Source organism: Leptodactylus fuscus, chromosome 10, assembly GCF_031893055.1.
Source record: "Leptodactylus fuscus isolate aLepFus1 chromosome 10, aLepFus1.hap2, whole genome shotgun sequence".
Taxonomy (NCBI): Eukaryota; Metazoa; Chordata; class Amphibia; order Anura; family Leptodactylidae; genus Leptodactylus; species Leptodactylus fuscus.
In genome coordinates this window covers 43,422,608-43,494,696 of record NC_134274.1, presented here as the reverse complement: position 1 = coordinate 43,494,696, position 72,089 = coordinate 43,422,608, and the positions used below count along the sequence as shown (strand labels likewise).

The following is a 72,089-nucleotide window of genomic DNA, read 5'->3' as shown; positions in this document are numbered from 1 at the left end:
GACACAAAGTCCTGCATCTTTGCATCCTGCGACTTTGTGGCTGGTTAAAAAAAAACAAAAAAACAAAACGGTTTTGCCATGGAGAACGGAAGACGCTCACCAGCGGACACTTTTCAAACCCATGAATGGGTTTGAAGACTGCCTGCCGATTTCCGTCTCCTGCCCAGTTTCTTGGGCAGGAAATGGAAACCTGCATAACCGAGATTGGGCGCAGGTGTGAACCCGCCCTCAAAGTAGAAAATTACTGTGAAACACATACACATTAGGTATCCCTGTGTCTGAAAGTGCCCGGTCTACTGAATATAGGGGATCTGCAGTGCTTCTATTCCATCGGGAAGGGGTTAATAGGAGCACTGCAGATACTTTATATTCAGCCAGGCTGAGTTCCAAGGTGGGGGGAAAAACTCCCAGTCCTCAAGATCAGGGAAGGGGCAGACAGACAAGCAAAACACCCCCTCCCCTTTCCCAGCAACTACTGCACCCAAAAATTCTGGTCATTTTAATTTTTGAAATTTTCCAGTAGCGGCTGCATTTCCCCCCCTCGGCTTATATTCAAGTCAATAAGTTTTCCCAGTTTTTTGTGGTAAAATTAGGGGCCTCGGCTTATATTTGGGTCGGCCTATACTCGAGTATATACGGTAATAAAATTTCCCTCCTTTGGTCTCAGAAACTCTAGCTCTTAGACACACATATCCCATGTAGATAGAGCCATATAAACATTAAATTGATGCATTGTCATTTAAAGACACATAGGGAGGCTTAAAATAGCAAATATTACATATTCATCCTTCTGTTTAGCCAGGGATTCAGCAGAGTGTCTCTATTGACCTTCTGCCTGTAAACAAGTGTGTTAGCCAATCAGACCAAAGGTCATGAAAATCAGGAACCCAAACGGAGACCCTCTGACATTACTTATTTTAAATCTCCATATGTGTTAAAAACACTGAGCTGGAACACCCCTTATAGCTGTTCATAATAGCCGTATACAATTGAAATTTGTCAAAGTGAAAATATACATTATTAGAATTTGGTAAATGGTTTTATCACTGGTGAGATATACTAATGGGAATCTTAATTTGTGTAAATTTTTGTTTTTCAGGAAACAGAGGTTTTATGGATATCCTGGACATGCCCAATACAAATAAATACTCTTTTGAAGGGTACGTTATATTTAGCAAATTTTTTCTTTTTTCTTTTTTTTTTTAGAGTTCACCAAGGTCGTCTTAGACCAGCAGCGACCTTTAACAACCTCAATGCCAAAATATTCCGTTATGATTTTTTGACATGTATTATTTCTTATGTAGGCCATTGTGTGGATTTAAATACAGGAATATATACTTTGTAGCAGGCTTCAATAGTTGTACTTATGTGTACACCTGTGATCTGAGTCTATCTTAAAGAGCCAAGAAAAAGGAAATGGGAAATACATAGGAAGCATTTATACTTCTACTCAATCCACTCATGGCTTTGGCCCAAAAAACCGCAGCAAAATCTGCAACAAAAAGCATTTTTGCAACATGGGGCCTTCAGTTCAAATGGGAAATTCCCATCTCATACATTTATGCCATAATTATCTGACAGATGAGAGTCCCACCTTTCAAGTATGAGCACCTCTAGACACCATCTTATTACTGCTATATACAGTATATGCTCTAGTCACATCTTGTTCACCTAATTTCTGAACTCCCATACAAGCGAATAGAAAAAGCTTCATAAGCACAGCCACATCTCCAGTTACAGCATCATGAGACCCCTGTTCTCAGAAATGGGGCCTTACCTCATCTATCGGAGATGTATATCTATTCAGTGAATATTCCATAAATGTCTGACAATGAAAAGTTTCAAGATACAGATATGGGTAATGGTGCATGCTCAAATTTTAGAAAAGGATAGGGCATTAATATCAGAATGGTGGGGTCTGACGCCTGGAAACCCCACAGATTAACTGTTATTGGCAGGCTCCATCAATCAAACTACAATATATAGACTGCAGAACCAGAAGCTGAAGGCTCGGTACACTGTATAGTGGCTGAGTGCTGCAGCTTTGCTCCCTACCAAATTCCTAATCAAATTTAAAAAAAACAGCAAAAGTCCAGAAAAAAACCCTTTAAAGGGATACTACCATTAAAGCTCATTTTTTTCTGCCTAACACGTAGGAATAGCCTTAAGAAAGGCTATTCTTCTCCTACCTTTAGATGTCTTCTCGGCGCCGCCGTTTGATATATAATCTGGTTTTCGTCAGTATGCAAATGAGTTCTCTCACAGCACTGGGGACGGCCCCAGCGCTCAAACAGCACTGGGGGAATCCTCAATGTTGCGAGAGAACTCTCCAGCGCCGCCTCCATCTTCTTCAGGAACAGGTCTTCTTCACGTCTTCTTCCGGCGGTGGCTTCAAACTTCTGGGCCTCGGGCAGCCAACTGCGCATGCCTGCCGGCACAAGAAAATGACCGCTTACAATACTGTGTAAGCGTCCATTTTCTTATGGCCGGCAGGCATGCGCAGTCGACTTTGCCCTAGGCCTGAGGCCTAGAAGTTTGAATCCTCTGCCGGCCACATGTGACAGGTGTCCTTCAACATCAGTTAATTATTTTGGTACACAGCTATTCTGGGTATGTACACAGCATGTGGATAATTAGTATGTAAATGTAAGTCATGTGACAATATTGGCTAGTCTGCTTCTTGTCACCTGTAGGCAGCCAAAACGTTTTATACTGCCAAAACAGTAATGACAAGTTTGCAGGCGACGTACATATCTAAAGTTATTTATAAGAGGAGCTTTAGTTAATCTCCTTCAGTCTCTTTGGGCACTTTCTAAGCAGCTGTTGCTTTTTGGAGGGGAAAATGGACAATTGCTTTAATTAGAATCGTAAATTTACACATTTATGATTTATGCAAGCTACAGCGGATTGCAGTACTAGTTAAGGGAATGATATTTTACAAATCTAACGCACATACCGCTGACATTTGTGGTATGGCTCTCACTCCTTTACCAGCAGGGGGAGTAATTCACAGTAAACTTATAGAAAAATCCACATGTGATACATTTCTTCTTCTTCCCCCTATAGAACTACCTCAATGATTATCAACTGTACACTAGTTTTAGGTTGGGGCCATACACAACAAATGTGCTGCTGAATAAGAAATTCTGGATTACCAACAACACCATTTTCCTGTAGAGAACATTGTAAGCTGGCGCTGGAGCATGCGATGAAGGGAGTGCCAATGCGCATGCGCGTGACTTCAATAGAAACCGCCGACAATGGAGGTGGTGAATAAGCAGGAGGAGGAGGGCTTGGAGACAGCGGTGGGCGTATGACACAAGGGGGTGCACGGAACAGCCACCGTGCACCCTGGAGCTGATTTGCATATCGATTTCCGCGGTAGTTAACAAAAACTGGGGGGTCTTTCTACAAACGATTAGCAGAACCTGAATAGCCTTTTTAAAGGCTCTTCAGGCATATCTTTAGGTAAAAACACAAAAATCTAGTGATAGAGCCCCTTTAATGGGAGTCGAATGAATGGATACATTTTGCCCATTCTCTACTCTATCTAATTGATAGAGATCTCAAACGACGCCCTCCAATTGTTTTTCTCATAGAGGGTAACCTTGTTTCATCATTTTACATTTGTAGTGCAAATCCTGTATGGTTGGATCCTTTCTGCAGAAATTTGGAGTTGGCAGCACAAGCAGAACACGAAGACGATTTACCTGAGAACTTGAGTGACATCACGGATCTTTGGAACAGCCCAGCAAGAACTCATGTAATTATGGTTACAAATGTTTGTGTAATTATATATTGTTATAATGACAAATGTTTTTGATCTCGAAATGTGGAGCGCAGGTCAGCCATTTACGACAAACATTTATTAGGCTTCCTGCCTTTTTGTGGTCGAAATCAGAACAACTCTGCTTATTTTCCGTGTGGATTCAACATAGAAAATGTAATCAAGCTCAGAGAAAAAACATAGAGACAGATAATTCTTAAAACAAAACAAGAAAATATATAGGGTTGAGGACCCTGGTGGCAAAAAGCCAAGTTTTGCTTTGTAATAATTGACATTTAACATCATTGGCTAATACAGCGTCATGTTCAGCTCGTGATTTACTGCGTGTCCTGATCATGCTCATCCATCAGATACACATCCTTGAAGCCTGAACAATATTTTGGTTAATCTCTGCAGAACGTCCATCATTACAAACAAAATACAGGAATATAATTCATGCAGATAGAAGTTAATAATGACACCAAAATTACATATTAATATTTTCATACAATTTTCAGATATTTTCTACTACACTCTCTACCAGCATTTCTCAACCATTTCAAGAAAAGTAGTCCCTAGTGACAATAATTATTAACCGAGTTATGGGGCAACAAGGTGGCCTTGCAGTGCTGGAGTCCTGGGTTCGAATCCCGCCAGGAACAACATTTGCAAGGAGTTTGTATGTTCTTCCCGTGTTTGTGTGGATTTCCTCCCATTCTACAAAGACATACTGATAGGGAAAAAAAAGTACATTGTGGGGCCACACGGTGGCTCAGTGGTTAGCACTGTAGCCTTGCAGCGCTGGAGTCCTGGTGTTCAAATCCCACCAAGGGCATAAAACCATCTGCAAGGAGTTTGTATGCTTTCCCCGTGTTTGCGTGGATTTCCATCCCATATTCCAAAAAAGACATACTGATAGGGAAAAATGTACATTGTGAGCTCCATGTGGGGCTCACAATTTACATTAAAAAAAAAAAGTACATTGTGATCCCTATATGGGCTCACAATCTACGTAAAAAATAAAATAAATATTAACCGAGTATTCCCAAATTAGCAGTCACTTATAAATGTTAACAAAGCTCGCGTCAACCCTCATGTAATATCCCACATGTAGTATAATGCCTCCCCAGTGCTCCCATGTGTAATATAATGGCCCCCACACTCAGTATAATGGCTCCTTTGATCCCCACATAGAATAATGATCTCCTCAGTGCCACCACATGTAGTATAATGGCCCCACAAGTCAATATATTGGCCACTCAGTACCCGCATAGGTGCTATAACGGTCCCTATTGTGCCCCAAATGTAATATAATAGCCCCAAAAGGCCCAACATGCTATATAATGCCTCCACATGTAATATAATGGCCCCCACAGTGCACCTCATACTCAGTGATTCAGTACTGTTTAAGAAGTGAGTGGTGAGCTGCATTCATTACTTACCACTCTGCTCCATGCTTCTTCTCTGTCTTGGGCATGATATAACATCAGCACTTGGTGTCCAGACTAATAGACCTGTAATTGCATTGAGCACCTGTATTAATAATGATGGATGCGTTCATTTACATTCTAAAGTAAGGGTGGCAGATGTGGGGGTATGTGGGCATCCATACTGGCTGGGGGAGGTTACAGTGGTTCTTAGTTGACAACCACTGATCTAACTGTTATACAGTGTCACAACATAACCAATGTACATAACAGAAATTTAGGATAATATCACTCCCTAAGGAGCGATCACCTTCTCAGGCGTATGGAGTCTTACAAAAAGCCTTTTTAGCTCCACTGGGGGGATTATGGGAAAAATATGCAAATCTGTTTCCCAAGATGTAAATAGGAAAACAGTGCCTCTGTTTGCATATTATTCCCAGAAATTTATTAGCTATAATCATTTATTTTTTACAATTGTATCCATTTTTAGGGTACGTTTGGCCGAGAACCAACAGCTACCAAACCCGAAGATGACCGTTACCTTCGTGCAGCAATTCAAGAGTATGATAACATTGCAAAACTGGGGCAGATCATGCGTGAGGGACCTATTAAGGTGAGTATAAGTTACATATTATATCAGTGACATCATATTACATTATGCTTCATTTATATTAAGCATTCTCAACTCCAAATATTATAAGTGGACCAAGTTCCTGGATGGACGTTCTATGCTAAAAGCGTCTAGTTCCTAGAACCTATGATATTATTACTCTCAAGGAAAGCCCCACAAGTTACTAGTTATTTAGGGGATTGGGATTCTAAGCAGTTGCATATAAACATCCCAATCTTGACTGTATATTCAACCATTGATATTTCTTTAACAGGAGACTAGTAGCACATTCTACTTTGTATATTTCCCGAGATAGAACTGTTTGAAGTGATTCCCCCGTCCTCATTTTCTCTTCATTACATGGTACACATGTGAGAAGCAGGGCACAACTCTCAATAGAGAAGCAAGGGAAATTTGGTAAGTTTCTGGCAATGGTGTGGTCACCATTAGTGATGAGCGAGTAATATTCGATCGAATACCTCGCCAGCATATGAATGCGTGTAATCGGCCAAACACCAAGGGGTTAAATGTATTGAATATTCGAAGCGTTTAACCCCTTGGTGTTCGGCCGTTTACACGCATTCGATCGAATACTACTCGCTCATCAATAGTCACCACAGAATTGATGGCAGTTTTTCAGTATAAAAGGAAATTGTGCAGGTTTTGGCAAAAATCTACACCTGCTCATAGCAGACAGATTTTCTTTTTTTCTTGTCGGAGGGTTCAAAGTATAGCAAGGTTTGTGCCTCTAGGTCAGGGGTAGGCACTAGGCAACCTTCAGCACGCCGGCTGTTGTAAAACTACAACTCCCAGCATGCATACTTACGCTGCTGTTCTTGGAACTCCCATGGAATTGAATGGAGCATGATGGGAGTTGTAGTTTCACAGCAGCTGGAGAGGCGAAGGTTGCTAACCCCTGCTCTAGGATTTTTCATAAACCCTAGCCACCTCCTTGACTTAGATTGTTGTTAATGGTTTTGTTAGAGAGAGTATTGCAAAACTTAAAGGGGCTCTATCATTAGAATTTGGCCATTTGAGATATTCATATGCCTGAATACCCCCCCCCCATTTTTATTACATACTGGTAAAACCGATATGTAAATGAGCCTGTCTGTGCACCCTGGGCGTTCCTCTAAGCCTCCGTGCACCTCCTGCGTCATACCGTCAAACCACCCCCTCTTTTGCTTGAGCTCCAAAAATTCCTCCTCTCTCCATGTAACCGCCTCCAGCGTCTCTCATATCACTCCTGTACATTGAAATGTCGGGCACACGCAGTAACGCTCCCTTCTGAGCTCTACTGCACATGCCCGAGCGCCATTTTCTTGTGGACAGTGAAATAACGATTGGATGGATACCACTCTAGAATCCACAAAGTATTATTTACAGTATTATTTACAGTAACATTTATACCATTGTGGGAGTTGTTGAAATTCATGAATTTGTCACAAGCCATTTGCAATGGGGTTTTTTTTTTGTTTTTGTTTTTTGCAACATCACCACTAAATTGTAGAATGGCTGAATTTCAATCATGCCATTTCTGTCAGTAAGTACATTTGTTGGAAAGCGTCCATGATGATAGTATGTTGATACATAATATCTGACAATATTAACCACCATCCTCACACAGGGATCCCTGCTGAAAGTAGTGCTGGATGATTATATGAGACTGAAAAAGTTATTAGCAGAAAGAATGGTTCATAAAGCCACGACCAGCACTGGGGACCAGTCCTCGGTCACAGAGGTAGATTGTCTTGCAGTGTGCAGGCTGTAAGGCCTGGTTCTTTGGGGATGCATGGTGTATTTCCTGCTTTATACTCTGATCTTGCCATGGTTATATACTGTTCTCTGCTGTTCTGTCTTCTTGTCTTTGTTTCAATCGTTAAATAAACTTACAGCCTTAATTGTTAACAGGACCTCTTTAAATAGCAAAAATTAAGTTGTCTTCCGCCTCCACTAGGGGAACCGGAGACTGTAAACGTTATACTGATTTAACCCCTTAACGACAAATGATGAACAGGCAGATGCCGGCTGTATAATAAAGTGAAAAAAGTTTTAATTCACTTTAAGGATTGTAGGTTGCATTTTCATTGCTCGGTAACAGTTTCTGCTTTTATTGTTACCACTTCCCGTAAGAAAGTGTATTACAAGGCTATAAATTAATATGGGAAGTCCCATTCAGTTCCACCATTTCAAGTTTCATTTTGAAGTATGTGACAGCGACCCTAATAGTTCATGCATAACATTGTGACTTAGTCGTGTCAATGATAAATGAATACACGATATGGGCAAAAGTACAGGGACTGCTCCGAAATATACTCTGTTATTATGACTTCCAATTCAACATGGGGTTGGTTTCCTCTTAGCAGCTAAATAAGCTTCCGCTCATCAGCGAAGGCCTTGTACTAGATTTTCGAATATGTCTATGAGAACTTTTGCCCATTCACCCAGAAGAGCATTTGAGGGGTCCGACACTGATGATGAGCAGAAGTGCTTGGACTCATAATCTCAGTTCTAGTTCATCCCAGTGGGGTGGAGGTCAGGGCTTTGTGTAGCCAGTGAAGTTCTTTCACCAACCTCATCCAACATGGATGGATATATGGAAATATCTTATATAATACTTGTGCTGTTGTATACCATCTAGATATAATCTTAGAATTGAGATGCCTTTAAAAAGTGACCAATGAGATGACATAGTTCCCAGTGACAGGTAGGTAGGTAACAAAGGTAGTCCATCATCTCCTTTGTGGGTACCATGATCTACAGAAAGGCTATTCTTCTCCTACCTTTAGATGTCTTCTCCGCAATTTTTTCAGGTTTCTTTTGAGTGAGACGCTTTCCCATTTGCCTGTCCTGTCATTTCCCATTCACTTGTGACCACACGTGCCTTTTTTATTATTTCAATGCTCTGAAGGTTTTGTTGTTTGTCATATAATTCTGTTACAGTTAATCCAGAACGATTTGGATGAAGATGATGATCAAAGCCCAAGACACGGTTCTTTGCGTTTCAAGCATAAACATCCAGTGGAAATAAAGGGACCAGATGGAATTCACGTGGTACATGGCAGTACTGGAACTCTTTTGAATTCTGACATAAATAGCTTACCAGAAGACGACCAAAAGGGCATCGGACGATCCTTAGAGACACTAAACACAGACAATTGCGTTTTCAACGACAGAAACGCCCGTACAGAGTCCGCAAAATCCACGCCGATGCACAAGCTGAGAGACACCATAATGGAAAGCCCTTTGGAAATAACGGAATTATGACTAGAGGTGGCCTCATTGGTCTAGCAGCTAAGAAGTATGTACTGAGTCACTGCTTAAGCATTGCAGCACAAAATGGACAGCAGCTGGTATGGGTTGGCATGGTTCTGTCACGTAAGCTATAAGCACAAATGCCCACCGTCCTTCAGACGTCACACGGTGGACTTGTAGGTTATGCAACGAATAATATTCTATAAAAATAGCCATGCAGAGGACGTATCTCCAGAATGACAGCAAAGTTGCGATCTGAACAAAATCGACCATATTATGGTGCTTCAATGGGTACTAAGGAAAGAGGCAGCGGAGAGAAGACAATAATGCTAAGAATGGCTTGGTACAATGAATTCTTTCCTGCCGGCAGTGAAATATTTTTCTAGTGTTGCAAAAAAAAAAAAAAAAAAACTCTTTCAAAGAGATAAAACACTGGACAAAAACCACTGCCTCGAGGCCTGTGAGGTCATAACATGGATTGAACTTTAGACCATTGTCTTATTAGTTGTGCTGCCCTACCAAATCGACGCTAATTCCAGAGCACAACCATAAGACTCCCGAAAGCATTTTAGTGTGTAATTTTATTAATTTTTAAATGTATGTGAGTTTTGTGAGTTTTTTTTTAATGTTTGTTATGAAGAAGGGAAAAAAAATTGAAACTTTAAAATTGTTTTCCGTCTGGTCATTAAACTCTATATGAAGGGTTGGTTTATATAGGAGTAGAGACATCCTAAGTAGAGATGAGCGAACAGTGTTCTATCGAACTCATGTTCGATCGGATATTAGGCTGTTCGGCATGTTCGAATCGAATCGAACACCGCGTGGTAAAGTGCGCCATTACTCGATTCCCCTCCCACCTTCCCTGACGCCTTTTTTGCTCCAATAACAGCGCAGGGTAGGTGGGACAGGAACTACGACACCGGTGATGTTGAGAAAAGTAGGCAAAACCCATTGGCTGCCGAAAACATGTGACCTCTAATTTAAAAGAACAGCGCCGCCCAGGTTCGCGTCATTCTGAGCTTGCAATTCACCGAGGACGGAGGTTTCCGTCCAGCTAGCTAGGGCTTAGATTCTGGGTAGGCAGGGATAGGCTAGGATAGGAAGGAGAAGACAACCAACAGCTCTTGTAAGAGCTAAATTCCAGGGAGAAGCTTGTCAGTGTAACGTGGCACTGACGGGCTCAATCGCCGCAACCCAGCTTTCCCAGGATCCTGAATGGAATACACTGTCAGTGTATTCCCATATACCCGATATATACCCCGATACCCGTTCCAACGGTGTGCCCCCCCACCTTCACCCCAGAAATACCCTGCAAGTCCCCTAGCAATAGAATTGGGGCTATATACACCCACAATTTTTACTACTGGTATACAGTGCCATTGTCTGACTGGGAATTCAAAGAATATATTGGGGTTACGTGCACCCACAATTTTTACTACGGGTATACAGTGCCATTGTCTGACTGGGAATTCAAAGAATATATTGGGGTTATAAATACCCTCATTTCTTGCTACTGCCATATAGTGCCAGTGTCTGACTGGGAATTCAAAGAATATATTGGGGTTACGTGCACCCACAATTTTTACTACTGGTATACAGTGCCATTGTCTGACTGGGAATTCAAAGAATATATTGGGAATACAAATATCCTCATTTCTTGCTACTGCCATATAGTGCCAGTGTCTGACTGGGAATTCAAAGAATATATTGGGGTTACGTGCACCCACAATTTTTACTACTGGTATACAGTGCCATTGTCTGACTGGGAATTCAAAGAATATATTGGGGTTATAAATACCCTCATTTCTTGCTACTGCCATATAGTGCCAGTTTCTGACTGGTAATTCAAAGAATATATTGTGGTTACGTGCACCCACAATTTTTACTACTGGTATACAGTCATGGCCAAAAGTTTTGAGAATGATACAAATATTAATTTTTACAAAGTCTACTGCTTCAGTTTTCCTAATGGCAATTTGCATATACTCCAGAATGTTATAAAGAGTGATCAGCTTAACAGCAATTACTTAAAAAGTCAATATTTGCCTAGAAAATGAACTTTATCCCCCAAAACACATTTCAACATCATTGCAGCCCTGCCTTAAAAGGACCGGCTAACATTGTTTCAATGATTGCTCCATTAACACAGGTGTGGGTGTTGATGAGGACAGGGCTGGAGATCAATCTGTCATGATTAAGTAAGAATGACACCACTGGACACTTTAAATGGAGGCTGGTGCTTGGCATCATTGTTTCTCTTCTGTTAACCATGGTTATCTCTAAAAAAACACGTGCAGTCATCATTGCACTGCACAAAAATGGCCTAACAGGGAAGAGTATCGCAGCTAGAAAGATTGCACCTCAGTCAACAATTTATCACATCATCAAGAACTTCAAGGAGAGAGGTTCCATTGTTGGCAAAAAGGCTCCAGGGTGCCCAAGAAAGACCAGCAAGCGCCAGGACCGTCTCTTAAAAGTGTTTCAGCTGCGGGATTGGGCTACCAGCAGTGCAGAGCTTGCTCAGGAATGGCAGCAGGCAGGTGTGAGTGCATCTGCACGCACTGTGAGGCGGAGACTCTTGGAGCAAGGCCTGGTCTCGAGGGCAGCAAAGAAGCCACTTCTCTCCAGAAAAAACATCAGGGACAGACTGATATTCTGCAAAAGGTACAGGGAGTGGACTGCTGAGGACTGGGGTAAAGTCATTTTCTCTGATGAATCCCCTTTTTGATTGTTTGGGACATCTGGAAAACAGCTTATTCGGAGAAGACAAGGTGAGCGCTACCACCAGTCTTGTCTCATGCCAACTGTAAAGCATCCTGAAACCATTAATGTGTGGGGTTGCTTCTCAGCCAAGGGAATCGGCTCTCTCACAGTCTTGCCTAAAAACACAGCCATGAATAAAGAATGGTACCAGAATGTCCTCCAAGATCAACTTCTCCCAACCGTCCAAGAGCAGTTTGGCGATCAACAATGCCTTTTCCAGCATGCTGGAGCACCTTGCCATAAAGCAAAGGTGATAACTAAATGGCTCAGGGAACAAAACATAGAGATTTTGGGTCCACGGCCTGGAAACTCCCCAGATCTTAATCCCATTGAGAACTTGTGGTCAATCATCAAGAGACGGGTGGACAAACAAAAACCTACAAATTCTGACAAAATGCAAGCATTGATTGTGCAAGGACTGCTATCAGTCAGGATTTGGTCCAAAAGTTGATTGAGAGCATGCCAGGGAGAATTGCAGAGGTCATGAAGAAGAAGGGTCAACACTGCAAATATTGACTTGCTGTATTAACTCATTCTAACTGTCAATATAAGCTTTTGTTACTCATAATATGATTGCAATTCTATTTCTGTATGTGATAAAAACATCTGACAAACACACATAAAAACAGAGGGCAGCAGATCATGTGAAAATAGAAGATTTGTGTCATTCTCAAAACTTTTGGCCATGACTGTACAGTGCCATTGTCTGACTGGGAATTCAAAGAATATATTGGGAATACAAATACCCTCATTTCTTGCTACTGCCATATAGTGCCAGTGTCTGACTGGGAATTCAAAGAATATATTGGGGTTACGTGCACCCACAATTTTTACTACTGGTATACAGTGCCATTGTCTGACTGGGAATTCAAAGAATATATTGGGGTTATAAATACCCTCATTTCTTGCTACTGCCATATAGTGCCAGTGTCTGACTGGGAATTCAAAGAATATATTGGGGTTACGTGCACCCACAATTTTTACTACTGGTATACAGTGCCATTGTCTGACTGGGAATTCAAAGAATATATTGGGGTTATAAATACCCTCATTTCTTGCTACTGCCATATAGTGCCAGTGTCTGACTGGGAATTCAAAGAATATATTGGGGTTACATGCACCCACAATTTTTACTACTGGTATACAGTGCCATTGTCTGACTGGGAATTCAAAGAATATATTGGGAATACAAATACCCTCATTTCTTGCTACTGCCATATAGTGCCAGTGTCTGACTGGGAATTCAAAGAATATATTGGGGTTACGTGCACCCACAATTTTTACTACTGGTATACAGTGCCATTGTCTGACTGGGAATTCAAAGAATATATTGGGAATACAAATACCCTCATTTCTTGCTACTGCCATATAGTGCCAGTTTCTGACTGGTAATTCAAAGAATATATTGGGGTTACGTGCACCCACAATTTTTACTACTGGTATACAGTGCCATTGTCTGACTGGGAATTCAAAGAATATATTGGGAATACAAATACCCTCATTTCTTGCTACTGCCATATAGTGCCAGTTTCTGACTGGTAATTCAAAGAATATATTGGGGTTACGTGCACCCACAATTTTTACTACTGGTATACAGTGCCATTGTCTGACTGGGAATTCAAAGAATATATTGGGAATACAAATACCCTCATTTCTTGCTACTGCCATATAGTGCCAGTGTCTGACTGGGAATTCAAAGAATATATTGGGGTTACATGCACCCACAATTTTTACTACTGGTATACAGTGCCATTGTCTGACTGGGAATTCAAAGAATATATTGGGAATACAAATACCCTCATTTCTTGCTACTGCCATATAGTGCCAGTTTCTGACTGGTAATTCAAAGAATATATTGGGGTTACGTGCACCCACAATTTTTACTACTGGTATACAGTGCCATTGTCTGACTGGGAATTCAAAGAATATATTGGGAATACAAATACCCTCATTTCTTGCTACTGCCATATAGTGCCAGTGTCTGACTGGGAATTCAAAGAATATATTGGGGTTATAAATACCCTCATTTCTTGCTACTGCCATATAGTGCCAGTGTCTGACTGGGAATTCAAAGAATATATTGGGGTTACATGCACCCACAATTTTTACTACTGGTATACAGTGCCATTGTCTGACTGGGAATTCAAAGAATATATTGGGAATACAAATACCCTCATTTCTTGCTACTGCCATATAGTGCCAGTTTCTGACTGGTAATTCAAAGAATATATTGGGGTTACGTGCACCCACAATTTTTACTACTGGTATACAGTGCCATTGTCTGACTGGGAATTCAAAGAATATATTGGGAATACAAATACCCTCATTTCTTGCTACTGCCATATAGTGCCAGTTTCTGACTGGTAATTCAAAGAATATATTGGGGTTACGTGCACCCACAATTTTTACTACTGGTATACAGTGCCATTGTCTGACTGGGAATTCAAAGAATATATTGGGAATACAAATACCCTCATTTCTTGCTACTGCCATATAGTGCCAGTGTCTGACTGGGAATTCAAAGAATATATTGGGGTTACGTGCACCCACAATTTTTACTACTGGTATACAGTGCCATTGTCTGACTGGGAATTCAAAGAATATATTGGGGTTATAAATACCCTCATTTCTTGCTACTGCCATATAGTGCCAGTTTCTGACTGGTAATTCAAAGAATATATTGTGGTTACGTGCACCCACAATTTTTACTACTGGTATACAGTGCCATTGTCTGACTGGGAATTCAAAGAATATATTGGGAATACAAATACCCTCATTTCTTGCTACTGCCATATAGTGCCAGTTTCTGACTGGTAATTCAAAGAATATATTGGGGTTACGTGCACCCACAATTTTTACTACTGGTATACAGTGCCATTGTCTGACTGGGAATTCAAAGAATATATTGGGAATACAAATACCCTCATTTCTTGCTACTGCCATATAGTGCCAGTGTCTGACTGGGAATTCAAAGAATATATTGGGGTTACGTGCACCCACAATTTTTACTACTGGTATACAGTGCCATTGTCTGACTGGGAATTCAAAGAATATATTGGGAATACAAATACCCTCATTTCTTGCTACTGCCATATAGTGCCAGTGTCTGACTGGGAATTCAAAGAATATATTGGGGTTACGTGCACCCACAATTTTTACTACTGGTATACAGTGCCATTGTCTGACTGGGGATTCAAATAATATATTGGGAATACAAATACCCTCATTTCTTGCTACTGCCATATAGTGCCAGTGTCTGACTGGGAATTCAAAGAATATATTGGGGTTACGTGCACCCACAATTTTTACTACTGGTATACAGTGCCATTGTCTGACTGGGAATTCAAAGAATATATTGGGAATACAAATACCCTCATTTCTTGCTACTGCCATATAGTGCCAGTGTCTGACTGGGAATTCAAAGAATATATTGGGGTTACGTGCACCCACAATTTTTACTACTGGTATACAGTGCCATTGTCTGACTGGGAATTCAAAGAATATATTGGGAATACAAATACCCTCATTTCTTGCTACTGCCATATAGTGCCAGTGTCTGACTGGGAATTCAAAGAATATATTGGGGTTACGTGCACCCACAATTTTTACTACTGGTATACAGTGCCATTGTCTGACTGGGAATTCAAAGAATATATTGGGAATACAAATACCCTCATTTCTTGCTACTGCCATATAGTGCCAGTTTCTGACTGGTAATTCAAAGAATATATTGGGGTTACGTGCACCCACAATTTTTACTACTGGTATACAGTGCCATTGTCTGACTGGGAATTCAAAGAATATATTGGGAATACAAATACCCTCATTTCTTGCTACTGCCATATAGTGCCAGTGTCTGACTGGGAATTCAAAGAATATATTGGGGTTACGTGCACCCACAATTTTTACTACTGGTATACAGTGCCATTGTCTGACTGGGAATTCAAAGAATATATTGGGAATACAAATACCCTCATTTCTTGCTACTGCCATATAGTGCCAGTTTCTGACTGGTAATTCAAAGAATATATTGGGGTTACGTGCACCCACAATTTTTACTACTGGTATACAGTGCCATTGTCTGACTGGGAATTCAAAGAATATATTGGGAATACAAATACCCTCATTTCTTGCTACTGCCATATAGTGCCAGTGTCTGACTGGGAATTCAAAGAATATATTGGGGTTACGTGCACCCACAATTTTTACTACTGGTATACAGTGCCATTGTCTGACTGGGAATTCAAAGAATATATTGGGAATACAAATACCCTCATTTCTTGCTACTGCCATATAGTGCCAGTGTCTGACTGGGAATTCAAAGAATATATTGGGGTTACGTGCACCCACAATTTTTACTACTGGTATACAGTGCCATTGTCTGACTGGGAATTCAAAGAATATATTGGGAATACAAATACCCTCATTTCTTGCTACTGCCATATAGTGCCAGTGTCTGACTGGGAATTCAAAGAATATATTGGGGTTACGTGCACCCACAATTTTTGCTACTGGTATACAGTGCCATTGTCTGACTGGGAATTCAAAGAATATATTGGGAATACAAATACCCTCATTTCTTGCTACTGCCATATAGTGCCAGTTTCTGACTGGTAATTCAAAGAATATATTGGGGTTACGTGCACCCACAATTTTTACTACTGGTATACAGTGCCATTGTCTGACTGGGAATTCAAAGAATATATTGGGAATACAAATACCCTCATTTCTTGCTACTGCCATATAGTGCCAGTTTCTGACTGGTAATTCAAAGAATATATTGGGGTTACGTGCACCCACAATTTTTACTACTGGTATACAGTGCCATTGTCTGACTGGGAATTCAAAGAATATATTGGGAATACAAATTCCCTCATTTCTTGCTACTGCCATATAGTGCCAGTGTCTGACTGGGAATTCAAAGAATATATTGGGGTTACGTGCACCCACAATTTTTACTACTGGTATACAGTGCCATTGTCTGACTGGGAATTCAAAGAATATATTGGGAATACAAATACCCTCATTTCTTGCTACTGCCATATAGTGCCAGTGTCTGACTGGGAATTCAAAGAATATATTGGGGTTACGTGCACCCACAATTTTTACTACTGGTATACAGTGCCATTGTCTGACTGGGGATTCAAATAATATATTGGGAATACAAATACCCTCATTTCTTGCTACTGCCATATAGTGCCAGTGTCTGACTGGGAATTCAAAGAATATATTGGGGTTACGTGCACCCACAATTTTTACTACTGGTATACAGTGCCATTGTCTGACTGGGAATTCAAAGAATATATTGGGAATACAAATACCCTCATTTCTTGCTACTGCCATATAGTGCCAGTGTCTGACTGGGAATTCAAAGAATATATTGGGGTTATAAATACCCTCATTTCTTGCTACTGCCATATAGTGCCAGTTTCTGACTGGTAATTCAAAGAATATATTGGGGTTACGTGCACCCACAATTTTTACTACTGGTATACAGTGCCATTGTCTGACTGGGAATTCAAAGAATATATTGGGAATACAAATACCCTCATTTCTTGCTACTGCCATATAGTGCCAGTGTCTGACTGGGAATTCAAAGAATATATTGGGGTTATAAATACCCTCATTTCTTGCTACTGCCATATAGTGCCAGTTTCTGACTGGTAATTCAAAGAATATATTGTGGTTACGTGCACCCACAATTTTTACTACTGGTATACAGTGCCATTGTCTGACTAGGAATTCAAAGAATATATTGGGAATACAAATACCCTCATTTCTTGCTACTGCCATATAGTGCCAGTGTCTGACTGGGAATTCAAAGAATATATTGGGGTTACGTGCACCCACAATTTTTACTACTGGTATACAGTGCCATTGTCTGACTGGGAATTCAAAGAATATATTGGGAATACAAATACCCTCATTTCTTGCTACTGCCATATAGTGCCAGTGTCTGACTGGGAATTCAAAGAATATATTGGGGTTACGTGCACCCACAATTTTTACTACTGGTATACAGTGCCATTGTCTGACTGGGAATTCAAAGAATATATTGGGAATACAAATACCCTCATTTCTTGCTACTGCCATATAGTGCCAGTGTCTGACTGGGAATTCAAAGAATATATTGGGGTTACGTGCACCCACAATTTTTACTACTGGTATACAGTGCCATTGTCTGACTGGGAATTCAAAGAATATATTGGGAATACAAATACCCTCATTTCTTGCTACTGCCATATAGTGCCAGTTTCTGACTGGTAATTCAAAGAATATATTGGGGTTACGTGCACCCACAATTTTTACTACTGGTATACAGTGCCATTGTCTGACTGGGAATTCAAAGAATATATTGGGAATACAAATACCCTCATTTCTTGCTACTGCCATATAGTGCCAGTGTCTGACTGGGAATTCAAAGAATATATTGGGGTTACGTGCACCCACAATTTTTACTACTGGTATACAGTGCCATTGTCTGACTGGGGATTCAAATAATATATTGGGAATACAAATACCCTCATTTCTTGCTACTGCCATATAGTGCCAGTGTCTGACTGGGAATTCAAAGAATATATTGGGGTTACGTGCACCCACAATTTTTACTACTGGTATACAGTGCCATTGTCTGACTGGGAATTCAAAGAATATATTGGGAATACAAATACCCTCATTTCTTGCTACTGCCATATAGTGCCAGTGTCTGACTGGGAATTCAAAGAATATATTGGGGTTATAAATACCCTCATTTCTTGCTACTGCCATATAGTGCCAGTTTCTGACTGGTAATTCAAAGAATATATTGGGGTTACGTGCACCCACAATTTTTACTACTGGTATACAGTGCCATTGTCTGACTGGGAATTCAAAGAATATATTGGGAATACAAATACCCTCATTTCTTGCTACTGCCATATAGTGCCAGTGTCTGACTGGGAATTCAAAGAATATATTGGGGTTACGTGCACCCACAATTTTTACTACTGGTATACAGTGCCATTGTCTGACTGGGAATTCAAAGAATATATTGGGAATACAAATACCCTCATTTCTTGCTACTGCCATATAGTGCCAGTGTCTGACTGGGAATTCAAAGAATATATTGGGGTTACGTGCACCCACAATTTTTACTACTGGTATACAGTGCCATTGTCTGACTGGGAATTCAAAGAATATATTGGGAATACAAATACCCTCATTTCTTGCTACTGCCATATAGTGCCAGTGTCTGACTGGGAATTCAAAGAATATATTGGGGTTACGTGCACCCACAATTTTTACTACTGGTATACAGTGCCATTGTCTGACTGGGAATTCAAAGAATATATTGGGAATACAAATACCCTCATTTCTTGCTACTGCCATATAGTGCCAGTTTCTGACTGGTAATTCAAAGAATATATTGGGGTTACGTGCACCCACAATTTTTACTACTGGTATACAGTGCCATTGTCTGACTGGGAATTCAAAGAATATATTGGGAATACAAATACCCTCATTTCTTGCTACTGCCATATAGAGCCAGTTTCTGACTGGTAATTCAAAGAATATATTGTGGTTACGTGCACCCACAATTTTTACTACTGGTATACAGTGCCATTGTCTGACTGGGAATTCAAAGAATATATTGGGAATACAAATACCCTCATTTCTTGCTACTGCCATATAGTGCCAGTGTCTGACTGGGAATTCAAAGAATATATTGGGGTTACGTGCACCCACAATTTTTACTACTGGTATACAGTGCCATTGTCTGACTGGGAATTCAAAGAATATATTGGGAATACAAATACCCTCATTTCTTGCTACTGCCATATAGTGCCAGTTTCTGACTGGTAATTCAAAGAATATATTGGGGTTACGTGCACCCACAATTTTTACTACTGGTATACAGTGCCATTGTCTGACTGGGAATTCAAAGAATATATTGGGAATACAAATACCCTCATTTCTTGCTACTGCCATATAGTGCCAGTGTCTGACTGGGAATTCAAAGAATATATTGGGGTTACGTGCACCCACAATTTTTACTACTGGTATACAGTGCCATTGTCTGACTGGGAATTCAAAGAATATATTGGGAATACAAATACCCTCATTTCTTGCTACTGCCATATAGTGCCAGTTTCTGACTGGTAATTCAAAGAATATATTGGGGTTACGTGCACCCACAATTTTTACTACTGGTATACAGTGCCATTGTCTGACTGGGAATTCAAAGAATATATTGGGAATACAAATACCCTCATTTCTTGCTACTGCCATATAGTGCCAGTGTCTGACTGGGAATTCAAAGAATATATTGGGGTTACGTGCACCCACAATTTTTACTACTGGTATACAGTGCCATTGTCTGACTGGGAATTCAAAGAATATATTGGGAATACAAATACCCTCATTTCTTGCTACTGCCATATAGTGCCAGTTTCTGACTGGTAATTCAAAGAATATATTGGGGTTACGTGCACCCACAATTTTTACTACTGGTATACAGTGCCATTGTCTGACTGGGAATTCAAAGAATATATTGGGAATACAAATACCCTCATTTCTTGCTACTGCCATATAGTGCCAGTTTCTGACTGGTAATTCAAAGAATATATTGGGGTTACGTGCACCCACAATTTTTACTACTGGTATACAGTGCCATTGTCTGACTGGGAATTCAAAGAATATATTGGGAATACAAATACCCTCATTTCTTGCTACTGCCATATAGTGCCAGTTTCTGACTGGTAATTCAAAGAATATATTGGGGTTACGTGCACCCACAATTTTTACTACTGGTATACAGTGCCAATTTCTAACTAGGAATTCAAAATGCGCAAGGCTCCCGGAAAGGGACGTGGACGAGGCCGTGGGCGAGGTCGGGGGAATGGTTCTGGGGAGCAAGGTAGCAGTGAAGCCACAGGGCGTCCCGTGCCTACTCCTGTGGGGCAGCAAGCATTGCGCCACTCCACAGTGCCAGGGTTGCTTGCCACATTAACTAAACTGCAGGGTACAAACCTTAGTAGGCCCGAGAACCAGGAACAGGTCTTGCAATGGCTGTCAGAGAACGCTTACAGCACATTGTCCAGCAGCCAGTCAGACTCTGCCTCCTCTCCTCCTATTACCCAACAGTCTTGTCTTCCTTCCTCCCAAAATTCCGAAGCTTTACAGAACAATAACCCAAACTGTCCCTGCTCCCCAGAGCTGTTCTCCGCTCCTTTCATTGTCCCTCAACCTGCCTCTCCACGTCACGATTCCACGAACCTAACAGAGGAGCATCTGTGTCCAGATGCTCAAACACTAGAGTCTCCTCCATCTCCGTTCGATTTGGTGGTGGATGACCAGCAACCCACCCTCATCGACGATGATGTGACGCAGTTGCCGTCAGGGCATCCAGTTGACCGGCGCATTGTGCGGGAGGAGGAGATGAGACAGGAGTTGGAAGAGGAAGTGGTGGATGATGAGGACACTGACCCGACCTGGACAGGGGGGATGTCAAGCGGGGAAAGTAGTGTGGATGTTGAGGCAGGTGCAGCACCAAAAAGGGTAGCTAGAGGCAGAGGCAGAGGTCAGCAGCTTAGGCGAAGCCAGGCCACACCCGGAATCTCCCAAGATGTTCCAGTTCGTACCCAGCCCCGAAAAACTCCCACCTCGAGGGCACGTTTCTCGAAGGTGTGGAGTTTTTTCAAGGAATGCGCCGAGGACAGATATAGTGTTGTCTGCACAATTTGCCTCTCGAAATTGATTAGGGGCTCTGAGAAGAGCAACCTGTCCACCACTTCAATGCGCCGTCATTTGGAATCCAAGCACTGGAATCAGTGGCAGGCAGCAACGGCAGGACAAAGGCCGCCTGCCGTTCACGCCACTGCCACTGCCTCTGCCACTGCCTCTGCCACTGCCTCTGCCACTGCTGACTGTGCTGGCGATGCACTCCAGAGGACGAGCCAGGACACCACTTCATCTGCCTCCGCCACTTTGTTGACTTCTACCTCATCCTCCCCTGGTCCTGTCTTATCTCCTTCTCCTGCACCATCAAAGGCACCATCAGGCGTTTCTTTACAACAACCCACCATCTCTCAGACATTGGAGCGGCGGCAGAAATACACTGCTAACCACCCACACGCGCAAGCCTTGAACGCCAACATCGCTAAACTGCTGGCCCAGGAGATGTTGGCGTTCCGGCTTGTTGAAACTCCCGCCTTCCTGGACCTGATGGCAACTGCGGCACCTCGCTATGCCGTCCCTAGCCGTCACTACTTCTCCCGGTGTGCCGTCCCCGCCTTGCACCAGCACGTGTCACTCAACATCAGGCGGGCCCTTAGTTCCGCGCTTTGCACAAAGGTCCACTTGACCACCGACGCGTGGACAAGTGCATGCGGACAGGGACGCTACATTTCACTGACGGCACACTGGGTGAATGTAGTTGAGGCTGGGACTGCTTCCCAAACTGGCCCGGTGTACCTCGTCTCCCCGCCTAACATTCCTGGCAGGGACACGAGAAGAACACCCCCCTCCTCCTCCTCCTCTACCGCCTCCTCCTCCGCCACCGCCTCCTCCTCCGCCACCGCCTCCTCCTCCGCTGTTAGATTGACCCCAGCTACGAGTTGGAAACATTGCAGCACTGGCGTTGGTAGACGTCAGCAGGCTGTGCTGAAGCTGATCAGCTTGGGGGACAGACAGCACACTGCCTCCGAGGTGAGGGATGCCCTCCTCGATGAGACGGCAATATGGTTTGAGCCGCTGCACCTGGGCCCAGGCATGGTCGTTTGTGATAACGGCCGGAACATGGTAGCAGCTCTGGAGCTTGCCGGACTCCAACATGTTCCATGCCTGGCCCACGTCTTCAACCTAGTGGTGCAACGTTTCCTAAAGAGCTACCCCAATGTTCCAGAGCTACTGGTGAAAGTGCGGCGCATGTGCGCCCACTTTCGCAAGTCGACAGTAGCCGCTGCTAGCTTAAAATCTCTCCAGCAACGCCTGCATGTGCCACAACACCGGCTTTTGTGCGACGTCCCCACACGCTGGAACTCAACGTTTCAGATGTTGAATAGAGTGGTTGAGCAGCAGAGACCTTTGATGGAATACCAGCTACAAAACCCTAGGGTGCCACAAAGTCAGCTGCCTCAGTTTCACATCCATGAGTGGCCATGGATGAGAGACCTTTGTGACATCCTACGGGTCTTTGAGGAGTCCACAAGGAGGGTGAGCTCTGAGGATGCGATGGTGAGCCTTACAATCCCGCTCTTGTGTGTTCTGAGAGAATCCCTGATTGACATCAGGGATAACTCAGATCACACAGAGGAGTTAGGGATAGCATCCGATCCGTCACAGCTGGAGAGTAGGTCCACACATCTGTCCGCTTCACTGCGTTTAATGGAGGAGGAGGAGGAGGAGGAGGAGGAAGAAGAGTTGTCCGATGATGTGATGGTGATACAGGAGGCTTCCGGGCAACTTCGAATCGTCCCATTGTTGCAGCGCGGATGGGTAGACATGGAGGATGAGGAGGAAATGGAGATTGAACTTTCCGGTGGGGCCAGAGGAGTCATGCCAACTAACACTGTGGCAGACATGGCTGAGTTCATGTTGGGGTGCTTTACAACCGACAAGCGTATTGTCAAAATCATGGAGGACAACCAGTACTGGATCTTTGCTATCCTTGACCCCCGGTATAAAAACAACATCTCGTCTTTATTCCGGTAGAGGGGAGGGCCAATCGCATCAATGCTTGCCACAGGCAATTGGTGCAGAATATGATGGAGATGTTTCCAGCATGTGACGTTGGCGGCAGGGAGGGCAGTTCCTCCAGTAGGCAACCAAGTTCTCACCGGTCCACACAAACGAGGGGCACACTGTCTAAGGTCTGGGACACCTTGATGGCACCCCCTCGCCAAAGTGCCGCCACGGAGGGTCCTAGTGTCACCAGGCGTGAGAAGTATAGGCGCATGTTGCGGGAATACCTTTCCGACCACAGCCCTGTCCTCTCCGACCCCTCTGCGCCCTACACGTATTGGGTGTCGAAGTTGGACCTGTGGCTTGAACTTGCCCTATATGCCTTGGAGGTGCTGTCCTGTCCTGCCGCCAGCGTCCTATCTGAGAGGGTGTTCAGTGCAGCCGGTGGCATCATCACTGACAAGCGCACCCGTCTGTCAGCTGAGAGTGCCGACCGGCTCACTTTGATAAAAATGAACCACCACTGGGTAGAGCCGTCATTTTTGTGCCCACCTGTGTAAAGCACCCCAACATGAAACTCCATGTCTGTACTCAACCTCTCCAATTCCTCCGCATCCTCATACTCATCCACCATAAGCGTTGCACAATTCTGCTAATACTAGGCTCCCTCCACCCTGATTTCCCCCAACTCTGCTGGTTAGAGGCTCCCTCCACCCTGATTTCCACCAACTCTGCTGGTTAGAGGCTCCCTCCACCATGAATTTGCCCAAACTGGGCTGTTTAGAGGCTCCCTCCACCATGAATTGGTCCAAACTGGGGTTTTTAGAGGCTCCCTCCACCATGAATTGGTCCAAACTGGGCTGTTTAGCAGCTCCCTCCACCATTAATTGGTCCAAACTGGGCTGGTTAGAGGCTCCCTCCACCATGAATTTGCCCAAACTGGGCTGTTTAGAGGCTCCCTCCACCATGAATTTGCCCAAACTGGGCTGGTTAGAGGCTCCCTCCACCATGAATTGGTCCAAACTGGGGTTTTTAGAGGCTCCCTCCACCATGAATTGGTCCAAACTTGGCTGTTTAGAGGCTCCCTCCACCATTAATTGGTCCAAACTGGGCTGGTTAGAGGCTCCCTCCACCATGAATTGGTCCAAACTGGGTTTTTTAGAGGCTCCCTCCACCATGAATTGGTCCAAACTGGGGTTTTTAGAGGCTCCCTCCACCATGAATTGGTCCAAACTGGGCTGTTTAGCGGCTCCCTCCACCATTAATTGGTCCAAACTGGGCTGGTTAGAGGCTCCCTCCACCATGAATTTGCCCAAACTGGGCTGTTTAGAGGCTCCCTCCACCATGAATTTGCCCAAACTGGGCTGGTTAGAGGCTCCCTCCACCATGAATTGGTCCAAACTGGGGTTTTTAGAGGCTCCCTCCACCATGAATTGGTCCAAACTTGGCTGTTTAGAGGCTCCCTCCACCATTAATTGGTCCAAACTGGGCTGGTTAGAGGCTCCCTCCACCATGAATTGGTCCAAACTGGGTTTTTTTAGAGGCTCCCTCCACCATGAATTGGTCCAAACTGGGGTTTTTAGAGGCTCCCTCCACCATGAATTGGTCCAAACTGGGCTGTTTAGCGGCTCCCTCCACCATTAATTGGTCCAAACTGGGCTGGTTAGAGGCTCCCTCCACCATGAATTTGCCCAAACTGGGCTGTTTAGAGGCTCCCTCCACCATGAATTTGCCCAAACTGGGCTGGTTAGAGGCTCCCTCCACCATGAATTGGTCCAAACTGGGTTTTTTAGAGGCTCCCTCCACCATGAATTGGTCCAAACTGGGGTTTTTAGAGGCTCCCTCCACCATGAATTGGTCCAAACTGGGCTGTTTAGCGGCTCCCTGCACCATTAATTGGTCCAAACTGGGCTGGTTAGAGGCTCCCTCCACCATGAATTTGCCCAAACTGGGCTGTTTAGAGGCTCCCTCCACCATGAATTTGCCCAAACTGGGCTGGTTAGAGGCTCCCTCCACCATGAATTGGTCCAAACTGGGGTTTTTAGAGGCTCCCTCCACCATGAATTGGTCCAAACTTGGCTGTTTAGAGGCTCCCTCCACCATTAATTGGTCCAAACTGGGCTGGTTAGAGGCTCCCTCCACCATGAATTGGTCCAAACTGGGTTTTTTAGAGGCTCCCTCCACCATGAATTGGTCCAAACTGGGGTTTTTAGAGGCTCCCTCCACCATGAATTGGTCCAAACTGGGCTGTTTAGCGGCTCCCTCCACCATTAATTGGTCCAAACTGGGCTGGTTAGAGGCTCCCTCCACCATGAATTTGCCCAAACTGGGCTGTTTAGAGGCTCCCTCCACCATGAATTTGCCCAAACTGGGCTGGTTAGAGGCTCCCTCCACCATGAATTGGTCCAAACTGGGGTTTTTAGAGGCTCCCTCCACCATGAATTGGTCCAAACTGGGCTGTTTAGAGGCTCCCTCCACCATTAATTGGTCCAAACTGGGCTGGTTAGAGGCTCCCTCCACCATGAATTGATCCAAACTGGGTTTTTTAGAGGCTCCCTCCACCATGAATTTGCCAAAACTGGGCTGTTTAGAGGCTCCCTCCACCATGAATTTGCCCAAACTGGGCTGGTTAGAGGCTCCCTCCACCATGAATTGGTCCAAACTGGGGTTTTTAGAGGCTCCCTCCACCATGAATTTGCCCAAACTGGGCTGTTTAGAGGCTCCCTCCACCATTAATTGGTCCAAACTGGGCTGGTTAGAGGCTCCCTCCACCATGAATTGATCCAAACTGGGTTTTTTAGAGGCTCCCTCCACCATGAATTTGCCCAAACTGGGCTGTTTAGAGGCTCCCTCCACCATGAATTGGTCCAAACTGGGCTGGTTAGAGGCTCCCTCCACCATGAATTTCCCAAAACTTGGCTGTTTAGAGGCTCCCTCCACCATTAATTGGTCCAAACTGGGGTTTTTAGAGGCTCCCTCCACCATGAATTTGCCCAAACTGGGGTTTTTAGAGGCTCCCTCCACCATGAATTGGTCCAAACTGGGTTTTTTAGAGGCTCCCTCCACCATGAATTGGTCCAAACTGGGCTGTTTAGAGGCTCCCTCCACCATGAATTTGCCCAAACTGGGCTGGTTAGAGGCTCCCTCCACCATGAATTGGTCCAAACTGGGCTGGTTAGAGGCTCCCTCCACCATGAATTTGCCCAAACTGGGCTGTTTAGAGGCTCCCTCCACCATGAATTGGTCCAAACTGGGTTTTTTAGAGGCTCCCTCCACCATGAATTGGTCCAAACTGGGCTGTTTAGAGGCTCCCTCCACCATGAATTTGCCCAAACTGGGCTGGTTAGAGGCTCCCTCCACCATTAATTGGTCCAAACTGGGCTGGTTAGAGGCTCCCTCCACCATGAATTTGCCCAAACTGGGCTGTTTAGAGGCTCCCTCCACCATGAATTTGCCCAAACTGGGCTGTTTAGAGGCTCCCTCCACCATGAATTTGCCCAAACTGGGCTGGTTAGAGGCTCCCTCCACCATGAATTGGTCCAAACTGGGTTTTTTAGAGGCTCCCTCCACCATGAATTTGCCCAAACTGGGCTGGTTAGAGGCTCCCTCCACCATGAATTGGTCCAAACTGGGTTTTTTAGAGGCTCCCTCCACCATGAATTTGCCCAAACTGGGCTGTTTAGAGGCTCCCTCCACCATGAATTGGTCCAAACTGGGTTTTTTAGAGGCTCCCTCCACCATGAATTTGCCCACACTGGGCTGGTTAGAGGCTCCCTCCACCATGAATTGGTCCAAACTGGGGTTTTTAGAGGCTCCCTCCACCATGAATTTGCCCAAACTGGGGTGTTTAGAGGCTCCCTCCACCATGAATTTGCCCAAACTCTGCTGGTTAGAGGCTCAATCCACCCTGATTTTCAAAACAAATGTTGGTGCCAACCTCAACTTACTACAAGGGCCAAATTCACTGCTGGTGACAGGCTCTCCTCACTGCAAGTGCCAAATACACATGTTTCAAGGTGTTTTCCTACTGTCAGAGAGGTGGTATTGAGTGTGTAAAGTGTGTAGTTGTTAGGCTGTGATGTTGGGGTAATAGAGGGTCTTTGGTGTGTTAGATGCCCCCAGACATGCTTCCCCTGCTGTCCCAGTGTCATTCCAGAGGTGTTGGCATCATTTCCTGGGGTGTCATAGTGGACTTGGTGACCCTCCAGACACGGATTTGGGTTTCCCCCTTAACGAGTATCTGTTCCCCATAGACTATAATGGGGTTCGAAACCCATTCGAACACACGAACATTGAGCGGCTGTTCGAATCGAATTTCGAACCTCGAACATTTTAGTGTTCGCTCATCTCTAATCCTAAGCAACTTGGAAGTGAAGAATCATGATCTGATTTTGGGCCATGACCCGAATTATCCTGTGCAAAGGGGAGGGGATGAGGAGCATGTCTCTATATACATGTGACAGTGGTCTTCTCCTTCCCAGTAGATCACAGCTATGCTACCATCACACTAGCGTTCGGCTGTCCGTTCCTCGGGTCCACTTGGGGACACAAGAAATTGAAACCTAATCCGCTTAAAAAGAAGTCCGCGGATTCCATAGACTATAATGGGGTCTGCCTGATTTGCGCCCAAAAAAATGTTTGCAGAACTTTTCTCTCTGCATTTTTCAGGTGGATTTGGGGACGGAATCCTCTAACGGAGAGGCGCAAGTGCAGGTGTGAACCTAGTCTTAAAGTGATCAATATATGTTGACTGCTGCAAAAAAGATCACACATTCCAGGTCATTCTAGTAGGACAGGTTTAAAACATAAAAAAATGATCACATACTATTAGAGATGAGGAAGTAGTATTCGATCGAATACCTCGCTCCCATAGGAATGCGTGTAAGCGGCTGAACACCAAGGGGTTAAGCGCAGTGAATATTCACTGCGCTTAACTCCTTGGTGTTCAGCCGCTTACATGCATTCCTATGGGAGTGAGGTATTCAATCAAATACTACTCGCTCATCTCTACATACTATATATTAGTAAACTGGATGAAAAACAATCTGAAAAAAGGTAAAACAAAAGTTTCCTGCCACCTTTCCGATCTCACCGTTTGACGTGGCAGGATTCTGGCCTGTATTTCTAAGCCAAAATCAAAAGTAAAACACAACCCACTCCTGGTTTTGGCTTACAAATACTAATGCAAAATACCTACCAGAATACTGCCATGTGAATGAAGCATTAAAGGGGTAATCCACTTTGGGACATTTATTGGTGTGTTTCCATTGGCTATTCTCTGATGTCCCATAGCAGTGAATGGAGAGAGCCTTGTAGGCACTATACACCACTAGACAGGGATCTCGAATGCATTTTGCTTGGGAACCTGGATTACAAGTTCGTTTTGCACAGAATATTCATAACCTTCAACAAAATCTTTTCTGTCTCACTCCTACCTGCATTCACTAGTCGGTGGTACCTGATTATTTGTCACCTATTTAAAGGTAAGGAGAGGAGACGCACAAACTAGATACAAATTTCTTCTCAGGCTGTGTTCATTTCTACGTCAGAAACTCCATAGTGTGCATCCAAAATCGACGGATGAAAAAATTCTGCAAGTGAGACTTTTTTGTCCATTGGTATTTAGCAATCCGCCTATCCAGAGCTGCTTTAACCATAGGGCTAATGGTTCTTTGGACAGCGGGAAAGTCCTGCATTTGCTGTACTGTTGTCCAGGGCAAGGGCCCTAACTTATCGCCATCCAGAGGACACTGATGAGTTGAAGCGGGGAGTTGTCTTTGCTTCGATGTCCTGAGAGCAGGAGGTGCAATGTAGTGACGATACTTGCATCACACCTGCTGCTCCTTGAAAACTCCAGAACCAAAGAGAGAGGAGTGAATGGGAAAAGGTAAGTATTAAGGTTTGGTTTTTTCCTTTGATATAAACAGTTGGGGACATGAAGCTCTGGGGTCAATCTTAAGGGGCATGAGACTAAAGGGGCAACTTGAAGGGGACATGACACTATGGGGGCAACCCAGGTGGTGAGAGACCTGATACTGTGGGCCTGTCCTCTAAAGGACCAGAAGAATGGATTATCAATGTTAGTGTGAAATTAGTGTCTGTGTAACATAGGATGGCAGTAAAACACTATGTACCTCTAGTAGTTTCTGTGTAAATATTAATAGAACAAGCTGCTTTAAACCGCATTGCATAAAGAAATGTTGAATTTTCTTTTAGTTTCTGTGCATTATCTTAAAGGGGTTTTCCTCTTGTAAGGGGGAATATCTGTCTGATCAGAATTTCAAATACAACATTGCATTTTTGTAAATTGCAGCATATCAATTATACCTATGGAAATGCTGGCATACAATAGAGACCATCAGTCTTTATAAAGGGATTATCTAAACATTTTCAGTTGTGCACCGCTCCCTTTTTCCATATTGACGTTCACACTGAGCTGCTGATGTTGGGTCAGGGCCAGAAGCCAAACTGGAAGTCATGGCTGCAATATGAGTAAACCAGTTGTTTCATGTGTGTGGGAAGTGCTGCTGTGGAATGGGCCCATTCAATGCAACGTGTCTGTATCCCAGGTCTATCCTCGGCTTGACAGCATACATAGGGCGCGCTGTAGGCAAACTGTTGCAGTATCCATCCAGTGTAACTATGATGCAGATAAACACTGGTACGGTGTAGTGAATATGCTATAGCAAAAGTCAGTGGAATCAGCAGGTGACCCTGAAATTCATCAGCTTCTAAGCAAATGGTCTGTATGTTTGCTGTCAAGCTGATGATAGACGACACCCTCTGCTTATTTAGGCTAACCCCTCGTTCACATCTGCGTTGGTATTCCGTCCGGGGGAATCCACACGGCGACCCCCCAAACGGAATACCAATTGCAAGTGCTGTGCAGTAAAAGCACACTGACCCTATAGACTACAATGGGGTCTGTGTGCTTGCCTCCAGATCTCCACAGGGATCATGCAGACAGGAAAGTAGTTCACAAGCTACTTTCCTGTCCGCTTGATTTGTGCGGCAAGCACACGGACCCCATTATAGTCTATGGGGTCCGTGTGCCTTTACTGCACAGTGCTTGCAATTGCATTTGGTTTTCCATTTGGGGGAGGTCCCTATGCAGACTTCCCCGGACAGAACGCAACACAGAAGTGAACGAGGGGTAAGACTACAAGAGGAATGAGTAGTATATAGGAAGTACTTCTTCCTTCTACTCAATCCACTCCTGGCTTTGGCTCAAAAAACAAAACAAAAAAACACTTAGCTATACACTCTAGAGCACACCTCCCCCACCTCTGATGACACTCCAAAAAGGTCAATAGCAGTACTGTTTCAACCTCTTGCCTTATTGTTGCTTAATTTTTATCTAATGTGCAAGGCTGACCTTAAAAATAAATAAATACAATTCTGGAAGCTGCAACAGATTTCACCCCATTATATACCTTGCAGATCATAGACCTGGTGCAGCATAGGCCTCCAACACTGGATGCAGACAATGTAATGTGGACAGGTAAGTAGGGTAGTAACTACCTGTAGCAATATCTAGCAGTGGAAACGTGCAAGACGACAAGTTATTGTGGAGGCAACACATTGCTATGGGAATTTTTCATGCTGGTCTGGGCCAATAGAAAAGAAAAAAAGGGAAAAACAGAATCCAAGAAGAGACATTATTAAATGTGAGTTATTATATTTAATTATGATTTATATTATGTTTGAAAGTAATAATGTGACTATGCAAAATAATTCCTAAGTCTTACTTAGTCATTCAAATTTTGCTATAGGCACCCTGCATTTTCTAGTTATGCACCTAGTAACATGCTCACCTCTGAGACACTCACTCACACCGTAGGTTTCAGTGTTATCTAGCCTTCAGGCAGCATCCATTTCTCTTGGTCTACAAGTTGCTGGTTCTTCTCTCTCCTTAACATCCTACAGGTTTTGGTGGATTAGTGTACGGTCCTATTCTATATGGGTTGGAGTCAGTCAGTGGGGATCCTAGAAAGCCCCTTTAATCCAGCATGTACTGCTAGTTTGTGTTTTTTATTTCCCCAGGACCCACTAATGGTTTATCCTTAAAGGGATCCTATCATTAAAAGTCATTTTTTTGTCCCCTTAAAGAAAGGCCATTAGTCTCCTACCTTTAGATGTCTTCTCCACGCCGCCGTTCGGTATATAATCCGGTTTTCGTCAGTATGCAAATGAGTTCTCGCAGCACTGGGGGTGGGCCCCAGCGCTCAAATAGTACTGGAAGCGTCCCCATTGCTGCGTGAGAACTCTCCAGCACCACCTCTGTCTTCAGGAATGGGTCTTCTTTGCATATTCTTCCGGGGGTTGGCTTCAAACTTATAGGCTTTGGGTCTAGGGCAAAGCCGACTGCGCATGCCCACCGGCCACAAGAAAATGGCCGCTTACAATACTGTGCAAGTGGCCATTTTCTTGTGGCCGGCGGGCATGTGCAGTCGGCTTTGCCCTAGGCCTGAAGCCTAGAAGTTTGAAGCCAATCCCTGAAAGAAGATCCGTTCCTGAAGAAGATGGAGGCGACGCTGGAGAGTTCTTTCACAGCATTGGGGACGCCTCCAGTGCTGTGAGAGAACTCATTTGTATACCAACAAAAAACGGATTATATAACGAACGGCGGCACGGAGAAGACATCTAAAGGTAGGAAACAAATAGCCTTTCTTAAGGGATAGGGACAAAAACGTGACTTATTGACAGGATCCCTTTAAGAAAAGTCATAAATATCAGATTGGTTGAGGCAAGATTGACACTGCTGCTGATCAGCTGTTATAACCTTGCTGTGCCCCTTTGATCTGATACTGCAGCTGTTACATATACAGGCTACACCTGTGTCACAATGTACAAAATACTAAATGCCATAAATCATTTGATTCTCGCTGTGCCCCTGGAAGAGCTGGCTTTTTTTTTTTTAAATCTATTCATATGTTCAAAAGATATGGCTTCCAAATTGTTATACTTCGTAGGTTCACACGGAGATTTTTGGTCAGGCGGCTACACCCTCAAATTCCTGACCACAAAGACAGCTCCCATTGAAATCAACTCCGTATGAGCTCAGCCTGATTCTTGAAGTGGGTGGGGGCATTTTTAGTGTCAGAAATCCAATAGCTTGTCACCATTGTCATTTGGGGAATCACAGCTAGCTAGTTTTACTTATAGTCCAGGGGCCGTGGATTGAGAAACACATGATGCAGGATATTGAGCATTTTGTACTTGGTGACAGGCAGGGGTGAACCTGTATTTTTTGCCACCCGAGGCGGGCGACAGAAAGCCGCCCCCCCCCCACCCGGGAGGAGGGGGCGGGGCGGAGCGAAGGGGGCATGGCTTATCGGCGTTAGCAGGCAGGGAGAGGACCTGCTCTCTGTTTGAGCGTGAGGGGAGGCCGCTGGAGCAGCGCTGCTCCAGCGGCCTCCCGAATCCACCGCTCGGTGCTAAGCCAGTCCAGGACAGCTGACAGCTTGTCCTGGACTGGCTTAGGTAAGCAAAAATGCCGCCCTCCCTGGGGCCCTGGCATACTGCCGCCTGAAGCAGTCGCTTCAGGTCGCCTCATGGGAGGTGCGGCACTGGTGACAGGCCCAGTGCAGCCATGACAACATCTTATCCAAAGTCCAAGAAAACCCATAAAGAAATAAAATAGCGGAAGTGTGCTTGTCATAATGAGTAAATATGACGGTGTTTAGAATATTCTAAGAATACATGGAACCAATAACAATACTGTACATAGAATATTAGATAGCCTTTATTGTATTTTAGTGCAAGAAACAAGTCAGTAGATCTAAAGTCTTACTTTTATCTAGAACTGACAAGATATTTTAATGAATTATTCAAGTCTCATTTAGCACATTACACAGGCATTAAAACCGTAGTTATATTGTCAAAAGCTTACAGCGCTTAAGTCATAAGCCAATACCTAAATTTAAATTAGAAAAAATTTTTAACCTAAATATTGCTTAGTCTTGGGCTATGGCTTGTCTGTTTATATTAATTTTTTTTTTTTTTTAAATCATGCAAAAGGCAAATATGAGAGACAGAATTACTAGGAATCGCAAGCCCCCTACAAACATGTTTGTGTTCTACCCCAAGTTTAGAGAATTATCTAAGGACTACCATGCACGGAGGTGGAAGTCTGTACAGCAGAGAACGATTATAAAAGCCATGGTGAAGGTAAGCTCAGCTCTTTATTATTACATAATGATGCACATCAGCTGATTGATTATACTGTCACTTAATTTTAATAAAAGCAATCTAATTATTTCCTACTTTTCTCTAACGAATAAATATATACATCATGATATTACTTCTCCCCACACTAAACATTTTCCCTGTACTTAAACGGAGGACCAGTTCTGGGGAAACCAAAAAAAAATAAAAAATTTAATCCAGTCTTTCATTCTCATTGGATTCTGTCACTATCTTCTAGTTCCACACATGACGCTTGCAGTGTTCAATAGCCTGCAATGAAAATTTGATGAACGTTATGATTAAATTTGCATAGAAAAATAAATAAAAAAAATAACAATTTCCACACTAGTTGAAATAAAAATACACATAAAATTCCATAGTTGGCACCAAATTCAAGGGGTTGTCTAGGATATACAGATAGGAGGTATGAATGACATATGTGAGTGATGTCCCAGTTCCTTTTAGGCTGCTGATTGGCCTCAGCGGTCACATGATGTGAGGATTTTCAGAAAGACAGCAGAATGTCTACCACACCTACAGAATTCCAAACACAGGGGGCCACAAGGTGGCTCAGTGCTTAGCAATGCAGCCTTGCAGCGCTGGAGTCCTGGGTTTGAATTCTACCAAGGGTAAAAAAAAAACCATTTTCAAGGAGTTTGTATATTCTCCCCGCGTTTGTGTATTTCGATCCCATACTCCAAAGACATACTGATAGGGAAAAATGTACATTGTGATCCCTGTATGGGGCTCACAATTTACATAACAAAAAAAAAAAAAAAAATCCAAACACTGACATTTCGCACACATAAATTTTGCCATATTCACTAACTTACATTGCAGCTTCCTGCAGTCTCCATATCCTTGCACCAGTAACTTGGCCCCCACATACATTTTTCACTTCCCAAAAGTTGTTTCTGAGCATTAGGGCAGAGCTTCAGCTTCTGTAAGAATAGCACAATATAAGAATGTAACAATACAACTGCGGGGGGGGGGGCTTTCCTCTGCCAGTTTCAGGTTACAAGTCACAGACCCTATTCTAGTTAAAGGGGTATTCCCATGTCGCATACTCACCAGTCTTCACTGCTGTAAAATCTTTTCTTCCTGGTTTCTTGCATCATTTGGTGGGCGGGGTTTCACATGCAACCTGCCATTTAGCTCCGCCCCTAAATTAGCGTGTAGCTCCGTCTACCGCATAGCGTGATCCTATGGGGCGGCTGAAGGGCCTGTGATGTCACCAAAGGTCCTTAAACACTATATGCACAATATTGGACTATGAAGTACAGGCAGGAACAACTCCATTCTGTGTTACATACAGAGACTGCCTGTCTCTGCCATAATGAACACCATTGAATTAGCTAGCCTGATAACTGGGAGAACAGAAGGCGAGTTCAGAAATGAAAGCAGCTCCTCTCCCCTATCTGAGTGCAGGAAGCTAGGTCACGTGGTGTAGACACAGGAATAGCTAGAGACACAGGCTCCCGTGCACTTAGCCCCTCCTCCCTCCCCCCTGACAGCAGGCAGATACATCACTTGACTTTTGAGCAGATAAGTCAAGGGCTGTGTCAACAATGAATTGAATAAAGTAAGATATTGGACAAACAAAGCAGTTTTGCTGAAGCCATGTATTTAGGAAAAGTCTTACATCCACATTAACAAGCATTATAGATAGGATCCTTGTGATGGGACAACCCCTTTAATGTGTAACCACTGTTTTAGTGTTTGCCTCAGTTGTTTGGGTTCACACGGGGTTTTTTGGTCAGGGTTTTGAGGCCGTATCCACCTCAAAACCCTGACCAAATAGACAGCTTTGAAATCAACGGGAGCCGCTCAGAAAAAAGAAGCGAGGTGCTTATTCTTCAGGCAGCATCGCCTCTATTCGGCCTTAAGACACTCCCTCCTCCGGACTAGGCCCATTCATTGAGTCTAATCCGGAGCAGAGTGGGCAACTGGATGCCGATGCAGTGCACTGGCTTTCAGGTGCGGCTACCCAGTTTTTTGGATCGGAACCTGAGGCGGCCTACGCCTCAGGTTCCGATCCAAAAAACCCTGTGTGAACTTACCCTTAGTGTAAACCTAGTGTCAATGTATTCTATATGCAGGTAGCATGTTATAGAGCAGGAGGAGTTGAGGAGATTGGTATATAATTTTGGAGCAAGAGAGTCGGAACCTCTGCTTATTATGGGTTTAGTAGTCCAGTAGGCGGTCCTACAAAACAACAACAAAAATTAAACCTTACCTCACAAACAAAGGTCGAGTCCAAGGCTTGCAGAAGTAGTTGAATAAACAAAGGTTCATATTGATCGACAATGGAACAGCACTACAGAGGAGTCAAAAAAATATATATTTTATTTTATCATCATTATCATTATTATTATGTGAAAGAAATGTTACAAACCCCAATAATGTCTATCATACACACACTTGCATTAAGTTACCAGATTAAACTAGTGTCTACATTGCTAGAGCCTTGAGTGATTTACATTTTGCCCTTTAACTTTTACACAAGAGATAAAGAACGTCACATCACGGTCACAAGACAGCTCGGGGTTTAGTCATAAGAATGAAGCTTCCCCTTTCACGGCACTATCTACAGCACAAAGTGCATGTTTGTGTCACTGCCCTCATACATAAGTGGTGGCTCTTGTCAGCCAGTATATTCATTATATTTACAGCAGAACAGACTCTAAGGGTAAGTTCCCACAGCGATTTTTGGTCTGGAACCTGAGGCAGAGGCCGCCTCAGGTTCTGGACCAAAAACCGGGTAACCGCGGCTGAAAAGCCGTGCACTCTGCTCTGGATTAGGCCCAATGAATGGAGTGTCTTCAGGCCGAATTGCGAGGAGACTTGGTCTGAAGAATGAGCACCTCGCTTCTTTTTTTTTTTTCTGGGAGCTCACCGGCACCCACACGGTCTGTCTGGATAACGGAGATCAGGCGCAGGTGTGAAACCGCCCTTATCCAAGTTCCTAGTTCAGCTGCTGTTAAGGTCCTTAGGCCCAGTGTCAGATCAACATCTTTAATCTACATTATTGCCATAGGTTACTGCTAGAGATGAGTGAACACTCGTTTCGAATAGCACGCTCCCATAGAAATGAATGGAAGCGGCCGGCACGCAGACTTTGCCGGTAGCTTAACCCCCCGCGTGCCGGCTACGTCCATTCATTTCTATGGGAGCGTGCTATTCGAAACGACTGTTTCGAATAGTGTTCGCTCATCTCTAGTTACTGTCCTTAAAGGCTGCCCCCTGTAAGATACTAGCAGGATAAGACATGGATCAGGTGATTGTGACTACTTGGCAGTGTAGGCATGGCAATAACTTCTGTACAGGTTATAACTTGTAAGAATATTGTATTTTTGACCTTTCACAAAACTGGACTTTTTTTTTTTTTTCAAAAGGGGTTGGCCCAAGTTTTCAAGATATCCCTTATTGACAGATTAGGGTGTAACATGCTGAATGGTGGGAGTCCTACAGTCTCATTCAGGCATCTGCCATGCTGCTCTGTTCATTTTCTATACCACTGCCAGAGACATCTGTACATGGACCCCTGCCATCTCTGGTAGCCTTTAGAGTATGGAGCACCAGTTTGTCATGCTTAGCCTGCTGCTCCATTTGGATGGGGTAATGGGACCCCCACCTATCAGCTAGTTAGCTCCTATCTCGAGCCAACCCCTGTAATAAAGTTCTAGTATGTGTAAAGCAGGGGTAGGGAACCTTCGGCTCTCCAGCTGCTGTGAAACTACAACTCCCATCATGCTCCATTCACTTCAATGGGAGTTCCAAGAACAGTAGAGCACGTATGCATGCTGGGAGTTGTAGTTTTGCAACAGCTGGAGAGCCGTACGTTCCCTACCCCTGCGTTACAGTGTAGCAGTCACTGGTTACCTCATCTGCCATGCTTTCAGGTAAGTAATTGCACACCACTTGCAAAGCTCTCTTGATGTTTTCTTGAGTAACATTTTCCATCAGAAGTTGGTCCATATGCTTCACAATCATCTTGCAAACCTGACAGGCAGCACCAGACTGAATATGTTCTGCAGTGAGTTTCACTGTTAAAAAGAAAGTCATTTTAGGAAAAAGCCGTACTACTGTATTGTCTCAATGCAATGTCCCCAAGTTAAAATAAGCCGTCTTAAGGTGATCATATACATATTAGATGTAGGATAAGAGGTTAAAAAAAAAAAAAAAACACACCATATCTTCATACACAACTGGCAACTTTCTAGTCAGACAGTCATCAATTAGATAAAACGATTGTTCACAGTCACTGATCTTTTACCTAGGCTGTTCATAGTTACAACAATGGTAATAAGACTGGCATTTAGAAAAATACAGGGATCCACATATATGTTAAAACACATTTTTCAAGCAACAGTTTAAGAAAAATTCCAAGAAATCAAAATGGTGAATATCTGACATCAGTTTCTTACCCTTCTTAGGTTGTCTGGTAGGGCACAATCCAAGCATGGTACAGATTTGTTTTGGTGTAAACTCCTGCTTCAACATCTCAATAATAGCATCGCAGTACATTTCCACAATCTCTCTGCACTTTTCACAACACTTAGAAGGAATAATATTGCAGACCTTTTCAAGAGCTTCCTTTATTTGCTCCTGCAGAAGAAAGAAAATTAAATAACTCTCTAAAATGATTTAGCACAAAAAAACAAAACACACCACTCATACAAATGTGCAAGGTCACCTGCAAAATGCTACTGTAACCAATTTTACAGATATCTTCCAATCAACCAGTCAGGAATATGAACGTGATCTCACAAGAAGTTTGGGAATGGGTGACACATAGCATTAAAGGTATGCTATCATTAGAATCCCTTTTTTTCTAACTAACTAGTAGGAATAGCCTTAAGGCTATACTTCTCCTACCTTTAGATGTCTTCTCTGCGCCGCCGTTCAATAGATATTCCGTTTTCCGTCTTTATGCAAATGAGTTCTCTTGCAGCACTGGGGGCGGGCCCCAGTGCTCAAACAGCTGCGAGAGAACTCTTCAGTGCCGCCTCCATCTTCTTCAGCACCCGGCCTCTACGTGTCGTCTTCCAGCCTGGCTTTCAATCTTCTACGCATGCGCCGTCTGCTCTGCCAGCAGGCCTCGGGCAAAGCCAACTGCACCTGCACGCAACCATTTTTTGTGGCCGCTTACCAAAGCTCTTGTAGTGAAAAAGTTTCGTAACCATTGTGGTCACAGTTACAGCTCAGAGTAATCCAGCTTTTCCTGGATTGAGAGACATACATTCAGAATAGGGGCAGTAGCAAGGACACTACAAAACTAGATTCTTATTTAGAACCTCTAGTTGTTGGATGTTGGATTTTTAAAGTGTATGAAAGTTTTTCCTGAGGAGTAATGTCAGAGATACTGCCAGCTGGTGTCACATGTCAGTTACCATGGAGGGAAAAATTCCAACATGGTGGCCACGGTCACAGTCTTTCCTGACTCGCCTGAACTTTCATAAGGGACTATTCACACATCAGAGTTTTAAATGGGCATGGTTGTGTGAATTGGAGCCCACTGCACCATGGTCAGCAGCTTTCAGACGACCAGCGCTTGATTTAAGAAGTTTATTACATTGAAAGATAAATGCATATAAATATGGGGGAGGGGATGTTCTCTCCTCCACTATCAGCACAGAGTGTGACGAGACGATATAGAGCTCAGACATACCTTAGAAGAATTCTTTTCTAGAAGGCTTTCCATTTGAGACATGACCACCTGGCACACTTCACAGACTGGCACATTCTCAGTCTTTTCTGTAACCTTAAGGGGTAAACAAGATTAAATTTAGACTTGAATTTCTGAGTATGAGGTCAGGGCTGTAGTATAGAACTTACCTGGACAGCAGGCTGAAGTTTTGCTGCAGGAACAATAACTTTTGCAGGAGTTATTTCCAACATTGGAGCAGACTTTCCCTGGGCACACAGACCTGCTTCACAACAAATCTGCTGCGAAGGCTGAAAAGCGGAACATACAAATATACAGTATACGGCGGTTATCCCCCTTATTTTTCTGAAGCAATCATGTTCTATATGACAGAGTGAATTATAAAGGTGTAATGAACATGTTATTAAAGGAGTTGTCTGGGAGAAATAGAAATCCCTACACTAATCTAATCCTCCCCCATACCTTCTAAATAACATCAAAAATGTACATTTCTTTAGCTGGTGGCAATCTATTACAGGAATGGATTGTTACTACTACTTCCACCTACACCTCCTCATCCCCCCCCTTCCCCAAAAAAAAAGGTTTAAAAAAAAAAAAAAATCATTGTGTTAATTGGCAAAAAAAACACATTAAAAAGCCAGATTCATGCACACACCAAACAAGAAACCAAACCTGTGAGAATCTTACAGGGTTATACCCTCTATCCATAGAATAAAGGATAAATAGCTGATCAGTGATCTGACCACTGAGACCTCCACCATTCCTGTGAAAGTTTTATCTGTATTGTGAATTCAGCCTGACTGCAGTTAGGCTAAGTTCACACAGGGTTTTTTGGTCCTGAGGCGGAGGCCAAAATACTGGTAGCCGCGACTGAATGCCGATGCAGTGTACGGGCATCCAGTCGTGCACTCTGCTCCGGATTAGGCCCAATGAATGGGCGTTGTCTGGAGGAGGGAGTGTCTTCAGACCGAATCACGAGGCAAAACGCCCTGAAGAATGAGCACCTTGCCTCTTTTTCCGGGAGCCGGAACAAACGGCTCCGGAAAAAAAAAAAAAGAACTGACCGGCTCCCATCTCTGATCAGATCCCAACTAATTATTCTCTATCCTATGGATAGAAGATAAATATTTGTGGCATAAGCCCCTAACAAAAGGACTCCATACATACAAAGAATGGGTTATATCTTGGTACAGTTAAAGGGATTCTACCATTAAAACTTTATTTTTTGTGGATAAGACGTCGGAATAGCCTTCAGAAAGGCTATTCGTCCCTTACCTTTAGACGTGATCTCCGCCGCGCCGTTCCTTAAATATTGTTTTTTACCGGTATGCAAATGAGTTCTCTGACAGCGATGGAGGCGGGTCCCAGCGCTCAAACAGCGATGAGGACGTCCTCACCGCTGCCAGAGAAGGATCTCCAAGCACCTCCTCCTTCTTCGTCCGCTGTGTCATGTTCAGTCTTCTTCTGGTGCGGGCTCGTAACTTCTAGCAGAGCAGACTGCGCAAGCGCACAGGTCACGGGAAAATGGCCGCTTGCACAGTATTGTTAGCGGCCATTTTCCCGTGGCCTGTGCAGTCTGCTCTGCACTGCTAGGTTACAAGCCTGCGCCGGAAGACTGATCATAACGCGGCGGACAAAGGAGGTGGAGCTTGGAGACCCTTCTCTGGCAGCGGTGGGGACGCCCTCATCGCTGTTTAAGCGCTGGGGCCCGCCCCCATCGCTGCAAGAGAACTCATTTGCATACCTGTAAAACCCAGTATTTCTAAGGAATGGCGCGGTGGAGACCATGTCTAAAGGTAAGAGACGAATAGCCTTTCTAAAGGCTATTCCGACGTCTTATCCGCAAAAAATAAAGTTTTAATGGTAGAATCCCTTTAAGACACATGAAAGATTGTCAGAAGTATAAGGCTCTGTTCACATGACCATAACCCACTAGTGTGACTTCATGGCTCTCACAGAACTGCATTAAAAATTTCATTGATTTTAATGGGACTAGTCACATGACTTTTTTGCTGCAATTTTCTCATCTTCTCCTATTAAATTTGTGGTCCATTTTTTATTTAATTTTATTAGTATTATGATCGGTAGGGGACTGACACCTGGGCCACAGACCGATCAGCTGTACAGAGCCGCTGCTGGTACCTGTCTTGTAAATAATACAGAAAGCTCCTTCTGCTGTATAGTGACCTGATACCATCACCATCAATGTGAGCGGAGCTGCAGTCATATACAGCTACCATGATTTTCAAAAATGGGGCCTTAGAGGTTTTCATAAATCACTTAATAGACTCCGTTTTTTCCCCATGAAAATCGGTCTATGCAAAAATGTCCATTTTTTTTAGCAGTTTTTTTTTCATGTCTGCTTTGCATCATAGTCATCTGAATGAAGCCAAAATCTAGTGAAAAGAAAATCCACACTAGCCGTTTTAGTTTTTGGGCTCATTTTTAGTGTGCAGTTTGTAATATGCCCAGGAAAGTACAGACAAGCATTTCACGTACCTGATCCTGATCAGTTATAGAAACAAATAAGGACCAGCACCGGAAAGAAAGGAAATATCAGATACAAAGCTGTTCTAGAGAAATCACACGCACAGAGTGACAGAAGCAAGACACGAAACATCATGAAGAATAGTGCAAAGAGGCAAGTAAATATGGATGGGTGATACAGGCAGATTCACACCAACGCTTTGGGTCCACAGTTCGGATCCATCAGAGGATCAGAACAATGGATATAAAAAGTTTTTCAGATTGATAAAAGCTTTCCTTTTCTATCAGTTTTCACTATCTGCAGCGATTAAATAAATAAAATTAAAAAAAAAATCAGAATGTTCCCAAAATGGTAGTGTGAATGTATTCCTACATACGCTTTATTCCGCGCCATACATGCTTCATTCAGTACAACGTTGTTTTCCACAAGCCAGGTAACCTGGCACAATGGTGCCAAGTAAAAGCAAATGTCTTAAATGAAAACTAATTCACATTCCCCATTAGCCATGGGCTGGGGTCTTCTACTTGGGATGCCCTTGAGAATAAATCAGCTGACCCCGGAGCTACTTTGTCTTTTTTTATGAGACAAATCCATTGAAGCTACTGTGTTGGGGTGCTCTTTGATAATTCTCGAGGGGTACTCTACCAACATAATCATGAGAAGAGGCAACATACAGTACATGCCGGTATTTGTCAGTTAATGGATCTTACCACTTGGATCATCATTTGTAAAAAGATGTCAGCATACTGATTCACATAATTCTTACACTGAGGGAGAGAAATTAAAGAAAAATTGAATATCTTTTGTGCAGTTAACTTTTAAAAGTTTAAAGGAATTCTACCATTAAAACTTTTTTTTTTGTGGATAAGATGTCTCCAAGTGCCGCCTCCTCCTTTGTCCACTGCGTCATGTTCAATGTCTTCCGGCACAGGCTCCTAACTTCTAGCAGAGCAGACTACGCAGGCGCCCAGGTCATGGGAAAATGACCGCTTGCACAGTATTGTTAGCAGCCATTTTACCATGGCCTGTGCGCCTGCGTATTCTGCTCTGCTAGGTTACGAGCCTGTGCCGGAAGAAGAACATGACGCGACGGATGAAGAATGAGGCCGCGCTTGGAGACACTTCTCTGGCAGTGGTGGGGACGCCCTCATCGCTGCGAGAGAACTCATTTGCATACCGGTAAAAACCGGTATTTCTGAGGAACGGCACGGCGGAGACCACGTCTAAAGGTAAGAGACGAATAGCCTTCCTAAAGGCTATTCCGACGTCTTATCCACAAAATAAGTTTTAATGGTAGAATCCCTTTAAAGAATAGTGAATTTTTGAATTTAAAGGGGCTCTATCAGCAAAATCATGCTGATAGAGCCCCACATATGTGTGAATAGCCTTTAAAAAGGCTATTCAGGCACCGTAAAAGTTATATTTAACTACCCCCCGTTTTAAAATAAAACCCTAAAACAGAATGTGATAAACTTACCGAACGTACACGCTGGGCGGGCATTCAGGGTGCGCCGTCTTCTTCATCTACGCCTCCTCTTCCTCCGATGTCCTCGGGTCCCGTCCTCCTCCGGTGCTTGCGAACTGACATTGCTTAAAAAAAAATGGCCTGGGCGCATGTGCAGTAGCATACAGCTACTGCGCATGCGCCCAGGCCATTTTTTTTTTTAAGCAATGTAATTCTGGCAAATGGGCACAATCCAGCCAAGAAATATTGGTAACCCTGCACTGCAGAGGACTGGTGAGGAGAGTCTGAGCTGGGTTACAGTCTGGGCAATCAGACTGGAATTAATGTCAAGCAATTAACCCTTTCCCTGCCAAGGGGCTCTGGAAATTTTGCACCTCCAGTAGCCAGAGCAATTTTCACAGTTTTGAGTTGGACAAATCAAACCTAAATTGCAACATTAAAAAAAGCATCCCCCCCCCCCACACCTATATATTTCTTAAAGTAGACACCTGCAGCATTGTCAGAATGCCACTTGTTACTGTATATGAACAGGCACCTTCATGCAATTTTGATGTTTTATGAAAAAATGCTAATAAATGTATATTAGTTGCTAAAAGCAGAAACCCAACAAAAAATATATGCACCAAACCTCCTAAAAATAAGAGTTCAACATGTGCAGAGTTAATTCATATCACAATGGCCTACACCCACATGCACAAGTCTTCAGAAAATCACCAGAACCGGAAGGAACAAAAATCTGCTTTTTAGCTGGAAATGTCAAAGTATCATCCTATAAAATGTAGGGATTATACACCATTAAAAGTAAGTGAACCCCTAAATCCTATATATTTTTTCAAAGTAGACAACCTGAAGATTACATATGTCTCAATGGGTCATCAATAGCCACATCCACCTTCATGCAACTTTGTGACAAACACAAATAATTTTTTGAAAAAAAATGCACTAAAACACATATTTGCACCTAAAATTCATGTTCAAGCTCACATTCATATACAAAATAAATTAAAAAATAATGGCTTAAGGTGTAGACAGTGTGTATATATATATATATATATATATATATATATACACACACGATATGTACCGCAAACATCAACTACAACAAGAGCTCAGATTCCCGAAATCATGAATACAGAAGACAAGCAGACAAAGCATACCGTATATAAAAACACAATGTAGTAATTCATATATACAACCACCTTCATGCAACTTTGCAGCAAACAGAGATTGCAAGCAAAAATTGCACAAAAATTCAAATTTGCCACTAAAGTGCGACTGAAGAAATCCCTTTCTGCAAACACATTGTACTTTCCAAAAAACTGCAATATGTGAGGAGTTCATACATGTATATATTTACAGGGGCAGGTGTTAAAGAAACGCCAAATTCACAGAAATGCGCCATCCCATTTTATGCATGCAAATTAAATAGGACTTTACATTAAAAATGTTATTTTCCATCCCCCTATAAAAAATTTTAGCAAACTATACGTTCATCTCTAGTGATAATCGTTATTAATATTATTTTAGCATGTAATGGACATCACTAGAGACGTATTTTACTGTAGAAAGCTCAGGTATAGACAGGACAGGGATTGGGTGAAATGTAAACTTTATTCATGACTTTGTATGTGTTTGGTGCGACTTTTATTTGGCGCTGCGACCTGGACAATGGTAAACGTCTTGGTCACAGCGCCAATAAACTTCCTGGTTATGTTTAGAGGGTATTACATAAGAATACCCCACTAGTAAAACGCAGGGAAAATTACATTATACCTGTATGTGACAATCAGAGGGCGTAGGAATAGTATGCGCTCTGATTGGCAGGAGAAGGATTAATAGGGACAGAAGAGTCCCTGCCACCCCCCTCCTGGTGTCACATACAAGTTATGCACAGATAATGATGATCAATCATTATTTCTGTGCACGCTGCTGGGCTGCTCCCCCCCCCTCCTTCTGCTACAGTTCATTCATACTTCCCGAGACAGGAGTGGGGGGACAATTTAGAGCCCTATATCTCTTGGCTACATAAAGATATTTAGATGCTTTAAAATGCATTTTAAAGATGAGAGTCTTATCTTTAAAATGATATCTAGCATTTGATGATAGAACTTATAGTTTTGGAGCGAATAACTAAAATGCAGCTGGGAATTGATATCTGCAGTTGGATCTCAATGCCAAATAGTGTATTCAACAGTGAATCAGTCCAAAACTATAACTTCTATCAGCAAGTGCTAGGTATCATTTTAAAGATGAGATTCTCATTACAGATCTCTTCCCACTGTCCGGCACAAAATCCAGACCAAAAAGACGGCTCCAATTGAAATCAAAGGGAGCCACTCAGGAGTTTTTTTTTTTTCCGGGAGATGTTTCTTCTGGCTCCTGGAAAAAAGCAGCGACATGCTCATTCTTCAGGCCGAGTTGCCTAGCGATTTGGCCTGAAGACACACTCTCCTCCCGACTAGGCCCATTCATTGGGCCTAATCCGGAGCGGAGTGTGCGGCTGGATGCCGATACAGTGCACCAGCTTTCAGTCGCGGCTATCTCCGCCTCGGGTTCTGGTCCAAAAAAAACGGTGTGAACTTACCCTTACAACAGCACCAATATCTCCAGCCCAGAGGACACAACAGGAAAACTGATAAAATGTGCCAATAAAACACCCTTATTAAAGGTTCTAGCCCTGACACGACATACAAAATAATTACCGTAATGGAAAGTAAAAACTATTTACATTTTTTTTTTTTTTTTTAGTAGCACTTGTTAAAAAAATAAAAAAAGTGAAAAAATAGACGGTTTTCCCAGATACAGAAATAAAAACATAAAAATAAAGCCTTGTGTGTCACTGAAAAAAGACACAGAAATTAGTTGAATAACGCAAATGATAAAGTTACATTTCAGAAGATGTAGTATTACATGAAATGAAATGTAACTGTAAGGAGATCCGTAAGAAACTTACCATTTCGCTTATGCCACCTCCAAGCTGATCGCACTGTTTGAGAGCATTGTCAATCAGCATTTTGGAGAAAGAGGAGTTGCTTTTAAGCAATTCTTGGATATCATTAAAAAGCTGAAGGCAATCTTTGCAAACTTCAACATTCTGGAAAGGACAGAAAAATGAGGTTTAATTTTTCAGCCAATTACATTTTATAGTAATAGCTGCTTATGCATTACTTTAAGGTCTTCAGGTTATATTCCTCGAGTTATCACCATTATTCACCTTCATACATGTGCAGGTTAGACCAGCTCGACATTACAATAACACAGCTTGACAAAAACAGTGTTGTACAGTGTTCATTTTCACAAATGGAAGAACTAGTCGGATTTTAAAAACGATCCTATTCACTACACAGCATGGAGTCCAAAAATTGAACGCTTCAATTTTAGGACTCCATGCTGTTTAGTGATTGAAGAATTCCCCAGCTACTTAGTCCCCCCCACACACACACACTTACTTGCACAGAATCGCTGCCGCTGCCCGTTCTTCTCAGTCCTCTCCTTTCTCATTCACATGCCTTCAGAACGCCTCCACCTCCCGGGCTTGTGTTACAGATGCTGGGAGAAGGTGGGGCTTGTGGCTTAGGAGAGTGTGGGTGGGTTGTGGGTGGGTAGTGGGAGAGGAGACATGAGTGATGCACTTACATCTCCCCACATTCAATTCCTGGACTCCATGCTGTTCAGTGATTAAAGAATCCCCCAGCTACTTAGTCCCCCCCCCTCCCCTCACTTACCTGCACAGAATCGCTGCCGCTGCCCGTTCTTCTCAGTCCTCTCCTTTCTCATTCACATGCCTTCAGAACGCCTCCGCCTCCCAGGCTAGTGTTACAGATGCTGGGAGAAGGTGGGGCTTGTGGCTTAGGAGAGTGTGAGAGAGTATTGGGAGAGGAGACATGAGTGGTGCACTTACATCCCCCCACGTTCAATTTTTGGACTCCATGTTGTGTAATGAATAGGAAAGTTATTAAAATCCGATCTTCAATCATTAAAAAATCCCATTGACTTGCATTAGGATCGGAAATGGGATCGGGTTTAGATGGGAAATGATCGGAAATCAGATTTTAAAAGCAATCCTGAAATCTCAAGATCGGCTCAACCCTAGAGTGAATGCAAAAAGGTAAGTTTTAAGGTTTGTTTGTTTTTTTTTCCTTTGATATAAACGGTGTGAGACCTGAAACTCTGGGGACAATCTGAGGGGGCATGAGACTAAAGGGGCAACTTGAAGGGGACATGACGCTATGGGGGCAACCCGGGCGGTGAGAGACCCGATACTGTGGGCCTATCCTCTAAAGGACCAAAACAATGGATATTCACTGCTAGTATGAAACTAGTTCCAGTGTTTTACTGCCATCCTGTGTTACACAATGTACCTCTAGTAGTTACTGTGTAAGTACTAATAGAACAAGCTGCTTTAAACCACATTGCATAAAGAAATGTTGAATTTTCTTTTAGTTTCTGTTCTTTATCTTAAAGGGGCTTTCCCTTCGTATGGAGGAATATCTGTCTGATCAGAATTCCATAAAATTGCCAGAATGCAGCAGTCCAGAGGGTAACATTTGCTCTAAAATAAAGACTACCACTCATGGACTAATGACTCGCACACGTCTACATATGACGATAAATGAATGGCATTATACAAACTCTGTCCATGTAGTGCCCCTAGGCTAGAATTAGAACTAGGTCATTAGTGGCATTTTTCATCATTGTGCGCCTTGTTATAAAGGAGTTTTCTGAGCTGGGGGAAGGAGAGTGCAAAACCCTTTTTTCTTTTTACCAAAGACCTACGTAAAATTGCAGCAAAGTGGACTGAATTCCGATTAATCCCATCCACACATTGCTGAAAAATATTCGCAGCGGAAATGCTGCAATTTAAAAAAAGAAAAAAAAAACATGACATTTTTGTAAATCGCAGCATGTCAATTATACCTATGGAAATGCTGCAGTACGATAGAGAAATTCTTTGGACTTTTTGTGAAAAGCACTGCTGAAAAAAAAAAAAAATGCTGTGTGTTTATGCCGCAGCCTTTTCTGCAGCGCTGTGTAGCTGTGGCTCGCTATGTGGGACCTTAGCCTTACAATGTTAAAAGGCTAAGAACCCATGTTGTGGAGAATGCTGGAGTTTTTTGAGCCAAAGTAAGGAGTGGATGGAAAATCTAAAGTAAGCACTTAGTTGTTTCCCTTCTGTTAAATCCACTCCTAACTGTAATGGAGTGGTTGCGTCTGTTTTAGCGAGCAGGGTTGGCACCTGACGTCTGGTCACATAGCCAAACCCACAACACAGTAGAAAAGGATTGCCCTGCCAGGGCGGGAGGTAGCAGGGGATTTGTCTTGGGTGGGTGGGAGCTCTAATACGCCTATTCTCAGTGCTGTCAGTGACATAACCTAGCATAGATGTTCACTGTTACTGGGGCTTATTTTTGGAGTAGGGCTTATATTTCAAGCCTACTCCAAAATCAAGCTAGGGTTATTTTTGGTGAGAGAGTATATTTGACTCAGTTGTTGGTGGCCAACATTCATATGTCATGGAATTGTTCCATGTATGAGAATTGGTGTGTATGGGGGGGGGGGGGGTTGTTCATCCTGCTAGAGGTCTTGCCCTATGATATTTTGATTCTAGTGTAGGTTTGCAATTTCAAGCGCTGTGCAGTGAAAGCACATGGATCCTCAAACTATAAATGTACTTGCCGCCAGATCTCTGCAGGGATTATGCAGACAAGAAAGTAGTTCAATCTACTTTCCTGTCCGCATGATTCGTGCAGGCAGCATGCAGCAAGCACATGGACCCCATTATAGTCCAGCTGTGTGGCTTTACTGCAATCGCTTGCAATTGCGTTTGGTATTCCGTTAGGGGTGGGGTGGGGGTGGTGTCTCCATACGGACTCCCCCAGACGGAATACCAACGCAAATGTGAACGAGGGGTAAGACTACAAGAAGAATGACTAGTATATAGGAAGTAGTAGCAGTTACCCACAACTTCGTTGTCGGTGGCGCTGTACCGCTTATATGTGCGCAATCTCTGCTTCCAGTTTCATGCTGTTCTTGCCTGCTTTTTATCTGCCCCCAGTTTCAGAGGCCCCTTAGATGATGCCCCCCTTTGATGTGTAACAGAATTAAATAGTTGTACACACCTGCTCCCTCACTCCACTGACGCCGGCACCCGGAGGAGTCTCCAGGTGCCGGCGTCAGGTTGCTATGCCAGCTGGAAGCCTTGCGCTGGCTCCCGGGCCTGTCAGTCTTTTGCTTCGATTGCAGCCTATGGCAGGTAGACTGCAATTGACGCACCGGTTTTATGCAATGCACTGCATAATCCTGGCGCATCTATTGCAGGCTACGCAGCCAAGGCTGCAATGGAAGCGAAAGACTGACAGGCCAGGGAGCCAGCGCAAGGCTTCCAGCTGGCATATCGACCTGACGCTGGCCTCGGAGATTCCTCCGGGTGCCGATGGATGACGTGTTTAGGGGGAATGTGGTTGATCGCTGGGGACTCTGACGATTTGGGGTTAGTGACCCATATTTAAAGTAGCCCATTACCTCTTCCTGGGCAGTGTGTGTATGTGTGTGAGAAATTTCCCCAAAATCCATTCAGCCGTTTGGCTGTGATTGAGGAACAAACATCCAAACTTTCACCTTTATAATATTAATAGGATTTCTACCTTCTGCTCAATCCACTCCTGACTTTGGCTCTAGACCTCGCTCACCCCCGATGACACGCCATCGTTTCAACCTCTTACCTTTTCTGTTACAGACAAAATAAATAAGTACAATTCTGGAAGCTACAACAGATTTCACCCCATTATATACCTTGCAGATCATAGACCTGGTGCAGCATAGGCCTCCAACACTGGATGCAGACAATGTAATGTGGACAGGCAAGTAGGGTAGTAACGACCTGTAGCAATATCTAGCAGTGGAAACGTGCAAGACGACAAGTTATTGTGGAGGCAACACATTGCTATGGGAATTTTTCATGCTGGTCCAGGCCAATAGGAAAGGGAAAAAAAAAAAAAAAAAAACAGAATCCAAGAAGAGGCATTATTAAGTGTGAGTTATTATATTTTATTATGGTTTATATTATACGTGTGAAAGTAATAATGTGACTATGCAAAATAATTCCTGACAAAGTCTTACCATTCACTTGCTATAGGCACCCTGCATTTTCTAGTAACATGCTCACCTCTGAGACACTCACACCGTAGGTTTCAGTGTTATCTAGCCTTCAGGCAGCATCCATTTCTCTTGGTCTACAAGTTGCTGGTTATTTTCTCTCCTCAACATCCTACAGGTTTTGGTGGATTAGTGTGCGGTCCTATTCTATATGGGTTGGAGTCAGAGGGGATCCTAGTAAGCCCCTTTAATACAGCATGTACAGCTAGTTTGAGGGTAAGTTCACAGGGTGATTTTTAGTCAGGATTTTGAGGCCGTATCCACCCCAAAATCCTGACCATAAAGACGGCTCCTATTGAAATCAATGGGAGCTGCTCAGGAATTCTTTCTGGAAGCAGTTTCTTCTGGTTCCTGGGGGGAAAAAAAAAAAAAAAAAAAAAAAAAAAAAAAAAAAAAAATTCTTCAGGCCGAGTTGCTTCGCGATTCAGTCTGAAGAAACTCCCTCCTCCGGACTAGGCCCCTTCATGGGGCCTAATCCAGAGCGGAAGGCACAGCTGCATGCCGATGCAGTGCACCGGCTTTCAGTCGCAGCTACCCGGTTTTTGGATTGGAACCTGAGGCAGCCTCCGCCCCAGGTTCCGGACCAAAAAAAAAAAAAAAAAAAGTCTGTATAAACTTAGCCTGATTCTTCAAGTGGGTGGGGGCATTTTTAGTGTGAGAAATACAATAGCTTCTCACCCATTTGTGGAATCACAGCTAGCTAGTTTTACTTATATTCCATGTCTTTCGAATGGGTGGATTGAGAAAAATTATGCATGTAGAGATGAGCGAGTAGAATTTGATCGAATACCTCGCTCCCATAGGCCGAACTCTAAGGGGTTAAGTGCATCGAATATTCACTGCACTTAAGGGATTCTACCATTAAACTACTTTTTTTTCTAATTACCACGTCGGAATAGCCTTAAGAAAGGCTATTAGTCTCCTACCTTTACACGTGGTCTCCGCCGTGCCGTTCCGTAGAAATACCAGTTTTAATGGGTATGCAAATGAGCTCTCTGCAGCAATGAGGGCAGGCCCCAGCGCTGAAAGGCCAATGAGCGCCTCCCCATTGCTGCCCGAGAGCTCTTTCCTGCGCCGCCTGCTTCTTCTGCAGCAACTCCGCCTCTTCTGGCTTCTCTTGTAGTTCTATACAGGAGCATAGAGAGGCCACCCCAAAATGTCCGCCGGCTCCTGTATTGAACTGCAAGAGCAGCTACCCAAAAATGGCCACTGGCTCTTGCAGTTCAATACAGGAGCTGGCTGGCGGCCATTTTGGGGTGGCCTCTCTATGCTCCTGTATAGAACTACAAGAGCAAGAGAAGCCAGAAGAGGCGGAGTTGCTGCAGAAGAAGGAGGCGGCGCAGGAAAGAGCTCTCGGGCAGCAATGGGGAGGCGCTCATTGGCCTTTCAGCGCTGGGGCCTGCCCTCATTGCTGCAGAGAGCTCATTTGCATACCCGTTAAAACCGGTATTTCTACGGAACGGTGCGGTGGAGACCACACCTAAAGGTAGGAGACGAATAGCCTTTCTTAAGGCTATTCCGATGTGGTAATTAGGAAAAAAAAAAAAAAAAAAAAAAGTAGTTTAATGGTAGAATCCCTTTAACCTTTTGGTGTTCAGCCACTTATACGCATTCCTATGGGAGCGAGGTATTCAATTGAATTCTACTCGCTCATCTCTAGATGCATGATATTGAGCATTTTGTACCTGGTGACAGGCCCAGTGCAGCCATGACAACATCTTATCCAAAGTCCAAGAAAACCCATAAAGAAATAAAATAGCGGAAGTGTGCTTGTCATAATGGGTAAATATGAAGGTGTTTAGAATATTCTAAGAATACATGGAACCAATAACAATACTGTAGATAGAATAGTAGCCTTTATTGTATTTTAGTGCAAGAAACATGTCAGTAGATCTACAGTCTTACTTTTATCTAGAACCGACAAAATATTTTAATGAATTATTCAAGTCTCATTTAGCACATTACACAGGCATTAAAACCGTAGTTATATTGTCTAAAGCTTACAGCGCTTAAGTCATAAGCCAATACATAAATTTATCTTACAAAATTTTTTTAACCTAAATAATGCTTAGTCTGTTTATATTTAATAATAAAAAAAAAATCATACAAAAAGGCAAATATGAGAGACAGAATTACTAGGAAGCACAACCCCCTACAAACATGTTTGTGTTCTACCCCAAGTTTAGAGAATTACCTAAGGACTACCATGCACGGAGGTGGAAGTCTGTACAGCAGAGAACGATTATAAAAGCCATGGTGAAGGTAAGCTCAGCTCTTTATTATTACATAATGATGCACATCAGCTGATTGATTATACTGTCACTTAATTTTAATAAAAGCAATCTAATTATTTCCTACTTTTCTCTAACAAATGAATATATACATCATGATATTACTTCTCCCCACACTAAACATTTTCCCTGTACTTAAGCGAAGGACCAGTTCTGGGGAAACCAAAAAAAAAAAATAAAAAAATAAAATTCTTAATCCAGTCCTTCATTCTCATAGGATTCTGTCACTATCCTCTAGTTCCACACATGGCGCTTGCAGTGTTCAATAGCCTGGAATGAAAATTATTTGATGATTAAAAGGGGTTGTCTAGGATATACAGATAGTATGTATGAATGATGTATGTGAGTTATGTCCCATTTCCTTTTCTTAGGCCACATGACGTGAGGATTTTCAGAAGGACAGCACAATGTCTACCACACATACAGAATTCCAAACACTGACATTTCGCACATATAAATTGTCATATTTGCTAACTTACATTGCAGCTTCCTGCAGTCTCCATATCCTTGCACCAGTAACTTGGCCCCCACATACATTTTTCACTTCCCAAAAGTGGTTTCTGAGCATTAGGGCAGAGCTGCAGCTTCTGTAAGAAAAGCACAATATAAGAATGTAACAAAACAATTTAAATGAGGCCAGTTAAGAACTCGTTCACATCTGCGCCCGATCTCAGTCTGTCGGGTTTCCGTCTTCTGCAGACAGAAGACTGAAACCCAACAGACAGTGTCTCCGGCCGTGAGCGCCTGGGAGCACTTTGTGCCTTCTGCGGCAAAACCGTTTTTTTTAAAAACCAGAAACAAAGCCCTGCATGTCCGACTGTGACCGGTTAAAAAAAAAACCAGAACACTGTTTTAACACAGAGCACAAAAAGCTCACCGGCGCTCACGGCCAGACACTTTCCAAACCCATTCATATGCATGGGTTTGAAAAATGAATGCAGGTTTCCGTCTCCTGTCCAGTTTTGGGCAGGAAACGAAAAACCTGCATAATGGAGGCAGGGGAGCAGATGTGAACCCTACCTAAGCTACATTCACATCTATTCCAACGTCTTGTCTGCCTTCACGGAGGGCTTTCCTCTGCCGGTTTCAGGTTACAAGTCAGACCCTATTCTAGTTAATGGGGTACGCGGGGCTCCCATGTGTTACCACTGTTTTAGTGGTTTGTCTCAGTTGTTTGGGTTCCAATGGAGAGACAGTGTAAACTTAGTATCAATGTATTCTATCTGCAGGTAGCATAGAGCAGGAGGAGTTTAGGAGTCATATATAATTTTGTAGCAAGCGAGTCAGAATCTCTGCTTATTATGGGTTTCGTAGTCCAGTAAGCGGTCCTACAAAACAAAAAAAAAAAAACCTTACCTTACAAACAAAGGTTGAGTCCAAGGCTTGCAGAAGTAGTTGAATAAACAAACCTTCATATTCATCGACAATGGAACAGCACTACAGGAGTCAAAAAAAAAAAAAGTTATTATAAAGAAATGTTACAAACCCCAATAATGTCTTAAACACACTTGTATTAAGAAGTAACCAGATTAAACTATCATCTACATGCTAGATTAAACTATTCACATTGCCAGAGCCTTGAGTGATTTACATTTTGCCCTATAACTTTTACACAAGAGATAAAGAACATCACATCATGGTCACAAGACAGCTCGGGGTTTAGTCATAAGAATGAAGCTTCCCCTTTCACGGCACTATCTACAGCACAAAGTGCATGTTTGTGTTGCTGCCCTCATACATAAGTGGTGGCTTTTGTCAGCCAGTATATTACTTATACTGACAGCAGAACAGACTCTAAGGGTAAGTACCCACAGCGATTTTTGGTCCGTAACCTGAGGCAGAGGCCGCTTCAGGTTCCAATCCAAAAACCGGGCAGCTGCAACTGAAAGCCAGTGCACTGCACCAGCATCCAGCTGCAATGAATGGGCCTAGTCGGAGGAGGGAGTGTCTTCAGGCCGAATTGCGAGGCGACTAAGCCTGAGCATCTCACTTTTTTTTCCGGGGGCCGTAAGAAACGGCTCCTGGAAGACAGACCTGAGCAGCTCTCATTGATTTTAATGGGAGTCGTCTTTTTGATCAGGGTTTTGAGGAGGATACGGCCTCAAAACCCTAACCAAAAAACTCAGTGTGAACTTACCCTTAGAGGATGGAGCACCAGTTTGCCATGCTTAGCCTGCTGCTCCATTTGGATGGGATAATGGGACCCCCACCGATCAGCTAGTTAGCTCTGATCTCGAGCCAACCCCTGTAATAAAGTTCTATTATGTGTTACAGTGTAGCAGTCACTGGTTACCTCATCTGCCATGCTTTCAGGTAAGTAATTGCACACCACTTGCAAAGCTCTCTTAATGTTTTCTTGAGTAACGTTTTTCATCAGAAGTTGGTCCATATGCTTCACAATCATCTTGCAAACCTGACAGGCAGCACCAGACTGAATATGTTCTGCAGTGAGTTTGACTGTTAAAAAGAAAGTCATTTTAGAAAAAAGCCATACTACTGTATTGTCTCAATGCAATGTCCTCAAGTTAAAATAAGCAGTCTTAAGGTGGATATATATATATATATATATATATATATATATATATATATATATATTATTAGACAAATGTATGATGAGAGGAAAAAAAATAAATAAATGGCTATTCATGGTTACAATGGTAATAAGACTGGAATTTAAAAGAAATACAGGGGTCCACATTGGAGATGAGCAAACAGTGAAATATTCGATATTTGTTTCAAGTAGAGCCTCAATATTAGACTACTCGATCGAATCCCATTATAGTCTATGGGAAAAAAAATGCTCGTTTCAGGGAAAACCACTATTCGACTAAAGGAGAGTCACCAAGTCCACAAATAGCAGGAGGAGAGTGTTTAGGAGGAGCGCTGTGCAGTTAAAGTGCACGGACCCCATTATAGTCTATGAGGTGCATGCGCTTTAACTGCACAGTGCTTGTAGTTGCGCTGATAAAAAGTAAGCTCCCTCATAACAGCAAGCTGCCAGCCCTCCCGACTAGCAAAGACGAGCCTGCGGCAAATCAACACTGGTTCTGCAGCAGGCTCGTCTTTGCTAGTCAGGAGAGCTGGCAGCTTGCTGTTACAAGGGAGCTTACTTTTTCCTCATAGGAATGCATTAACCATCATTGATTGGCCAGTGTACAGCATTCGGCCAATCAATGCTGGTTCTGAATCGAATCTTTACTGCGAAAAGCTAGTAGTATTTGATAGAGCACGAATATTTCGAGTACTGTAGTATTCGATCAAATACCTACTCGATCGACTACTACTCGCTCCTCTCTAGTCCACATATATGGAGATACATTTTTCAAGCAATGGTTTAAGACAAATTGCAAGAAATCAAAATGGTGAATATCTGACATCAGTTTCTTACCCTTCTTAGGTTGTCTGCTAGGGCACAATCCAAGTATGGTACAGATTTGTTTTGGTGGAAGCTCCTGTGTCAACATGTCAATAATAGCAATGCAGTAAGTGTCCACAATCTCTCTGCACTTTGCACAATACTTAGAAGGAATAATATTGCAGACCTTGTCAAGAGCGTCCTTTATGCGCTCCTGTAGAAAAAAAAAATACAAATGTTAGATAACTTAAAAAAATTAAATTGTAGTGATGATTAGTTTCTGGAAATGGATCGGCACCGGGTAATCAGAAAAAGTCCCTAGGGTGGTCACATGACAGCCCCAGGAATATGGGTGAATATACATTTATTAATGTAATTTAGAAAGTACACTACAAAACCAGTTTCTTATTTAGAACCTCTAGTCATTGGATTTTTAAAGTGCAAGAAAGCTTTTTCCTTAGGAGTTGTAATGTCGTTACAGAGATACCACCAGCTGGTGTCACATCTACTTCATATTGTCAATTACCATGGAGGGAAAAATTCCAACATGGTGGCCACAGCCAACAGTCCTTCCTCACTCACCTGAATTTTCATCAGGGACTATTCACACAAGAGACTTTAGACTGGGCATGGTCGTGTGAATTGGAGCCCACTGCACCATGGTCAGCAGCTTTCAGACGACCAGTGCTTGATTTAAGAAGTTTATTACATTGAAAGATAAATGCATATAAATATGGGGGAGGGGATGTTCTCTCCTCCACTATCAGCACAGAGTGTGACGAGACGATATAGAGCTCAGACATACCTTGGAAGAATTCTTTTCTAGAAGGCTTTCCATTTGAGACATGACCACCTGGCACACTTCACAGACTGGCACATTCTCAGTCTTTTCTGTAACCTTAAGGGGTAAACAAGATTAAATTTAGACTTGAATTTCTGAGTATGAGGTCAGGGCTGTAGTATAGAACTTACCTGGACAGCAGGCTGAAGTTTTGCTGCAGGAACAATAACTTTTGCAGGAGTTATTTCCAACATTGGAGCAGACTTTCCCTGGGCACACAGACCTGCTTCACAACAAATCTGCTGCGAAGGCTGAAAAGCAGAACATACACAGAAAAATAAGTTTATATGCATATAAATTCAGTAGCATGTAGTTACCACTAATGACCAACTTGTACGGCCATTTGAAATAATAGAAGGTGCAGATGCAGCAGGTAAAGACAAGGAGTCACCCAACTATCAGAGGTAATGGCATGCAGACTGGTTACCCTGTGTACAAACACCCTATCAATTATAAAAGGGTTGTCCAGGATTAATTATGTTATGGCCTATCCTTAGGATCAGTCATAAATATTTGTTTGGCCGGGGACAGTCAGCCCTCCTGGTCTGACAAAGATCAGCTGTACCTGGCCGCTTCGGACACCTGTATTTTACACAACACAGGGCTGGAACCAGTTGGCTCTGTGCCCCATATTGCGGCCAGGCAGTAGTAGTGCGGCTCGGCCCCTAATGAAGTCAATGGTAGTTTAGCTGCAGTGACTGCACTATACAAGGACTGTAGTTCTCCATAAAATTACCGTATTTTTCGGACTATAAGACGCACCTAGGTTTTAGAGGAGGAAAATAGGGGAAAAAAAAAATTTGGAAGCAAAAAATGGTAAAATATTTAATATATGGGAGTTGTAGTTTTGCAACAGCTGCAAGGCCACATTGACAGGTGACCCTGCAGCTGTACGGGGACGCATAGAGTGTTTTTTTTTTGCGGGGCTAGAAGTACTTTTTAGTTATACCATTTTGGGGACTATATATTGCTTAGATCACCTTGTATTGAAAAAAAAACAAAAACGGTGGTTTATGATATATGATTTTCTACTATATATATATATATATATATATATATATTCTAGGGACAGGAGGTGATTTAGAACTTTTATTTATTTCATATTTTTATTATATATTTTTAAAGTTTTTTTTTTTTTTTTTTTTTTTTTTTACTATTTTATTCCCCCCCGGGGGCTTGAACCTGCGGTCACTTGATTGCAAGTCCCATAGATGGCAATACAACTGTATTGCCGTCTATGGGACATTCTGTCTATTAGTATTACGGCTGGTCATAGAGACCAGCCGCAATACTAATACAGAAGTGACAGGCCTGGGAGCCTCATTAGGCTCCCGGCTGTCACCCGAACAGGTCGGCTCCTGCGATTATCGCCGCGCAGGAGCCGGCCTGCAACTTCACAGGTATGGGGCCGGTGGGGACCGGCCCCGGGGGAGAAGAGGCCGCTGATACTGACCCGGCATCCGCTGTACTAGAGAGGCGGATGTCGGCGAGGGATAGACGCTGGCACAGGTGCCGGGGCCTGAGACATCGCTGCGCTCCTCTGCCCTGCATGAAGCCAGCAGCAGGGGGGACGGAGGAGCGGAATAGCATCGCCGCTGCCACTGCTGGCTTCATGCAGGGCAGAGGAGCGCAGCGATGTCTCAGGCCCCGGCGTCTATCCCTTGCCGACATCCGCCTCTCTATTACGGCGGGTGCCAGGCGCCACATTCAGACTATAAGACGCACCCTTCTTTTCCCCCAAAAATTTTGGGGAAAAAAAGTGTGTCTTATAGTCCGAAAAATACGGTATTTAATAAGTTGTCCAGGATAAATAGAAATCCATACACTAATCTAGACCCCCCCATACCTTCTAAATCTATATTTACCCATATCCCTGTAGCGGTCACCGCGGACATTTCTTTATTATCCGATGACTATCTGTTTCCAGAAAAGGATTGTCACTACTACTTCTAACCCCTTCCCCATTGTAATTACATGGCTTCTTCCTGCAGCTCCTCCTTTTCTGACTTCCATTGCTTCTCCAAGTGTTGCTGATCATGCACCTCGACTACGCAGTTTCCAAGCCTGCACAGTAGAGGTGGATCGTCGCCGCAGAGGACAGAACAACACTGGGAGAAGAGCGTGTGCCTGCAGAATTATTAAAGGAGGAGCCGTCCCGCAGGAAGAAGCCTGGAAGGAAGAGAGGCAAGTATATAAAGGGGTTAAGAAGAGTGAGATAAGTAACCTAGCAGAAAGCTGAACCATGTCAATAAATGCAGGAGATACCAGGAGCTCACAGAAATCACAGCCATTAAGCCATTAGTAGCACTGACACTTAAAAAAAACCTGAACTTTTTTTTGCCCAGAAAACACCTTTAATCCTGGATAATCACTTATATTAGGCTTAAATGGGACTCGTCAGGTATCTTTAGAAATTCTATGCCATACATGGGTCTTTATGTACTAGTAGTTTAAATGTCTGAAATACCCCTATGGTTACCCTGTCTGTACATACATTTTATAAAAGGTGATTTTTTTTCCCCCTACCAGGCTCCTGACTTCACTTTATACCTCAGCTTCAGTGCACATATGTAGTGAAGCCTGAAGCCAAATGCACTGAAAAACTGAGCAGGTGTGGAGAGTAGTCGGAGGCTACAACGGTAAGTATTTTTTTTACAATAGTGCTATTTGGGATCATTCCAATATACTTCACTCTTGACTTACAAATACGGATAGAAAATACTGCCAAGTGAAAGACTTGACATTTCCAGTCATATATGCAGAATAATGTTAATAAGGAGAATCCAGGTCAGTGGTCCAAATCCAAGGTCCTCCACTAAAATCTAGTTATATTCTTAGTGAAGGTACTCTGTCAAATGTTTCTAGAACTGCAATTCTACCCAAAAAAAAAACCAAAGGTAAAAAAAAACAACCCAAAACCATTGTGTTAATTGGCAAAAACACATCAAAAAGCCAAACTCTCACACACACCAAATAAAGAAATCAAACCCGTGAGCATCTTACGGGGTTATACCTTATATCCATAGTATAGCGGATAAATAGCTGATCAGTGATCTGACCACTGAGACCTCCACCATTCTTGTGAAAGTTTTAACTGTATTGTGAATTTAGCCTGTTAGGCTAAGTTCACACGGGTTTTTTTTGTCCGGAACCTGAGGCAGAGGCCGCCTCAGGTTCCGGACCAAAATACGGGTAGCTACAACTGAATGCTGGTGCAGTGTACCGGCATCCAGTTGCGCGCTCCGCTCCAGATTAGGCCTAATGAATGGGCCTAGTCTGGAGGAGGGAATGTCTTCAGTGCGAATCGAGAGGTGAATCTACCTGAAGAATGAACATCTTGCTGCTTTTTCCTTAGAGGTTTTCATGGATCACTTAAGACTCAGTTTTTTTTTTTCCCCTCATGAAAATATGTCTATGCAAAAATATCCACACTTTTTTTTAGCAGTTTTTTTTTTTATGTCTGTTTTGCATCATAGTCATCTGAATTAAGCCAAACTATAGTGAAAAGAAAATCCACACAAGCCATTTTAGTTTTTGGGCTCATTTTTAGTGTGCAGTTTGTAATATGCCCAGGAAAGTACAGACAAGCATTTCACGTACCTGATCCTGATCAGTTATAGAAACAAATAAGGACCAGCACCGAAAAGAAAGGAAATATCAGATACAAAGCTGTTCTAGAGAAATCACACGCACAGAGTGACAGAAGCAAGACACGAAACATCATGAAGAATAGTGCAAAGAGGCAAGTAAATATGGATGGGTGATACAGGCAGATTCACACCAACGCTTTGGGTCCACAGTTCGGATCCATCAGAGGATCAGAACAATGGATATAAAAAGTTTTTCAGATTGATAAAAGCTTTCCTTTCCAGAAGCCAGCCAGGTTTTTGAAATTTTACTCCAACCTGGCACAATAGTGCTAAGTAAAAACAAATGCCTTAAAGTTGCTCTATCACTGGATTTTCTCTATTTTAGATAAACATATGCCTGAAAAGTCCTGCTAATCATTGTTAAAGACCCCCCCACACCCGTTATAATAAATTACCTTTTCAACATATGTAAATGAACCCTTCGTGCACCCCTCACATCATACTCTGTTCACGACCTCCTCTCTTGTTTGTTCTAGGCAAGTCCCTTCTCCTGCTTTCGGTTCACTGCCTCCAACTGTCTCTTCCCTGCTTCTGGAAAAGGACCTGTGATGACATCACTGCAAGGTCCTTTGTCATCTTCTAAGTAGCGATCTATGCAGAGCAGGGGCTGCAGCTCCCTGTGTCTATCATAGCATAGATCTACTGTGCACATGGAGATCTATGATAGACACAGGGAGCTGCAGCCCCTTCCTATGTATAGATCACTACTTAAAAGACGACAAAGAACCTTGTAGTGACGTCATCACAGGGACACGCCAATCACAGAGCAATAGTGACGTCATCACAGCTCCTTTTCCAGAAGCAGGGAAGAGACAGTTGGAGGCAGTGAACCGAAAGCAGGAGGAGAGACTTACATGGAACAAACAAGAGAGAAGGCCATGAACAGAGTATGACGTCAGGGGTGCACTGGAACGCCCACGATTAGCAGGCATGTTTATCTAAAATAGCGAAAATCCAGTGATCGAGCCCCTTTAATGAAAGCTACTTCACATTCCCTATTAGCCATGGGCCGAGGTCTCCTAATTGGGATGCCCTCAAATGGAGATCCACTTTGGACTCTATAGGAATCTCTTATACACATTACACAGACCATCATACATCTTGAGTGCTGGGGTATAAGGCTATATTTTCAGTGTAAGGAATGGCACTATTGTTAGCAAAAGCAACAGTGGCGTTTATAGAAGCCAGCTAAGAATAAGTCAGCTGACCCCAGAGCTAATAAGTTTTTTTTTGTTTTGTTTTTTTAGACAAATCCATTGAAGCTACTGTGTTGGGGTGCTCTTTGATAATTCTCGAGGGGTACTCTACCAACATAATCATGAGAAGAGGCAACATACAGTACATGCCGGTATTTGTCAGTTAATGGATCTTACCACTTGGATCATCATTTGTAAAAAGATGTCAGCATACTGATTCACATAATTCTTACACTGAGGGAGAGAAATGAAAGAAAAATTGAATATTTTCTGTGCAGCTAACTTCTACAAGTTTAAAGAATAGTGAAAAGTGTAATTCTGGCACACTGCACAATCCAGCCAAGAAATATCGGTAACTCAGCAGTGCCAAAACATTTGTAACAGAGGACTGGTAAGGAGAGTCTGAGCTGGGCTGTGAGGAGCGCCACCCCCTTACAGTACTTATCCATAGCCTTATACTGTCAAAGGGGGCGTTTATTATTGCCCAGCGATGATGATAAGCTGTGAAGAATGCCCTCTTCCCCAGTACTAGTCTATGGATGATTACAATTGGGAGGTGTGTTCCACACAACTTAGCGTCATCACTGGGCGGTAAGGTACGCCCCCCCTTCGACAGTATAGGGCTATGGACGAGTACTGTCGGGGGTGGGGGGGTGGCTTTCCTCACAGCCCAGCTAGACCGTCAGGAACTCCCTTCTGACAGCGGGCAGACATTAGTGCTGTTAGTGTAAGTTCACACGTAGTGTTTTTGAGGCCGTATTCGCCTCAAAATCCTGACCAAAAAGACAGCTCCCATTGAACTCAATGGGAGCCGCTCAGGAGTTTTTTTTCGGGGGCAGTTTCTTCTGGCTCCCGGAAATAAGAAGGGACTTGCTCATTCAGACCGAGTCGCCTCGTGATTCGGCCTGAAGACACCTCCCTCCTCCGAACTAGGCCCATTCACTGGGCCTAATCCGGAGCGGAGTGCGCGGCTGGATGCCGATGCAGTGCGCCGGCTTTCAGTCGCAGCTACCCAGCTTTTGGACCAGAACTTGAGGCGGCCTCCACCTCAGGTACAAAAAAAAACCCAGTGTGAACTTACCCTTACAACGGCACTGATATCTCCAGCCCAGGGGACACAACAGGAAAACTGATAAAATGTGCCAATAAAACACCCCCCTATTAAAGGTTCTAGCCCTGACACGCCATACAAAATAATCGTCGTAAGGGAGAGTAAAAACTAATTTTATTTTTTTCTTTGGTAGCAATTGTTAAAAAAAAAATAAAATAAAATAGGGGGGGAAAAAAAAAAAAACAAACAAAAAAAAAAAAAAAAAAAAAAAACACATTTTCCCCAGATATAAAAATTCTAATCCACAAAAATAAAAACATAAAGCCGTGTGTCACACAGCAAATAGTTGAATAATGCAAATGATAAAATGTTACAGCCTTTGAAACCGCATATACAAAAAACCCTGAAAAGGTGTCTGAACCAGAAATTGGCCCAATATTGAAGTGGCTAAACAATTCAGAAGATGTAATATTACATGAAATGAAACGTAACTGTAAGGAGAACCGCAAGAAACTTACCATTTCGCTTAAGCCACCTCCAAGCTGATCGCACTGTTTGAGAGCATTTTCAATCAGCATTTTGGAGAAAGAGGAGTTGCTTTTAAGCAATTCTTGGATATCATTAAAAAGCTGAAGGCAATCTTTGCAAACATCAACATTCTGGAAAAGACAGAAAAATGAGTTTTAATTTTTCAGCCAATTACATTTATTACAAATATTTATTACATTTATACAAGTATTACTTTAAGGCAGTGTTTCCCAAACGTTTCAAGTGGAGGAGCACTATTCAGGACAGAAATTCTGTAGGGAGCACTTAAAGGGATCCAATCATTAAAACTCAATTTTTTCTCACCAACACGTCAGAATAGTCTTTTGATGTCTTCTCCATGCCACCGTTCAGTAGAAATCCCGGTTTTCGTTGGTATGCAAATTAGTTCTCTCAAAGCACTGGGGATGCGCCCCACCACTCAAACAGCGACCCTAGGGGACGACCCTAGTGCTGTTGAGAGCTGGAGCCCTCCCCCAGTGCTGTGAGAGAACACATTTGCATACCGACGAAAACTGGGATTTTTACCAAACGGCGGCCATTCCTACGTGTTCGTCACAGAAAATTGTGTTTTAATGATAGGATCCCTTTAAGCCATAGCTTATTAAGTTCTCCCCATAGTAGCTAACTTTTACTTTGTATTGCTTTTCACCCAGAATCAATAACAGCAGTTTATTACCTTAGGTTCTTCACGAGGTTTGTTCTGGGGAGTCAGAAGAAGGGGAAGGTTTGCCATAAAAGGGTAAACCATTTCCGGGATTTCGTTGGAGAGGAGCTGGGTTTGTTTGATACTTGCTAAGTGCTGCTGTAGAGAAGTGCAGAGGTGGAGTGTACTGCAGGCCACTGATGGGTTACCCTGGGGAGGTGGTAAAAATAAAATAAGTGATGCATAAGAGTCACAGAGTTCAGTTTTTTTACTGGTATTAAGAGTATATGAAATAATGAACACAATCTTAAAAGGTAATGAGAAAAATAAACCAATAATATTCTGCATCTGCTCAGTTAACCCATCACGGGGAAATAAATCAGGCATCTGAAGTATAAATGAAAATAAAACCATTGAAGTTACCAGTTCCTCCACAATGATGTTTAGCAAAATGAGGTAGTATTCGCCAACCAATTCTTTGCACTCAGAAGCCATTGCAGGGTCTGGAAGAATCACTTCGCAAGCCTTGTCCAAGTACTCCAAAATTTCAGTCTGAAATGAATAAATTTACATAGTCAGATACTTTGAAGGCAACCTATATGCAGGGGTGGAAAATTGTTCAGACAGTTTAAGCAGATTCTGGGATACATTTAGCAGCTTGCCTATGGGTTTGTGTGAAACTGTCCTATGCCTGGTTTTAAAAGTTAGCACCCATACATACAGCTGTAGCTTTTGCAGCCGTGTGGGTCTGTGCCGTATACAAGGACTTCAACTTATGAAGCTTGTCCCATTTTTGATCGCATCTGCAGCACCAGAGGTGGGGATCATACAAGTCAATTTGGCAGATCAGCATTTACAAACATTAAGAACCACTATGTGCAGGAGGCAGGGAATGGCCGAACAAGTAACATGAAAATGAAGGCTTAACGTGGTGGGTTTTTTTTGTTTGTTTTTTTTAATTTTCTCTGCTCAGCGTCTACTTGTGCTTAGTAAAACATGTTTGCATCACTTTACACATACCTGGGTTTCATTGTCTTTCAAGAAGTTTTCCACAATGGTCATCACTTCTTTGCATAGATCACATGGAACTGATTTCTAGAAGACAATACAAGTGGTTATTTTTTTTGCACTAGAATTTATAAAGACTATTCCAGTGTGGGGTTACTGAGAAAAGGGATTTTTGAATGATAGACTCCCTTTAACTGAGCTGGCTTTCAGTTCTTTTGTAATGAATCGCCCAGCGCTAGATTTATGGCGTACTTGGTATGTTCCTACCCACATTTACTACTGAATTTTGTATCATCTGCAGATCACTTTCCAGCTTTGCTGCAGACACCAAGATTGTGTGGATTGAGTCATCGGTTTATCTCTAGCGGGTGGGACTTCAAGGCTAAGGCCCCACATTGCGCTTTGTTGCAGATTTTGCTGCGTTTTTTTGAGCCAAAGCCAAGAATGGCTATAAATGGAATGGGAAATATATAGGAAGTTCTTATACTTCTACTTTCTTTTCAATCTACTCCTGGCTTTGGCTCAAAAAACTGCAACAAAAAAAAGCTGCATTTCCGCAAAGTGGGGCCTCAGCCTAAAGGGGTTTTCTAGTCCCAGAAAAAAAATTTGATACCGATAACCCATCCTGTGGAGTTGCAGTTCCCTGGTGCCCTAGATATACAGAGAAGTTGGGAAGTATTAAATACATTCATTTTAATTCTGGTAACTAAGCCAGCTGAGGCAAAGTTTACATCTGTGCCGTGATCTTTGTAGGTGGAGTTCTCTTGCGGAGACCCAAATGAAGGCAAGTTAACTGATGACACAAACGTAGGCTCCATAAAGCGGCAGAGAAAAGAATCCTCCGTGAAGGATTCTCCAACGGCGTAGATGTGAACTTTGCCTGTGGAATTTTTGACGATAATCTCATTCAATGAGGGTTAGAATGTGGACACTTGCCGCCGTTTCAACCACAGTGGCAAGATACGGGAGGATGATGCCTTTTCCCACACACACAAAAAAAGGGCTAGTTCACACGGGCACAGATTATAGCACGGAATCCACGTCATAATCCGCCCCTGACAATAGAGGTCTATGCAGACCGCTAGCTATCTTTTTACCTTGAGCAGCATGTTGCCGCTTACAGAAAAAAAGAAGCGAGCTGCCCTTTCTTCAAGCGGATTCCACAGCTGATTGAGCCGCAGCGTCCGCCTCGCAGGAGCACCCTCCAGACTAGGCCCATGCATCTTGGGCCTACTCCAGAGCGGGAAGCCGTGACTGACAGTCACGGCAAGCGTAGTTTAGTCCTGATTTTCAGGCGGCTTCCTGCGTCAAAATCAGGACCAAAATACTCTATCGTCCCCGTGTGAACTAAGCCTAAAGCCAACTAGACTTACCAGGACAGGTTTATTCCAAACATTCTGCTGGCAATGTTTGACTGCACCACACTGAGAGGCAGTACGGATATTAACGCACCACACTCCGGGGCCACCTGCACATTGCTCTGTGCCAAGTAATGGTTTTGCAGCAACTGTAAAAAGAATAAAAGAAAGCTGTCAAAACATGAACACAAAAATATTTAATAGTTTACACCCCAACCACCTGTATCAAGATTTTCTAGCTGTAAATACCAACTGACCAATGTAGCTAATGTAATGTTAGCTAAACTTAGAACGTCTCACTGCTTTTCTTCCCTGTTGAACCTGTTCTGCAACAGCAAATAATGCAGACTGCAAACAACTTGCCTCCTGTCGAATTTATAAAAGTGTTCAGTACAAAACAGTTACACTTGAAGTGTACACTGGGGTCATTGGTAGACCAGCTAATCTTTGGTTGACACCTACTATTCATCAACCAAGTTTTTCTGCAAATGTAGTTTGGAAGGCCAAGTTTACATCTGATCCAGAAGTCTGCGAAGAGAAGTCCTGCACGGAGGACTCTACCCTCAGTTACTTTCAGTATGAAGATGGCAGACCCCATTATAGTCAAAAGTGTGCGTGGGTAACCAATGTTTTAACAATTTGTCTCTCCATTGTTTGGGTCCAGCGGCACAGATGTGATCCTAACTTTAACTTGGTGCCTACACAAAAAAAAAAAAAAACCACTGCAAACTACTCCAGGGAATTTACAATGCACCATAACATCCATGCTTGACATCCAAAGACAGGCTAACCAAGTTCAAGCGATGTGGCTATACTTTTCTTAAGTGGATTCTATTTGCTGCAGTGTTGTGGAACCAGTTTGTTAGGGTAAAAGTTTGTACTAAAGATGTCACAATCCCATGACCATCAAAAGCAGAAGAGGAAAGCGTCAGATGACTTACTCAGGAAGTGAGAAAAGAAGTAAACTTACGGGAGGAGGAAAAAAAAAAAAGTGGTTTCACATAGTATTTTTTTTTTTTTTTTTGGAACCAAGTGGCCACAGTATTTGAAGCCACTCAAGTATATATACAAATAGGAGGTAGAGAAGAGCACTAATATTCTTGAACACAGGTCAAGGACTATTCTAGTGAAGTGGACATGGATAGGCAAACACTAGATTTTCTACAGCAAGTTACACAAAGAACATGAGCTTTTACACCCCTAAAGTGCCACTACTGCTTCAGATTTCTAAACTTTGCACACAAAGTTTATTTCAGTAAAGTTTACAGGAATTGAAAGTGCGGCAGATCTGTGAAAGTATAATCAGTACCAGGCAAGTGGATGAAATGCTAAATATTCACCACACAACATGCATAATTTTTTTTTTGCATGATACAGTCAGCAGTTATTGAGGCTAACACAGATGTTCCTCAATGATTACATTTGAAATCCACTGTATAATTTGCAAGCAATTCTACTGCTGAGAATTAGGCCACATTCACATTGTGCTGGAGGTTGGGTCAGAGTTTCCGCCTGAAACGAGTAGCCGAAGAAGTCCAGCGTTCACCGGCCACCGCCTTTCAGTTTGTGATGAGCTTCATATTTAACGGTCTCCGATGGACCAGAACAGTGGATAGGCTGACGAGATGTAAACTTAGCCTTATCTGTGAATTTGCTTAAAAATGCATTACGGCATTGCTTGTTTATGGACAATGGCAGCAAATCCTTGTCCAAAGTCCATGCGTTGATGCAGTTTGTGAAGCCAAAACCATATAGGAATCTTATAAGGTGAGAACCTATATATGATAGATGGCATTTGTACATTTCTCCTATAGTTAAATTCATAAGTGCAAGGTTCACACTAGCATTTCTGTTTCCACCATTTGGGTCCAGAAAAATGGAAACCTTTTCCGCTTAAAAAGGAGTTACATGTGGAAACCCGTGGGCCCGACTATAACCCTAGACGAATTGGGTCCACCAGGATTCCACCAAAAACAGCAGAGAAGAGTCATCCTTGCAGGACTTCTATACAACTATTTTAAGCAGGATAAGGGATAGGGTCTCTTAGTGAGACTCAAACACTAGTGTGAGCCTAGCGCTAGTATTGCTGTGTTTGCCTCTCCACATTTTGCCAACAATCTCCCTGCCTTCATGTTTGCAGTGCATAACTGGGGTTCCCAATGACATACCTTAATTTCCTAAATATGATATCCAGCTATTGCCCCCCCAGTATGTGTTACTCAGCATACAGTACCAAGGTGCTAAGCTGTTTGCAGCTAATGGACTTATTTTATATCAAATATATGACAACCTAATGTTGTACTTGCGCAGATTTGGCCATCTCATACTGGTCACAATATTAATTACACCCGCTATCATCTGTGATCTTGGACATAACTATGCTACAATTCTTCTCTAGCATGAATCAACAATCTGGAAACAGGATTCCAGCACTGGAGGAACTAGATTTTTTTCACTCTTCTCTAGAGCCCTTTTGTTTGTTCTATTTTCTCTTCATTACTTTATGTACATCTATCAGAACCCGTGACCAGCATTGTCTCTGTTGGTTATTTCGGTGTACCATTTATATTGTGAGTGTTCTGTGTATTATATTTTAGTAGAATCACTTAATAAAGAGATTTTATATATATATATATATATATATATATATATATATATATAAAAAATATGTGTCAGAGTAGCGACCAGTCAATTGCACTGCAGTACGAATAAACTAAGAGAAAAGTTTAGTCTTCATGTAGAACTCCATTGAATGAATATATATATATTTATATTTATATTATGGGACATTTATCAGACAGCAATACCCTCCTTATCAGTTCACTTTGTTTCCAAGCAGAGGTCACTTGCTTGCCAGTATTTGCAGAGGAATGTGTTGACTCATAGTTGTGGCCGTATGATAAACAGATCATATGAGCGCACCCTCCAGACTCAGCAGTAAGCGACAGTATAGCAATAGTAATAAATAAAAAATAAAGAATAATAAACATAAAAAGAAACTAATCATACAAAAGTTTATTAAACAAACTACAAAGCTTCGTAAACACAATTGATTACATAGAAGAAGACAATTTGACATGAATGCGCTGTGGTATACGGCTAGGCTATACCATTGACCCTCAGAATTAAGGGCGCACAGCGGTGCTATTAAGCTCTTGCTCCCAACCACCCGAATGTAGCACTAGGTTATTACTGCAACCCCCTTATTCTTAGAGGTCAGACCCCACTCACGAACCAATTACTTCCCTTTGTGTCACAGACATGGTTTCAGTTTTTAGTGCAATTTAATTTTGCTGCAAAATTTCGGTGAACGTACCCTTAAACTAACACTATCGACTTAACTGACATAACCATCATAAGGGCCCCTTAATGATAAGAGCGTTTACAACCCACCAACAATGGCCAGTAAGATACGTGGGCGATCACTGAACAAATAAGGTTTGCTTCAAATAAAAGGAAAAAGGGGCTTAAACGCTACAATATGAAGCGTTTTCTGTAATAGGAAAGGAAGAGTTTAGCGGCAGACACTCTGCACCCCCTTTAGGGTGGATTTGTATCCACGGTAAACAAATCCACTGCAGAATCCTTCCATATTTAACATACAAAGATTGAAATAGAATTGTTACATTTTATCCTTGCAGGGTGAAAGCAGCAGCAGATCTACATCTAAGGCGTTTCAGAGTCACTTTTCCATTTTTCTGCTCCTAATGTGAATGTGTGAACACAGCCATGGTTATCCCCATGCACACTATGGAAATCCCATTGTAAGGGATTGTCTCCATAAGGATTGCTCAGACCCCTGTACAAAGACTTTGTGATAAGTGACTGCTACATTTTTCAGTAGGCGAGTCCTGGCACACACAAGGCTCTATACAATGAGTCAATACAAGGCCTGACTTCTCTCCAAAATGGGTTATCAGCTAGATCATACACTGAGGAGGAAGACCAGGAAGCAGGAAGAGTAAAAAAACACAGGCACCATGTCTGCTCATACAAGACAGCCATCTGTACACACAGCCAACGTCACACTGGCGAGAACTCTGCATTATTTGAGCCAGGCAAGCCGCAGCGATAACGCAGCACTCCACTTTCTACCTTAAATGACGTCATAGTCGATCTATGAGATGCGCGATTTCCAGGCAGAACAGTTTTCTAACGAGCATTAGACGGAGGGCTCTGCTATAAACACCAAGTTATAATCTTACCGGCAAAAACGAGACACGATACCACAATAAGGAGCTTCATGGTCTTTCCTTCGCGAGCAAAGTCACCTGACACCCTGCGATCTGCAGCACCCTGATAATAACAGGCGCGACCACGCCCAGCCGCCCCCTCTGGTCACCTGACACTTACTCAGCAGCCGTTGCTATTGGTTCCTAGAGAAGGCGGGATTCAAAACCGGAAGTTGTTAGTAGCCATGTTGGTAGAGGGCGAAGTATTATTTGTTTCCTTTTCTTGTTCGTATTGGGTTGCGTCTAGAATGGAGTTGCTCCTGGTAGGTCCTCCCTCCAGCAAGTCCAATCTAGTCACCTCACTAGTGAACGGTCTAGAATAGAGTTACTGGAGGGAGGATCTACCAGGAGCAACTCCAATCTACACAATTCACTAGTGAGGTGACTAGAGTTGCTGGAGGCAGAAACTACTAGAATCAACTCCAATGTAGACTGTTCAGTACTGAAGTGACTAGAATGGAGTTGCTAATAGGAGCTGCCGCCAGAAACTCCAATCTAGTCACCTCATTACAGGAGCAGCTAGAGTGGAGTGTCTATAGGAAGGAGCCAGAACTGGCCAAGACAGACATTGTATATGTACAGTATATGATTACACAGGGGAACAAAAAATTTTTTTTTTTTCTGTTGAGTTAAATTTTTGAGCTGTTTAATACTGAAATTGACATGCTGAACTCAAATCTGCAGTTACTTTTCTTCTATCACGTCAGGTTTTCTCTCTACAGCGTATCTTGATGTGACCATGCAAGGCTATTTGGTAACACATGCGACAAGGTGGTGGGAGGTTGTCTCCTGCGCGCGTAGTGACGTCATAACTGTCCCGACTGAATGGGAGAAGACGCTTAGAGGTGAGTACTCAGTGTCGGGCTGTGGGGAGCGCCATGGTTACTATACTGTGCGGGCGGGGGTGCGATAGCCAGTATACTGTGTGTAGTGGGGCTGCAATGTAGCACTGTGTGTGTAGTGGGGCTGTAATGTAGCACTGTGTGTGTAGTGGGGGCTGCAATGTTGTACTGTGTGTGTAGTGGGGGCTGCAATGTTGTACTGTGTGTGTAGGGGGGCTGTAATGTGGCACTGTGTGTGTAGTGGGGCTGTAATGTTGCACTGTGTGTGTAGTGGGGGCTGCAATGTTGCACTGTGTGTGTAGTGGGGGCTGCAATGTTGCACTGTGTGTGTAGTGGGGGCTGCAATGTTGCACTGTGTGTGTAGTGGGGGCTGCAATGTTGCACTGTGTGTGTAGTGGGGGCTGCAATGTTGCACTGTGTGTGTAGTGGGGGCTGCAATGTAGCACTGTGTGTGTAGTGGGGGCTGCAATGTTGCACTGTGTGTGTAGGGGGGCTGCAATGTTGTACTGTGTGTGTAGGGGGGCTGCAATGGGGAATGTGATGGAGCAATGGGCAGGCTTTGTGCCCTGCGCTCCAGACATCCTGTGTCCTGTTCTAGTCTATTACCACAGAATAGAACAGAGCAGG

The 72,089-nt window shown here is 43.1% G+C and overlaps 2 protein-coding genes across 3 annotated transcripts in view; one reads left to right on the top strand and one right to left on the bottom strand.

Annotated features, from left to right (window-relative positions):
* CDH23 (cadherin related 23) overlaps nt 1–9,357 on the top strand; it is an 832,275-nt gene extending 822,918 nt beyond the window's left edge. Inside the window, exons 64-68 of the mRNA XM_075257430.1 lie at nt 1,100–1,160; nt 3,634–3,763; nt 5,684–5,806; nt 7,431–7,544; nt 8,747–9,357. Coding sequence (XP_075113531.1) covers nt 1,100–1,160; nt 3,634–3,763; nt 5,684–5,806; nt 7,431–7,544; nt 8,747–9,070 — 752 coding nt within the window. The 3' untranslated portion in view covers nt 9,071–9,357. The remainder of the gene's footprint in view (nt 1–1,099; nt 1,161–3,633; nt 3,764–5,683; nt 5,807–7,430; nt 7,545–8,746) is intronic.
* A 23,940-nt stretch (nt 9,358–33,297) lies between these two features.
* On the bottom strand, nt 33,298–70,735 carry PSAP (prosaposin). 2 transcript variants are annotated; one of them, XM_075257731.1, is made up of 23 exons: nt 70,594–70,735; nt 66,404–66,537; nt 65,043–65,117; nt 64,446–64,574; nt 64,056–64,232; nt 63,349–63,489; nt 61,957–62,013; nt 57,065–57,184; nt 56,898–56,990; nt 56,280–56,306; nt 56,126–56,189; nt 55,031–55,194; nt 54,094–54,174; nt 53,217–53,324; nt 46,245–46,385; nt 42,537–42,593; nt 39,509–39,628; nt 39,342–39,434; nt 38,098–38,278; nt 37,553–37,716; nt 35,907–35,987; nt 34,504–34,611; nt 33,298–33,940 (listed from the first exon to the last, which is right to left on the bottom strand). In XM_075257731.1, exons 1-23 carry the CDS (start codon nt 70,631–70,633, stop codon nt 33,905–33,907), a joined length of 2,391 nt encoding a protein of 796 aa, XP_075113832.1. In that variant the 5' UTR covers nt 70,634–70,735; the 3' UTR covers nt 33,298–33,904. The 2 variants fall into 2 exon arrangements, with proteins under 2 accessions (XP_075113832.1, XP_075113831.1); XM_075257730.1 differs by having other exon boundaries at nt 33,299–33,940; nt 56,126–56,306.
* Between the last annotated feature and the right edge of the window lie 1,354 nt (nt 70,736–72,089).

Bases quoted from the DNA above. Each gene is read 5' to 3' on its own strand.
- PSAP (XM_075257730.1), bottom strand. From the start codon at position 70,633: ATGAAGCTCCTTATTGTGGTATCGTGTCTCGTTTTTGCCG. The intron at 53,325-54,093 runs GTAAGGTTTTTT...CTTTTCTTACAG, and splicing joins ACTCAACCTTTGTTTGTAAG to AAGCTGCAGCTCTGCCCTAA. The intron at 38,279-39,341 runs GTATGTCTGAGC...TTTCTTCTGCAG, and splicing joins TAGAAAAGAATTCTTCTAAG to GAGCAAATAAAGGAAGCTCT.